This window comes from Phasianus colchicus, chromosome 2 (assembly GCF_987193195.1).
Source record: "Phasianus colchicus chromosome 2, bPhaCol1.hap1.1, whole genome shotgun sequence".
Taxonomy (NCBI): domain Eukaryota; kingdom Metazoa; phylum Chordata; class Aves; order Galliformes; family Phasianidae; genus Phasianus; species Phasianus colchicus.
The window spans coordinates 18103325-18164272 of NC_143437.1; the positions used below are offsets into that span (position 1 = coordinate 18103325).

The 60948-nt window shown below is 42.4% G+C and overlaps 1 long non-coding RNA gene across 1 annotated transcript; it reads left to right on the forward strand.

Moving 5' to 3' along the window:
• The first annotated feature begins 52053 nt into the window (after positions 1-52053).
• Positions 52054-59425, forward strand: LOC149918873 (uncharacterized). The gene is made up of 3 exons (XR_016464624.1): positions 52054-52198; positions 52508-52758; positions 59270-59425. It is a non-coding gene; the product is annotated as an uncharacterized LOC149918873 (long non-coding RNA).
• Positions 59426-60948: the final 1523 nt, after the last annotated feature.

The following is a 60948-nucleotide window of genomic DNA, read 5'->3' on the forward strand; positions in this document are numbered from 1 at the left end:
TGCCCTTCCTTTGTCCACCGATGCTGTCACTCCATTGTAGAAGGCTGTTAGATTGGTCAGACACGACCTGCCTTTGGTGAAGCTGTGCTTCACTTCCTCACTTTCACTTCCTCTTTGTGTTTGTGCCTTAACACAGCGTACAGGAGGGTCTGTTCTACGATCTTTCCAGGCACAGATGTGAACTGGTCTAGGGCTGGTGACAAATAATCTTGCTCCAGGTAAGGGGCTGGACTAGACACCAACCAAAGTCCTCTCCCACAGTATGAATCTGTTATATTTGTTTTGTTGAAAACCAAGCAGACAATTAATCAGAGTAGCAAGTAAATAAATAATAGGAACAGAAAAGCTATGGTGTAATGTAAAAGTAAAACAGAACTATGAAGGAAGAAATGAGACAAGGGAATGTCCAGATGTTTTGCAAAATTTCTAATGATGGATTTAAGCAGGAAAGAAAGCTACCAAGGCCACACCTTTGAGCATGTTCAGGGAAATAAGTTATTTATTGAAGTTAATGTTGATGGTAATGGGACTCTACAGCAAGAAGATTACGGCAACAATTACATAAAGCTGAAATGACAGACACGAGTAATAAAACAACAACCAGAGAGCTGTTGTAGGATAAAATGGCCAAAATGCAATGAGAGGGTTGTAATTTTTATTTTTATTTTATAGCTATTCTCCAAAAGTGATGCCTCACCTTCAAAAACTCGTGTGTTTGAAGACAAGTCATTTTAGCTGAGGAGCCCTTGAAGCATTGCTGTACAATTGATGTAAGAGGTGAATCCTCAAGTTGTACCCCTTGCAGACCAGCTCCAGGGAGGTGGCATCCTGCTCTGCAGCAGCAAGCAGTGGCCCAATCTGCCCTGTGGGTCAGTGTGTTGTGTTGTGTGGTCAGTGCCTGTGGGCACCCATTGTGCCCCAGAGACAGGAAGCTCTTTGGTGAGAGCTGCAGCCAGAAAGAGCAGAGGGAATGCGCAGTGGTTACAAGCAGTGGTGGGAAAGGAGACACATAGCTCTTCCTCTTTCATTTGCAAGCAGAGAGTGGAGTTGTTCAAGATGCATTCTTGATGTTATTTTGAACCCTGAGAAAGCCAGATTTCTTTGCTTTTCCTCTTTTATTTATTTACTTATTTTTGGTTGCCACATAGGAACCCTAGGGATGGCAAGCTTCTTGCAACACAATCCTAGGAGCTGTTGAGTGAAAATTATGTAAACCCTGAGAACGTTGTGTGTGGGGCAGAAGCTGTTCAACAATGATCTTGCTGTGGTATGACAAGGATTCATTACATGTAACTGTTTGGGGTTCAAGAAGGGCAAAACAACAGGTGGGAGCGCTTCAAAAAGCAGCTGGAATGTGGCAGCCCATGTCACCCGAGCCTTGTTTGAGGCAATAATGAGACACACAGGGATACAAAGCCAACGCAGCGTTTACAGTTATGGCATGATAAATGTTCTCCTGCGCTTAACGGCGTATCACATAGTTTTTATTCCTGTACATAGAGATTAAAATAATTTGACACAAGAGCTTTTTTTCACTCATCCCAGGAATGGCCAGGAAGTGTTCAGAATTTGACCAAGTGCCTGAGTGAAGCGACCGCTTGATAAAGCCCCTGAAACTGCTGTTGTTCTCTCAGCTGCCCAGTGGGATGAAAGGACCGTGTGTCACTATGGACACGGCGTGGCAAAGCAAGGATCGATGTGCCCTGCAGGAAGTGTGGTGCTTTTTGTTTTCTTTAAGCTGAGAGACAATCTCTTCCTGGCCAGCTGGCAAGCACAGGGAACTGAATAAGGTTCATGCCCTACAGTGACTGTGGGCAGGTGCATCGCTTCCAGGAGGTGGCCTTGGTTCTTCCATTGCAAGAACAAACAAAATGAAAATTATCCAAAAGTGTGATTGGTGTCTGGGAGGCAGGAAGCATTGCATGGATAGCTAGCTATCTTATGGCATGTTCTCCAGAGCTAATGGTTGGGCCTGATGAAGGGAGTAACATCTGTGTCTGATGAGACCAACTGAGCTTTTCTGGGAACATTTTCCATGAAGAATTTGTCTCTAGTACACTGTTCAGCAAACATACGCTGGTAAAAGGAAGTAGTTTTTGAACTTATCACAAACTTTGGAAGAAAAGTATCTGGCCTTCATGAGGGAGCAAGAAGTGACTCAAAGATGTTGATTGTCCCGTGGTCTCAAATCAGTTTTGTTCACTGGTTTATTCACACCTGTTACATACTGTGGTTTTGGTGAAAGTACATTTTTCTCCTGTAAGTATGAGTAACATTTACTTTTGCTGCTCCTGAGCTTACAATGGAAAGTACCTTTGCAGCATCTTTGCAGCAGGAAAGAACAAAGCAATAGGATTAATAATTAAGAAAAGCTACACAATAGGTATTATCTGTAATGCTGTCTGGCTAATACTGTAGCAGTTCTGTGTAGAAGTAGGGCTTTCAATTTCCAGCAGTTATGAAAACATTTCAAAAATAAAAAATTCCTATGTCTGGATCCAAAAAAGCTGATTTTCAGATGAATCCACAAACTGTTCTGGTGCCAATGGGTCTGTTTGCCCCAATATTTATTGCATCTAAACTTTCAGGACGCAATGATCAGAATTACAAATGGAATGGAAGAGAAATAAGTCAGTGCTGCGGGAAAAAGCAAGCAAGCAAAAAATAGCTGTGGTTTGATACAGCAAAGGACACTCTTTGCTCGGGGATATTCAAGTTGAGCATATTGATTTCTGAAGCAATTAACACATAGTTCTTCATGATCCATTTACCCTTTTTCCCAATATATGTTCAGGAATGACAGTCCAAAAATGAGGACTGCTCTTGTTTTCACTGTGGCAAAGATTTCAGGGAGAATGAAAATTGTCAGAACAATCTCAGATGGAACAGCTAAGGTAATAAACCTCCTGTAAGGAATGAATTTTTCTCTTCTGGAACGAAAACCAGAATTTAAGGAGAATATGTTGAACTGAATTGTGAAGCTGTGCTTTGGTCAGAAAACACAGCTGGTGTGTGATGCTCATTCTTACACAAGTTTGAACAGAGCTGAGCAAGAACATGAATTAGAGAAGTTGTGTCCTTAGAACCTCAGTTTGTTTTCATTATAGCATAGGCGTGTAACCTCTTGGGCAATGAAAGATTTATCCCAAGATATAGGTTTGAGGCCACATGTTGTGGTGACTATGGAGTCAGTAGTGTATAATAATGTAAAAAATATATTTAATGTAAGTTAACAATATTGTGGCCATTGGCTACTCCTTATCCAAAGTCCACTGAAACAAATTAAGTTATTTGTCTCAATGAGCTCTCTTAAATGTTTCAGCTAGAGTTATCTTAATTTTATATGTGAAGAAGAAGAAAGTAACAGAAATTAGGATCTTTTAAGGTCCAAGCTCTGCTAAAGAGTTTTAGGCTGGTACAGGTCTGTAGCACGCTATGGGGCAAACTGAACAGCAGGTGCAATTCAGACAGCAAAGGAAATTTGACATCTATGAAAGGCTCTGTACCCACAAAACAAGTTGTAAGATCAATAGGTATACTTTTTGAAGCTATATTTATAATTGCCTTTTCCTGTGGCATCAGAGGACTGTGAAGGCTCAAGGTCATACTCCTCCAGTTTCGTGCGTACATCAGCAGTCTTCTTCCAGCGAAGAGATTTGAAGATTCAGCTGGATTTTGCCCTTCAACCAAGCACAGATACATCTTTTCAGTTCTTAGCTCCTGAATTAGGCGGTCATTATTGCAGTGGAGGAAGATAAATAGGAGCAAATCCTCTTATTTTTGATGTTTTTTTCCTTTCAGCCAGCCGTAGACTGTGAATAACCTAGTATATGAACCAAGAAAAGCTAGGGAGAGGGGTTAGGGAAGGAGGAGAAATAGCATAGTGAGTCACTCTGTCCACTATCTGACTAAAGTTCTATATTCTGCTTCCTTCTTAAATATAGAAGTGATTTCATTCAATTATTAACTCTTGCCAGCCAAACATTTGGTATGCAGGGGGTCTCAGATGCTGATTCACAGTGATGGTTATCTGAAGGAAAATTGGAGCAATCATGTATAATCTCTACAGCAAATCTTGACTAAAGCAGAAGATATGTATTTAAAAAAAGCTTTTATTCAGTGCCTGTCACTTCTGTGTCTGTTGAACTGTGAGCAATGCTAATGACAATGGATAGGTGTATTTCCACAGAAACTGACTTGTGGGCCTCGTATTGCACTCAAGCCATGATTTTAGAGGACTTTCCTTTTACCTGTGGAAGCTTCTTACCGCCCATGTAATCTCACAGTGATGTAATATTCCACAGCCGGAGGCTCACACTCTATGCCAACTGCTCCTGGTAGGTGTCCATACCCGAAGAGAGTATCCCAGATTTAAAACAGTGTCTCCTCTAGGCAAACAAACAATAACCCAATCTTGAAATGAGATAGAGTCAGGCAATAGAGGCACAACCCAAATGGACCTATCACCAGATTTTCACTGCAGTGCAGAACACTTGCTCATCTCTGTAAGTCTGTAAATGGAAGCACATATGTGCTGGATCCACCTGGCATGGATGCACCACTACCAGCTCTTTTATTATCTGTATGCTGAGGTGTTGGGATGCCACTGTGTCAACAAGATAGTGTTAGGGAGTCAGTGAGACTTTGACTTTATTGATTTGTTCTCTACCATGAGATGTTTTAACAGAAATAGTTTCAGTACTGCATCGGAAGTTTTTGGATGAGAAAAGGTGCTGGTGAAGACAGTGAAATCTCGTGAGTAAATTAATGCAGAGTGTGGTGGATTTGAAACAATAGGGAGATTAGTATGTTGAAGGATTTCAAATAGCTGCACTGCCCTAAATTGTCATGGGAAGTGGTTTTAAAACTCTTGGAAGTTTCCCTACTTATTTTAGCATCTGTAAGCAAGGTGAAAATCAAGAATGCAAAATATTTTATTCTTCCATGGGGAAACAGATGACTTGGTGGCTGTCCATCTGGTGTCTGTGATAGTGGTTGAAGGTAGATTTAATGCTCTTCTTTCAGACTGATTAACTGCTTTTTTGTGGATCAAATAACACATCATGCACTCAAAATCACTGTTGAAAAACATTTCAAAATACTTTGAAAAAAAATGTTACTCCATTTCTTTTCACCTCAGATAGGTCAATTATGAGTGCTTCATCTTGGTTTACAAAAATTTGTTTCTTGAAAAAAAACATTCTAACTGCATGAGAGAAGGGAGCTTATTGGTGTTATAACTTAACTGCAGATCTGTATAGAGAAACAATTGTATACTGATTAGATTGCACACCAGTAAGAAACATGAACATTTCCTCAACTAACCAGTGGCATTAAGTTATCAAGTAAGTTCTTAGCAACTATAATATGCACTGCAACCCTCTATTACAGAATGGTACAGAGAAGAGTGTTCTCAGGCAGAGAGATTGAAGCCAAAAGTAATTTGATCTCTGTAAGCATCTGTTTTGGACAATTATTGCTGATTAAATTTATTAACAACCACTGGGGAGCATACAACTCACACTCAGGATTTACATTCTGTGGGAAGGAGCACTTTGGCAAAGCTGTGTCTGAAAGTGAAACAGGAAAACAAAAAGACAAATCTTGATACCATTTGTTCCTTACGATTCATGAAGAGTTTGCATCATGGAGGCTTTTTTTAGCAAAGGAGACAAAGAAAACAAATACAGCTTGGAAGCTTCTCAGGCAGCACTTGATTTTTATAACATGTTGTGGTTGTAAACACGGAAAAACTGAAGACGGGAAAAGTACTGGCCCTGAAGAGGGTAATCATGAATTGTGAATGATCAGGCAGTTCTGATTCATCTACAGCATTTATGTCTACCTACGGCAAGATCTAAGAACATCAAATGCATCACCCAGTAATGCCAATTATTTGTTAAGGAGTAGATTCGTCATCATCATTTTTATTAATACTACATTATGAAAGTAGTGTCCCACATGAGGTCAGGGTCTCCTTGCCTCCATCTTGGTCCAAATGCACGGTAAGTCCTTGCCTGCTCAGACGAGTTTGATGAACTCTATGAGTGTGCTTACAGAAATCAGCTGTGTGTGTATCCTGTGTTGGGAATCCTCTCCCAGCCCTGGCCAACAAAGAAGTTACAAGCAAAGCTGTCTCATTTTGATGTGCTGTTTGCATGGATGTGCATCCTGCTTCATGTAGAAATTCCTTCTTTGATGGCTGAGTCCAAAGAGGAAAACTTTAGACCACAGAATTGACAGTCTGAGCAGATCAATGGCAAGGTGGAAGTACAAAAAGCCATTGGCCCAAGGTCACATGCTGGCTATGGGGTGCAGGGCCTACCCATGCACACAGTTTGTTGTCCATGTGCAGGCAAGGTATCTTCCTCTGACACTGCAGGATCAGGTGGCTCTTGGGCCACATCCAGGTCCATGGATGGAGAGGGACCCCAGGGCTCACTGCTGCATTTCAGGCATCACAGAGTATGCCTGGCATTCAGCAGACGCTTGGCGTATCCTGGTCACTGTGTGAACACTGAGGGAACGTTCTTTGCTGTGCCATGGTGAAGGAACAGAATAATAGCACTAATACAGCTGACCCCTCTTGCTCTAGCCTGCATGTTTTCCTTTACATTTGGCCTTCACTGCCAGTGGAACCATTCACAAGAATGTTTTGGTTTGTCTTGTTATTTCCCATCTGAAAACACTTTGAAGAGAATGTTAAATGGAACAAGTTTGCCTGTTGCTTGTGGCTTTACCTTCTTTACTTTCCAGGACTTTTTGGTTTTCAGGTCTGGGTGATGCCAGTTTTGGTTGCTCTCCTGAGGTGTTTGGTGGAAGTTTGGAGGTGTTCCTGGCTGTTCAGCTCCTGGCCAGTATCCTCTTAGGCTGTGTAGTTGCCTTTCTCCTTGCTTTCCAAGTTACATGCTGGGTTGTGTAGCATCACTTACATATTTCAAATGTTTGCAAAATAACAAGTTGGATATCTCATACACCAAACTGGCTTATCTGGGCAATATGAACATGGTCACTTTCATGACCTCATTCTCTTAAAAGAAGCTGTCCTGGGCAGAGATCAGAGGGGCATACCATTTGGAGTCCAGCCTCAGGCAGCCCACGTCAGCCATCTGGAGCTGGCACCAGCATCCACTGACTCCTTGCTGCCTGGGAGCCTGTGGGGTACCCAGAGCTGCACCAGGCATACACCTCCGTGTGCCATGGCATCTAGGGCCATAATGTTTTGGTAATGCTGTGAGAGCAGGTAGGACCTGCTACATTTCTATCTGTATTTTGCTACAATTCTTCTACGGAGAATGGCATTGTTGAGTGAACCAGTGCAAAATGCTCTGATATACTGATGAATTAAGGACCCACATCATTCTTTCCTTACACAGCTGCAATTTCTAGTGCACGTAGATGAGGACAGAAGGGATTTGAGGGTTGGTTCTATACAAGGGCTAGGGCATTCCCCAGCTGCCTAGCTAGATCACACACCTGGAGCTCTGTCCTTCTAGATGACTTTTGTTCTGTTTGATACCATTGCAGAGAGGAAAGTAATATATTCACATGGCTTACTGGTGAAATTGGAACTCTCTCCCTGTAGAGAATCTCACACTGTAAAAGCTGGGAGGACTTACCCTCAGTGTTTTTACTACCCTGTAGTAAAAGGTATACAGTAAGTTTCTACAGTGAGATGTGGATAACCTGGCAGAGCCATCAGTGATGTTAGCAAGCGTGAAGTTATTCTCTGTATGCATGTGCTCAGTTAGCATGTCCCCTAATTTATTATCTGCTAGGGTAAGCTAGTCAAATTACAAGGACATCACTAGGAAAGCAGCAACATCATCAGCTAGGTTATGTGTCCTTGGTCCTGCAACCAAGTTCAAGTTAACAAGGAGATCAGGCTGAACTGTGTATTTTGGCTCTATGTGTGTGACTTATTTAACTCCCTCATTACCAGGACATTGCTTTCTGTCTGCACGTCTGTCTGAGGCTATCTCTACCCATACAGACAGACAGCCTTTCCTGGCCTGTGTAAGTACTGACTGCTAGTGTCAGCATGTTCATGGAGTCCTGCTTTTGTGCTCTCCTTTTCTTAATCTCTGAGTCTAAATGCTGTTCTGAATGAAAGAAAGCATTCATTTGTTTGCTTGCTTGCTTTTTCAGTAGACAAATAATTGCCTTTTATTCCCCATATATGTTCCTAAGCTCCTTCCTTTCAAGCCAGAAGAATGATTCAGAAGCAGTTTGAAGTGGGATTTTGGATTGGCCCATTAAAGACACACAAGGATCACAAAGTCAGGATTTGAATGAGGTCCTTGTTTCTCCAGCACAGCTGAAATTTAGGTCTGGAGTTTCATCAGAAGACCTGGTTTGTCCCTCTCAGGTGGCACCAATCTGGTAAATCCAAATGTTCTTTTACAGCTTTTGAAAGAAACAGGAGTACTTGTATAAGAGGGAAGGTGTTCACATCCCACTGAATTACAGGAAAGTTGTACATTTAATGGAGGAGAGCTTGTATCTTGTTACTCTTGCACACATGAGCCCAGGTGGCTGAGATGAAGCCTATGAAGATGTAGATGGCAACAGATTTGTTATAGTATCACATCACAAGTCCGTATTATGTGTCTTGCTGTTCTTCTGGTGAAGGATCAAGAAGATGAACCGAAAGATCAGTTACTGTATGTGTACTACTTCTGCCAGAGCATGAGTGGCAGCAACAGGAGTCACATCCAAATTTTACCCCATCCAGAGACACTGTGCTCGGTGAGCTGATTTTCCTGCTTTCAGCAGCAAAATCTCTCTGCTTCATCAGAAATAAGGAAAAAAGTTGTGGGTGCCTGGGTGAGAAGGGAGAGACCAAGGCAAGGCTGTTGGAGAAGAGCCCATCTGATCTGAGATTAATCAGGAGGGAAGGGAAGGTCAGGTAGTGAGAACAGAGAAACAGGGTCTGCAAGATGTAAAATGCTAGGTAGGACATGTGAAGCTAGCTTTTGGGGGATTCTGGGGTCTTTCAAATCCATTCCAGTAGTGAGCTGTGTGTGCTGGCACTGTGGGATGAAGCAGGCTCAGCATCAGAAAGGGGTGCGTAGGACTCCCAGCTTCCATTTTCTTTGAGGCACCAGTCATTGAGGGCTCTTTTAAGGGCAAGCAGGTATTTAAGTCGTACATTCATTTCTGTCTCTTTTGTTTTTTTTTTGTTTTGTTTTGTTTTGTGATTTACAGAAACGCTGTGTGGAAAATTAGCGTACCTAAAGCCAGCCAGTAATTGCCCTGTACCTGACCGTGCAGTCTGAGGTCCCTGCATCAGTTACTGAGTGATACCTCCTGCCTCTACAAGATAAAGTTTTGGTGGCAGTCTTTTGGCGGGGGCAGGGTTGAGGCATTTAACATCCTGGAAGCTTGATTAACACTGGAGGGAATGCAGAGGTACTTTAGCTCACTGCCATTTTCAGTTCTCATGCATCAAATGCAGGAAAACATGGCATGAGTGCACAGAGGAGAATATTTAATGTCGATGATGTAATATGATGGTGTTGGTTCAGTGGCTTTCCAGCATTATTCAACACATCTTTCTCAGCAGAATGATCTCGGTGAAATGAGATTTTATTAAAAGCAAGCAGCTCAGTGTGTCGTTCAGCATTCAGAGCAACATCTCCATTTCCTTTCTAATGCCATGGTGCTGAAAACATTCTATTTCAAAAGTGAATGTTTAACTACAAATGTAATTTGCAAGAAAAGAATTTTTTTTTTTTTGTCTTTTTGAAATCTACTGAAAGCATGCATATTAGCAAGGCAGTCTTTCTTGCAGAGATTTAATTTTCTTTTTCTTTCAAAGGAACTGCATAAGAAAGTTGTTTGACTGATTTCTCCCCAGCTATTCTGCTGAGTGATTCCTAATTACCCTCAGCATTTGAAAGGTGAATGGAACTCTTATATAATCAACATTAATAATTCAGCTTAGTCCAAGAAAGCTTATTGCAGCTAGTTCTTTGATGCCAGAAAGCCTCTACTAAAGCATTCATTCTCAATTTAATTCATAAGCTTCTAATAAAGTCAGTCCAGCCAAAGTATTTTAACTTCTCTCCTACAGTTAAAAATGTTGCTGAAATTATTTCAGGTGGGCAGTGTTAATGGGTACTGTAAATTTTAGTGGAAATTTACCTTCCCACTCTGTTTTTGATCCTTAAGATTATCTTGTTTGTGTTAATAGAAGATCCCTAGTAATTATGTATGCCCACACTCTTCTTCCTTTCTTTCTGGATGCCTTCTTTCATCCTAACTGAACTCACTGGTGGAAATACTGTTCTATCAAGTGATCAGCATTAATGGAAGTGAACAGTGGTAGTATAAAACAAGAGTAAAAGTTCACGCAAGATTTTCAGAGTGACTTCCTATTACACTGAGTCACCACAATCCAGTGTTACAAAACTGACATGAATACTGGAGGGTAGTGATCTTATGCTCTTTCATCAATGGGAATAATGGGGAGAATGCACTGACAGACTGGTCTGATCAAAACTACAGTGTAAAGAAACTGCAAAGAAACAGATATATTTTTTTGCTAGCTTCCATTATTTTATGGTAGAGAAGTCTTTCCATAAGAACGAGTTTTACCAGGTCTGATATTGACTTGCAGAAATGTAGATGCTCGTCTCAGCACAGTCTGGGTGATCTGATACGAGCAGAGATCAGTCATTTCTTTGACCCCTCTGCGCTAAGAACAGCTGCTAGAGATAGATGGACTTCTGTCAATCATCTGTCAGACTTTACTTCCTTCTTGCTAGGGATGAGGATGGATATTTGTCTGGGGGCAAAGGAGGGAGCTGGTGATGTGACACAAGGGGGGAGGTACAAAATTATGTTGACAGGTTGGAGTTCTCCAAAGTCCAACCCCTCACGTACACCTGGGACTAAATGTCATGCGTACCTATTGTAGAGAATTTGTTGATAGGAGGAAGTAAAATAGTTCTCTTCTTCCATACTATCATATATTAGTTATTACTGAGATTTTCAGAGCATGAAAGAGTCAAGGAAGGCATTTGCTGTTTGAGCACCTGTGAAAATAGTCTGACTCCATCATAAGTAACGAAAAAAGCATCACAGGGAACACTTTTTCAAGGAAAACAAAAAAGATTCCTAAATTTGAAATGCTTAATTCTACAAATGTGTTTTGTGAAAGTCCCATCATTTCTTAAACATAGTGTAAATCTCAGCTGTTGCAGTTTTGCCCTTTCTGTGGAAAATGAGAGTTCTAGTGAATGTTTCTTCACACTCGTCATTTCAAGACTGAAAATAATGGCTCATAATGGTTGAAAGAAGTAATTTCTGCTTGGTAGAAACATAGTCTTTTTATTTCTCTACTTTTCCATCTCTCAGATGGGTGGTTCATTGCAGACCTCATAGCTACACTGGAAAGATCACCTGGTTGTAAGGATCTGTGATGTATCAGAATGTGAGATGCTGCAGAAGAAAAAAAAAATGCTAGGATTATTCTTGTTCACTTGTGTAATACGTCCACAAGCATTCTTGCTTCAGTATTAGCATGACCCTTAGAGTTTGTCACTGCTTAAATAAGATAGTGTTTCTTTTCAGGCTTGATGATATCTGGCTTAAGGTTTTCTACCTTCAAAAATGCACCTCTGGATTGAAGTGCTGGTGTTTCCAGCTGAAGTAAATCTGCATGACTTGGTACAGACCAGGTATGGTTCAAGGATACAAGTCTACGGCACTTCAATCTGCAGATTGATTAATGCTTTGTCCTCAGCACTGCCTGCCTTCTCCATTCCCTGTGTTCTCTGCTGCTGCATTTAACTCTTTGCTGTCTTGCAAAGAGGGAAGGGCCCAGGATTATTTTGAGACAAAAGACAAGGCCCAACTACTTTTTTTTCCTTTTTATTGCAACGGTTGTTATTAAGTTTTTGTGAAGTCATTAATTATGACATAGCAGTCTGACTATTAAATATTACTACAAATTTTTGGCTTCTAAAAGAGTATAGAAAACTACTTTGGGACAAAATATTGCTTGTAGTCTACTTACTGGAGTTTGTTTCATGTTAGTGTATTCAGCAGTGTGCTTTAATAGCTGCGGGCTTGTCATATGATGATGTGTAATCAATCAATCATGAGCCATTTGTGGTTATTCTGCACATTAAGCCAAGATTTTTGTTGTTGTTTAGTATCCAGACTGGTATGTGTTTTTGTTGTGTTTTTCCTGTGCTAAGCCATAGATAAGACCAGTTGTTAGTCTCTAACGCATCTGTCTGCTCAGGAAACTGTATGAAGAATACAAACTGTCTCCTTGCTTAGAAAGCTGTGGCTGCTCCAGATTTGAATGACTAAATATTCCTTTTCTCTCTAATTAATGTGTTATTACTCATATGAGAAGTCTGATTGTTGTCAGCAGGAGTTACTAATTACTGCTGTGTGGGTGAACCCAGCCAAAAACCTGTGGTTATCCCCAGTTATCTCTACTGAAGGAGTAATGTTCATGGAAGCTCAGTGGCCTTGAAGTCTGCCATGCGCAAAAGGCAAAGTGTGGTTTAAAGCCCCGTCAATGGAACTGATGGAGCCTTGGGAACCATAAATCCACTCTGCATGTGAAATCATTGCATTGTAATTCCTTTTTTAAAGAAGTAACATTAATCACTCTTTATAGCTACTTGTCACAAATGATTTATAAATGTAATGGCTGCTGGGAAAAGAACAGCATAAATTTCAGAAAGAGGAGAGGGTGGTAAAGTTACGTGGAGAAAAGATGCAAATTTGGAAAACAACTGTTAGTCAAATCAATTCCTTTGTCCCATGACAGATGTGAGAGTTCTACCTACTCCTTAGTATATTTATTTCCCTAAGCACATGGCATTTTTGAGGGTTGGAAAATATGAGTGTGGATTGGGAAGGAAGCTATAGAGCCTACTGCAGCAGTCAAAACCAAAGGTAATTGTTAGCTTTGTATGAACATGAGCTCATCTGGAGTCCATGCTTCATATCAGTTCTCAGAAGCCAAGAGCAGCTGCAAATAGAAAAGAGTGCAGTGCAGAAGCCAGTGCCCTAGCTACATGAGTAGTTCAATCATCAGCTTAAAGAGAGCTTCTCTTCTTCTTCCATGTAGCTGCGCTGCTCTTTGCAACCTTGTGACTTTCTCTTTGTGCTCAGTAACAGTTAATTATTTTGTTTAATCCAAGTGGAGATGTAGCGAATCCTCACTACTGAAGAGTCATATGATGCTTAGCAAAATGCCAACAGTTTTGCTTCTGAAGAAAGGGGCTGTGAAATACAGCATTATCATTTCAAGCAAATAGCCCCACTGCTTTCCTACTTTTGTCATATACACATGACCTCTGTTGACTTTGAAGCAGAGTAGAAAAGAGAAATTCATTTGCACTTATTTGAATGTCAGTCATGCCTACAGAGAGAAAAGAGTCACTTTGGGATAAATTTGTAAGCAGTACCTAAAAAATAAAATAGAAGTAATGGTGGAGATAGTGGGAAAAGTTTGCTAGATAAGATTGCCCAGAGAAAAGAGATAGGATAAGATTTGCTGAGTTACTTTTGGTGGGACAGCTGCTGGGCCATCACACTTCCTTAATGGGAGAGTCACCTTTTCTGCAGCCAAATCGTAGCTTCTCTTAGACTGTGAAGACAAGTTTCTGCTTCAATCAGATGGCAAGGACTTCAGCAGGGGCCTTGCATGTGTAGGAAGCATCCAGTGCAGCAATCCTGGAGATACATTGGTTCTTGATTCCCTTTGCCAAATTGCAGCTTATTTAGCTATGTTTTTGTAGTGTGGTGTGTTCTTTCCACACCATGACACAGGAATATCTCATATGTATTGGCAGGAGGATTGAGGAGCATGACATGGGATGTTGATTCATGCCTTGATTCAGATCCATCCTTGATGTCTTTCTTCCTAACTCTGACATGGTATTTACACATGTGGGCAAATGGAAATGACAGCCTCTCCAGATAAGCAGCAGCTAACTGCTACCTTTCCTAAGTCATTGCTGTTTACAGCTACAGATAGATTTAGAAGTAATCCTAGCACTGACATTCACTGGTTAACCATCCGGATAACACAAATACTCTATTTTATCCATAGGTATGTTAGTTTACACTGGAACTGTGTTGTTCAAAACTGTTGTTGCTTCGTCAGATCAAAAAACTGTTTGGGCAAATGTTTTCTACAGTAGTAGCACAAGCATGGATGGTCAGGAGACCAGAACATAGGGTGAGGATGAAGGGACATCTGTGTGTGCCCATAAATCATTTTTTTTCTGTTTGTTCAACTCTATTGATACGATTTGACCACAAGTGAATGGGACAAAGTTTTTGGTTCCCCCTGTGTACATTTTGCTCAGCTCCACTAGAAAAGCTTTTAAGAGCTATTTGCTTCTAAACATTCTCAAGCAATGAATGAATGGAAAAGTATCTTACTAGAATGATTTACTGTTCATCACAGATAATAAATGAATAGAGTTATTCACTGGCAGTCACACATCTCTGGCTAATCCTTTGGAAGGTCACTCGTACCAGTCACCAGGCTCTCGTCACATCTCCTGCAGCAGAGAGCAGCTTGTCAAGGATATGGAGTTGTTTAAAAAAGTGGGATCAGGTCTATCTAGTGGTCTAGGTTTGTTCTGCACTCTGATTTCTCTACTTCATGTTGCTGGGGACTAGAAAAGGGAAGATAAGGAACAGATAAAAATGCAAGATGCTACATATTTTTCAAAATCATCCCTGCCCAAAAGAAAAGAGTTCTCCGTGTTAATTGGTCTCTGAAGAAGTCAGGGCAGAACAGTTTGTTCTGGGATGTCTTCTCATGCCCAGATATTACATTAACCAGGTTGCAGGTTGTTTGCAATGGTTTCCTCTTGGTGCAACACATTATTAGTAATTTTATTACATGCTGCTTCAAGTTCTTCAAAAAATCCCCTGATTTGGGTTTTGTGTGGTAATTTCCTTCCTCGGTTCCAGAGTCAGACAACACCAGAGGGGAATAGCAGCATGACCTCGCAGACAAGAAACGTCCAAGGAAATTAGGCTGTTGTCATGACATGGACGATGTGCTTAAGCACTCTTCACTCCAAGGGATTCAGAGACTTTACCAGCTGTGCATTGCCTGCCTGACACAGCTACAACAGAGTCTGCTGGAGATTATTTCCTGTCCAAGGGTGTCCAAGCACCTTGGGAACACTAAATGACTATAGATCATTTTTAATGTACTAAAAATCCATGTTGTGTTTCAACCTAAGGCAATCCAGTCCATATCCTGCCCCCAATGGCATGGTGCATGCCAAAGAGGGGCTGAGGTATTCAGGCTCAAGGGTGAGAGTTGAGGACAGGAGCACAAGCAAATAACACGTTACCCAGCTTGACAAGATTTTTCCCTGCCAAGGGATCTATGAGTCATTTGGTGTGATTTCAGTGCTGCTGGAGAAGACAGTACTTCTTTTTCATTTCCCATAGGTCCAAAATGGTTGTTCCACCTGATAGGAAGAAAGAAGTTAGCAAGAAAAAGCAAATCTTGTCTTCATTTTTTCTGCCTGCCTTCGTTGCTTTATGTAATCATTCACTTCTGCAAAGTTCATTTCTCCTGGCCTGTGTCTGCCTTCTTTGTGACCCCAGTGAGTGTCTTGCTGCTGTGGTTAGGGGTCAGGCCTTCTCCCATGAACTGGACCAGACACTGGTCCTGTCACTCTGAAGGAAGCTGATCTTGGTTACTGAATGTTCCTACTTGACAGCAGGTCATTGCTTAGATATACTAACAAGGAGAACTGTGCACACAGCGCTCCAAACTTCATACAGTATTGTTGGTAGAACTCCTGCTGCTTGCAGGGCCAGATGCTCAGCCTGTTGGTACGGGTGATTTGGAAGCCCTGCTTCTTGAACGTCTGTGGGCTTCTCTGTGGGATTGTAAGCAAACCTAGGTGAACTCAGGCAGCTGTTATGGCCTCGATCCACATTAGGAGACATGATAAACTTCATTCTACCTTTATTTACTACCTTCAGAAAGTAAATACAGAGGTGCTAGCTGATGGATTTTAGAGGGGAGGACTGAATCTATCTTGATAGAAGTAGAAAGTGTGCATGCAAGGAACATGTTTCTTTTACAGACCATGCTTAATCCATAAAATTATTCTCTTCTGTGGATTAGTCAGCCCCCACTGCAACATATTTGTTCCTCTCTTTGAAAAGTTCCCCCAGGTATGTCCTGTGGAGATTTTGGGTGTGGGCTGCAACAAGGTTGTTCCTCACTGGCCCACCCCCTGTCCTGAGGAGAGGGTGCACGTTTGTATTGCCAGTGCTGTACTGGTGCATCATAAAGTCAGGTGGACCTCAAGGGCCATGTTGCTGTTCTGCAGCAAACCTGGTTGAGAGTTTATTTTTGGTAGATTGTTAATAAATAAAAGGATGTTGAAAATACAGGTCACAGAGTACAGCACTATCCTCTTCTGCTCTTCTCTGCTGGGCTCAGTGGAGTGATACTAATCTGGCCTCTTTCCCCTTTCTCTGCAGCCTTCCACTTCAAAACTAGTTTTGCATGCATTCAGGTTTCAGGGAGGTTGTGGGACTCTGCTTTGCTCACCTTGTCAGCTTTAAAACCAGAGTCCCCTTGAAACCCAGAACTGGGACCTCTTTTCTGTTTCCTTTCAAAGCTTCAGCTGGGGGAATAAAAACATGTAAACATTTTAATTTTTTGTTCTTCTCTCTAAAAATCTTCCCTGCCCTGAAAGTCCCAGTGATGCCAAAACCAACCAAGGAGCTCAGTGCCACAAACCCTGATACACACAGAGACCTTGAGTACAATGTCAGCCAAACTAATGATTGCAGCTGTGCTTTAGAGGCTTAGCTTGTTATCAGAGCCCTGCAGGAAAATAGCACCCCAAACTTGGCTGCTCCTCAGCTCCAGCTCTAAAATCCTCCTTTTCACCTACCTCCAAGTTAAATCAATTACAAGCTCCATGCTACTTGGGAGAGCAGATGGATGAAACCCACGTATGGAGCAGAGAAGACATCTGGAAGCAGATTAGACTGTACCTTCTTACAAGGCTTAATTGCCCTCTAAAAGTGTCTTCCTCTCTTACTGCTTTCCCATCTCAACTTCCTACATCAGTTGCACTGTTCTTCCTTCCTCTCCCCTTGGCACACCATGCTCTTGCTACTTCATTTGCCATGATAAATTCATCTAGCCATGCCTCTGGTGGGTTTCCTTGTCAAGTCATACCATGTTTCTTCATATAGCCTCGATTATCCAAATTGCAGTGCTGGGGCTTTCTTTTCAGACCTTTGGCCAGTCAGTATGCTTGTGATGCTCTGACAAATGGGGAAAGATCACCATAGGAAGAAAAATGGGGCTGCCTTGCTCATCTTTCTTTTCTTCCTCACCTCTGCTCAGCTTCCTCCTGCCAGACTGACCCAGACAACATCTACTCTTGATCCCCCTGTCACCTCTCCCTCTTCATCCCACCCCAAAGACAGCTGATGCTCCTCATGTCCTCCCTGAAGCAGCTCTGAGGTCAAGTTAAGGAAGAGGAGCTTAACCCATCACACTGGGGTGAGGGCTCCTAAGACAGTCTAGTCTGAGACCCCAATGGCAATGGAGAAGAGTAGACTGCTTCAGACTGCCTGGTCCACTTAGCAGAGAAGCTTTCAATGAGGTTTCAAGAGGAGGGGCTTTGGGGCTCAAAACTGATTCATCTGGATATCACATGGTGTTTTATCATGTGATGCAGTAGCAGAAGGCAGTGGAAGAAACGATTTTTGTCAGCTCCTCTCAGCTGTTTTATCAGACCTGGGTTGTGGCAAGAGCCCAGGTGGGGGGAAAACTTGGGACAAAAGGATGGAGAGAAGAGGAGAGAAAGTAATTGTAATCTGCCACAGCAGTGACAGATAGCAAATTCAAGTAGTCAGGCTAACAGTGCGGCCAGTTATTCTGCCAGTAAATATATGAGAACAACCAGTATAATCTTTTGCCCCGGGGTTTATTTCTCTGTATTTCTCTGTATTTATAACACCGTTACTGAGAGAGACACATTTCAGAATAACTGCTTGCTTCATATCAGAAGCAAGGAGCAGTCGTTTGTCCCACTGAGAAGGAAGGACCTGAAGTGGGATATGAAAAATCGGGTTTTAGCCTGAGTGAAGGAAAAATGTGACTGTAAGAGTCAGAAGTGGGTGTACTAACTGATTCAAGGCAATAATGTTGAAAGAGGCATGGTTTTTCTTTGTGATTTCCATGATGATGCAAGTGAATCCATTCTCAGCCCTGGAGTCTCTTACTTAAAAAATGTTCCAATTTATGAACTATAGACAATATTTTTGTTTGGTTGTGTTTTTTTTGTTTTTGTTTTGCTTTTGTTTTTCATACTTTAATGAGGTATCTACCACTGAATGGTTTGAGGTTTGTTTTGTTTCCTTCTTCCTGTTCGCTGCAGAGCAGTCTAGATGTTCCATACGTTAAATTTTCAGTGGAAAAATTATTTACTTAAGGCGATTAAAAAAATTCCACTGCAAATTTCAGGGTGGAAACTGAGAGCCGCTGATTTCTGTTTTGAACAGGGAGGAATCAAGAATATTCCAGATATTCCTCAGCCTCCAGGCAGGGTAAAACACCAGATTAACAATGTACTGCTGATGTTAATGGAGAAGCTGGAGAGTGAAGACAAGCTTTGTGCTCATTTCTAACACTGTTTGGGCACTCAGAAAACACTCTGTGCAAATTTGAATTCCCCTAGGATGCCATAGCTAGTGTTGTTCTTACTAAAGAGTGGGTCTGTTGACCACATGAGGCCATGGGGCAACTAGACCACCCATGACTGTGTCATTTTCAATCACTTTATTATTCTCCAGAGAGTAAATTGTATCACATTAGAATGTAGAAAGTTTGTTCTTATCCAGAGAATTTTACAGCTGTCTCTTTAAAATAAATGTTACTAGCTCTGAAGTAATTTGTTCAGATTTGATTAGTGTGCACTGTATAAGAAAATAAAGAACAATATTGAATTGTAAGAAAATAACTTCTACCAGATGTTTCCTATGCCCCCTATCTACCCCAAAATGTCAAATGTGTGCTTAGTTTGGGACTTTTCTTAGGTATTAAGGCTGAAACAAGATTTTTGCAAATGTTGAGCCTAAGGAGCTCCCGTAGACTTGTGATGGACTTGAAGACCCAGCACAGTGTGTTGGGAAATGAGTTACTCTTTTAACAGCACTTTCCAAAGTTATGACATCTGCTTTTAACACTTGTAATTATAAGCAGTTTTCATGAAAGAGTGCAAGAGACCACCCAGAGTAGCCACCAGCCAAGTGGCTGGGAAACTCTTCTCGTGTGACTCTGTTTCTGGTTATGAGAAGAAATTCAGCCTGAAGCTGGAAGAATTTCTTCAAATCCTATTGTGACAAATGGTACTGCATACCAAACATTAACACAAGAAGTGGCATCTCAAGTTGCAGTGACAGCAATGAGATCAATGCGTTGCTTTTTCTGCAGGGATCACAGAAGTCTTACCACCAGTAGTGGAAGCACTGTGACCCTCCTGTGAGAGATGGCATGTAAAGGTTCTTGCAGCCATGTAAAAAGTTAGTAAACTTGCTGCTACATGTGAGTGACCTATTTTTTGGAGACAGTTGATCTGGAAATCAGACCACGTGTGAGATGACCACGTTTGCACAATGAGTCACCAGTGAAGAGCGATGACATTAAGGCCGATGATCTGAGATGTTACAGTCAGATTCAGCTTCCTCTTTACATATGTGCTGCTTCTTGGTGGAGGAATGGGAAGAGAAATTAACGTTAACGTTGTGCTCAAGTGCAGTTTTACAAACTGTAGTTCCCTATAGTAGGAGAAACCAAATGGCATGAACAGCTCCTAAGGATGGAGATGAACTGGGCCAATCCCTGCTCTGCTCTTTCTTTCTCTGACTTCCCTCACTGTAGATAGCACTGCACGCATTTTACACCTACCCTACACATATGGACATAATTAAACTGCTTTGGAGAGGAAGTGTTTCCATGATAAACCAATTCTCTCTCGGTACTTAAACACTGTGGAAAACTGACAACAAATTGATTCTGAGAGGATTAGGGGTGCCCAGCAAAGGAATTTTATGGACTCTTGAAAGATATGTGCTGCCTCTACATCGCTCCCCCCAGTGCTCCTGCCTCTTGTGCTGCAGCAGCTCAGCTGGATTGCCCAACTGCTTGCCTTCTTGGGTGCAGCAACACGAGAGCATCTTTGCAAGACAGAATAAACACCGTACTAGTATGCAGGATTGCTGGTCACACTCCTGCAGGTAAGGTACTGGTGAGTGTTCCTGAAAGGAAATGGTGTTTTTGTAGTCTGATTACAATTGTGCCATGGAGCTGACTTTTTTACACTGATAACACTGACAGAATTTCTTTTTAGTTTTTATTTATATTTTTTCTTTCTATATCAGGCTTTTGGAAACCTGGAAGTAACTAAACATGAAAACATGAGACTGCATTTAGAGAGAAAAGCTAAATTCATAAAATCACAAAATGGTTTGGATTGGAAGGAACCTTGAAGCCCATTCAGCCCCAACCCCCCGCCTTGGGCAGGGCTGTCCCCTCAGTTCAGCTGCCCAGGGCCCCATCCAACCTGGCTTGGAGTGCCTCCAGGGATGGGACATCACAGCTTCTCTGGGCAGCTGTGCCAGGGCCTCACTGCCCTCTTAGTAAAAGAAGTTCGTCCTAACATCTCCCCTGTTTTAGTTTAAACTGTTATCTTTGTCTTGTCACCACACTCCCTCCCATCTTTTCTATTAGTCCCCTTTAGCTACTGGGATACCACAATGAGGTCTCCTCAGAGCTTTCTCCCCTTTAAACTAAACAGCCCCAGCTTTCTCAGGCTGTCTTCACAGGAGAGGTGCTCCAGTACTCTGAACATCATTGTGGCCCTCCTCTGGACCCAATCTAACTGGTCTACATCTTTCTTATGCTGCAGACTTCAGAGCTAAACACATTGAAATTTGCTCAGTACTACTCTTGAAGCCCTGCTTTATATAGTTGTGCCTCAGGCTTCTTTACCCAGCAGTAGTAGACTATATTTTTTAGGCTTTTTTTCCCCACCTCCTTTCCTCAAACACTGAGCTCTTCTAGCAGAAGCCTACTACTTGTGTTGGACCTATAGCCTTTACATGCTTCATAGGACAGCCTGAAACAAAATTCATTAAATCATTACAAAGCAGCTTATTCCTATGGTAGCCTTGAGTTTATAGCCAAGTAAAAGCTGAAAGGCAGTGACAAGTATCTACAGCTTAACAGCAGCCATGTGAATCTGCTAATCACTACCCACATGGGTCTGATGGGAACAAAAGGCTCATCATCAATCCCTGTCATGGTTGTGGTGAGCCAGGTGATGCTTTAGGTCAGCAGTTCCCTAAAACACTGGTGCTCTAGTGCTTTGTAGCATTTTGTGTTGCTGTTTATGATTAAAAGTACTAAGAAGCCTACAATTTATGGTGGTACCAAATATTAGTCTGCTTTTTATGGACTTGTTATCATCCTGAAGTTTGAAAATCTACTGGGTCATCAGGTTGCTTTATATTGGGAGAGAAAGTCAAAATGCCTTGGTGATGTTTATCTCAAACCAAGCTCTCTCCACTCCTACAGCTGACAGGTATGTAAGTTGGGGTCCTGACTACTGCTATGGCTGCTGCGGTGCCTCCCATGGGGTATAGGAGGTGGTGAGTGTTGTGGGGGAGTTATGTTGGCTGGCTCAGGGGGATGTGGGTGGAGGGGAATGTTTTATTCCTGATGTGTGTTGGCCCTGGTGAGCAAAGTGTCCTGGAAACCCAGTCCTACTGGTGTTGGTTCGACTACAAACCATCTGCTACTCATGTTATAATTTTTAAAGGCTTGTTACTGTTATGTGTAACTAACTGCACGTATAATGAATGCCTTACAGGGCTGGTGGAGAATAGTACATCCATAAAGACTTTATCTATTGATCCTATATTTAGCGTGTTAAGTGTAAATGACAGGGGTACTTTTTTCCATGTGTGTCAAACTAGCATCTTTGAGTGTACTATGAAAGAACTGTGATTATTTCTGTCTGCTAAACAGCTTTTATTCTGGTTTGTTTGCTTTGTTATACTTCTGACTTGTTCTGTTAGCAAACCAAAGTTCTATTGGGTGTAGCCAACTCCGTATGTTCAGGATTGGAGTTGACAATTCTGCTAGGTTTTCCAGGGATTGGTTATTGCGTGGTTTTTAAGTTTGTTGGAGAGAGAAGCAAATAAGTAAAAAAGATTTCCTTTCTAAAGAGAGACTCTTGTTCCCACCTGTGAGAGTTAAGGAAGCTGATAAGGAAAAGTCCTGATAGCAGTAGAAGCTACTCTCAGGGTCCCAAGTTTGTGTTTCTTCCATGACACAACCTCTATTTAAAATAATAGTGAAAAATGATGTATTTACACACTGACAGCTTGCAGGGTGTGTGTGTATGTATACACACATGATGTAGATACATGTAGTCTATATATGAATATATCCTGCAAGATACAAGTGGAACATCAAACCTGGTGTTTAGGTCTTGTGTCTTTGTTCACTGGTGTGTAATTGAGTGTGGGTACCAGGTTAGTGTACCTTACTGGAGTTCTGTATCCATCAGTGGGGGCTTTTCTGGGATCTGATAAGGGTTGAGCTTTGGCTTTTGTTTGATGAAAGCTATGTATTTCTTCTCTCTTCCCTTTCCTTAATGTAGCATTTTCCATGGCAACTGCAAGGGCTTAGTATTTCTGAAAACATCTGGCTTGGTTGTATATATTTAATGTGTTTGAGACTAAATGTGGGAAACTTGAAGTGTGTTCCTAAGTCACAAAAATATGCAAGAGTTGAAAATGAAGGAATAACTAAGATTAGGGTGTTAATGAATGTTAGTGGGAGGTGGTATCTGAGGTCCTTTTGTTCCTTTGGGATCTCATCTGCTGCACAAGTCATAGCAGAATTTTGCTGGGTCCTCTACTGAGTATCTGCTGTGTCATCCCATGTAAAGTTGAATAGAGGGAAGGAGGAAAGTCCTGCAGTGAAACTGGCTTTAAGTTAACTGGAATATACCTCAGAGTTCCGCAAAGCTTTTCATAGGACCTGTATCCTCTTGAAGAGGAAATTGTAAAGGCAGGGAAAGTGTTAATGCTCGTGGTGAAGGAGCAGGGAAGTACTTCAGGTAAGATTACATGAGAATGACTTCATGAGAGTGAGAAATTTAGAAGCTCAGCCCTTGCAAGAAGATCAGAGATGGAGGCGAAGTCTGAGGATGGAAATGGGTGAAATCCAGAAAGAAGAAAGCGAGGAAATGATAGAAGAGGTAGCTGTGAGTCTATTCTGCAAGTCATTCTTACACTAAATCATAGAAGGTTGTAAAAGCTCAGGTTGTAAAAGATCATCAGTTCCAACCGCAACCTAACCATACTACCCTAACAGCTCTCTGCTAAATCGTGTCCCTGAGCACCACATCCAAATGGTTTTTAAACACATCCAGGTGGCTCCCACCTCCCTGGGGAGCCTATTCCAGTGCTTAACAATCCTTTCTGAAAATAAGTTTTTCAAACTAAACCTATCCTGGTGCAACTTGAGGCCATTTCCCCTTGTCCTGTCACCAGTGAGAAGAGACCAACCCCACTCTCACTGTAAGCACCTTTCAGACATTGAAAGAGAGCAAAAAAATATAATTCATTATAATGGGTACTGAATGTGGTGTCTTTGACAGGAGAAAATGCTGCTGTGTTTTTAAAACGTGACTGCCCTTTGTTTCTGCAGGATAATACCGTTTGTACTGATGCTAAAACAAGCTTTAGTGAGTTCAGTTGATTTTGCTTATTTTTTGATATTAGGAACTACAGGATTGTAACATCATGCTCAAATTTTCAATTGGAACAACAGATTGTTGAGACTGTTAAATTCTTGCTTGTAGTGGATGGGAGAAGGAAGATGTGGAACAGCACAATCCAGGCATTCATGTCAATTAATCATGTACTTCTTACTACTTTTCCTAAATGAGAAGTAGGAAGATAGAAAGGATTTTAACACTTGCAAAGTACTTCCAGGTTTTTTGTTTGTTTTTTGTTTTTGTTTTTTTTTTTTGCTTTAAAACTGTTTATTGTAACTTAAAAAGATCTTTAGTAAAACCTTCATTTGGGGGTTATGTAAGCCTTTTGTTTAGCTGGAGATTCATTTGTTTTAGTAGCTTTATCTGAGAAACTTGTTAGGCTATTGGTTTGAGTAGGAAGGGAAATATCTGTGTCTCAAGAAGGAGAAATTGAATATTTGAATGGCTTTATTTCCAGATGTCACTTTAATTGCTGGTAAGATCTACAAATGTTTCTTATGGATTTTTCAAAAGTGAATGTATGACTGTGGATAGATCCTGATAAGAAGGAAAATTGTCTTGGCACATACTACTTCTAACTCTGTAGTGCTGGAAAGTAATTTTGCAATATTTTGTCTTTCATAAATCTGGAGTGAAATATAGTCAAAGAGCAGGTATGTTTTGCACTCAGAATGGAATTACTTGAATTCTAAACACCTCCCACTCCCAAGTTTAATCAGTAAAGAGATAATAAAGAACAACTCGTAGTACATCAAAATCTGTCACATTGCACAGTCTTGAAAAAGTATAAACAGGAAGGCAATTAAAGCCATGGCTTTTTAAAAGTAATTTGGCAGGAAAGGTTAATTAGAGAACACAACGTTTGTGGTGATGAATTCAAATGGCCTCAGTGCCACCAGCAGTGGTTCAGTAGGAGAGGTCAGCCTGGGCAATGCCCTTTTGGTTCTGTCCCTCAGAATGGTGGTTGAAGAGTTGGTCAAGGTCAGTGAAGCTCTTTGAGTGAATTTGAACAGAAAGTGTCTTATGACTTTCAAGAAGGCTGACTGCCCTCAAAGGGCTCTGAGGAGAGACAGGGCATGTAGATAAGGAAAGCCCTGGAGAAAGGGTCTGTGTGTATCGGGCTCTGGGCTTTGATGAAATACTGTCCTTGCAAGGAATGGGTCTGTCCTCCCCTGTGAAGTTAATGGTGGGCTCTCCATCCCTGGTGTTGCACCTGGTGCCTTGAGGTGTGCCACGCTACTCCAAATGACAAGAGAATGGTAGCTCTGCTGGGGGGAAAAAACGTGTCATTAGAAAAAAGCTAACAGCAGCCAGTGAAAAACCACAGCAGGCGATGTATTTAGCAACCTGGCTTCCTGCTGTGTGAAAAGGTTAAGAGGAAGGAGCGAGATCATTCACAAAAGAGCAAGAAGGTATCACTTGCTGGTAAGTCATTTCTGTCATGCTGTTTTGCACAGAACATGCTAGGAAGCAAACCCAAACCACAGTGGAAACAACAAAAGAGTGTGTGTGTCTGTGTGACTGTGTAGTAATTACTTTCTTTCTTAGCTTAGCCGTATTTCTGAGAGTCGTGCATCTTTAGTAAAACTTGAATTAATTAATTGAATTAATTAGTAATCTTCTCTACTAAACTCTAATGATATGCATTCAATGAATATTTTCTAATGTTTTACTTATGTAAGTGGAGATCAAAGTGTTGTGGGTTTTTTTTGGTGACTTGGCCACAGTTCATCTGAAATCCCAGCAAAAACCTGGGAGAAAACATCTTGAGCCCCGCTATTGCTCTTGCTTTCTCTTACTGTACAAGGTTCGTCCCTTAAGTCACAGACTTTGTCTTCTACTTGCATGTGAGCTATGTGAAAGCTCTCTGCTCGTAATTTTGCTCATTCATACCATGTACAACTTCTAGCAAAATGAGTGTCTTTGGTATCAAGTGGTTGGGGGCTGACTGAAGCAGTTCAGATGGCAGCAATTGCCTTTGAGGTATAATGCAGCTAGGGAGGTCAGAAAGGTTTATTTCAGGATGCACATTGTGATTTGTCTTGAACCACCTGTTGAATGATGGAAGCTTCAGGGTTGAGTCAGTGTCGTGCACTGTATGAGTTCCCTTGATAAGTCCCTTTGTGGTTTGCTGCAGAACGATGGAGGCATGGGCTGAATAGGACAGGACGTTACAGGTAGAAAAAAAAAAAAAAACCTCCAACACCCACCAGAGGACTTGAAAATACCACAAAGAGCAAGTTAGGATGTGGTGAGTAGTGTAGAAAAATGTGAAAATGAGATAGGATGCTTCTATTTGGGTGAGCAGAAAGTCGTGGTTGTAAAACGAGAGGCCTGTGCTGAGTGTTTGTGGTTCTGTCCTATGTATGCGTGCGTCCTGGTTTTGGCTGGAATAAAGTTACTTTTCTCCGTAGGAGCTGGTGTGGTGCTGTACTTTGGATTTAGGTCAAATAATGTTGATAGCAACGTGATATTTTAGTTGTTGCTGAGCACGCTAGGCGCTTGCGCGGAGCCAAGGACGTTTCAGCTCCTCATGCTGCCCTGCCAGACTGGGGGTGCACCAGGAGCTGGGAGGGGACAGCATGTGGATGGCTGACCATGACTGGCCAAAGAGATGTCTCATAACCATTATTATTTAACCGTTATTATTTTCCCTTCCTTTTCTGTCCTATTAAACTGTCCTCATCTCAACCCATGAGTTTTGCCTTTTTTCCTTATTTATCTCCCCCATTCCTCTGTGGAACAGTGAGGAAATAGCTACGTGGTGCTGAGCAACCCACCAGGTTAAGTCACAACAATGTGCTAGTTGGTTAGAGTAGCTCCTTACCTCTTCTGGAAAGACAGGAGTTAGTCCCAGCACTGGTGTGTCCAGTATCAACTATAGTATAGATGTATTTGCTTGCATCTGTAGTTCAGGATGTTTTTGTGTTACTTTTTGTCTTCATGATGCACTTAAGATCTTTATTTTTGCTTTCAATACCTTTGTGATTTTTTTTTTTTTTTTTCCCTCTGCTTACTCTCCCTTGGGTCCTGGTCAGAGTCCACCTTCCTCTAAGCAGAGATTTGTCCTTGAATACTGCCTGACCTGCTTTGCCAAGGTGTTTATCTTCTGCAATGCAGATAGCAAACTTCTCAGTTTAATGTTTCCTGAGGCAGCACTGGGTGAGGCTCTTCGGAGAAGCACATTTGCATTCACTGACCCATCTAAAAATTTGGAAAGAAGGTTGAAGAGTGCAGAAAATTGGATCAGGAGATAAGTGGAGAGGGGAGAAACGAGTTCTGCACTAGCAACAGGCATCGTGACTGCTTATTGCTTTGTGAGATTGACATGAATTCAAGCAGTTATTTATTACTGATGGAAGGAAAACCAAAATGGACTTGATATTTCTGCTCTGAGGCTGAAAAATCCCACAGTGCCTTGGAAGAAATTGAATCCTTTACATCCAGTGGTGACTTTGAACTGGAAGAGGAGTCTCTTATTCCATGGGGGTTGGCTGTGGAAGCATCTTGTAGCCAACAATCATCTCCTTGCCAAGAGCATTTATTTGCATGTCATAGATGTATTGCCTCTTCTACAATATCATTCTTCCTTATGGAGGAAGGTTACATTGAAATGATGGTTAAATGCTATGGCACTTCGGATTGCTGATTTGAGGGGCAATTGTTTCCATTTCAGTTGCTACTCCCTCACTCAGCACCCAAGCTGCATAACTTCTGTTTCATTGACAGGAGAGCTTGTGACAGGGGAGCTGAGACCAGCAGCTAATGCAGTGCCAAGGACACCTAATCTGCACAACTAAATTTCTGTTCCCCTTCCACAGGTTGGGTGAGCTGTGGAGCTGCAGTGAAACTGGATTTGCCATCCTCTTGCAGGCTGGAAAGTAGTTAAGAGAAATGGAAGAACTCTTAAAGACTGTCTAGTTCAACTCCCCTGCAATGTACAGGGATGCCTACAGCAGATCAGGTTGCTCAGAACCCTATCCAGCCTGACCTTGGATGGGGTTCCATCTTCTCCAGGGATAGGGCATCCAAGCCTTCTTTTGGCAACCTGTTCCACCTCTATTGTAAAACAAACACACACCTTTTTCCTTATATCCAGTCTAAACCTCTTAGTTTGAAACCACTTCCCCTTGTCATATCCCAAATAAGGAATCTGTCTTCTTTCTTACAGCCTTTCTTTAGTTACTGATAGGTGCACCTTATGTGTGACCAGAACAAGGATCTGCTGGGGCCCCATGCCTGGAGGTTCCTATCAATGCAGAAGGGTGCTTTTCACTTTGAGATTAGCAGGGTTTGGGTGATGAATGCAAATTAAATATGGGATTCTAGATTTATCTCAATTTTTTTAAGTATGTGCTTGCATTGCCCTAAAAGCACATTCTGGGCCATGGTGGGGTGGCTCTGTGTGCACCTGCTTAGAAAACCTGAATTATTATCTTTGATATTTCACCTGTTATCAACCCCCATGCCAGGGAACTGAGCTGTGTGTAAATGTGTGGTGCTGTGAAGAATAACGTGTGGCAGGGTGAAGGAGGTGAAAAGCTCTTGGCCATGCTTGTGATGCATACACGACTAACCACAGCTACTTTATATTCAGGGAGCCTCTTAAACTTCTCTTCTGCCCTTCTGCATCCTTCCTGGTCTTGCAGCCCAGCAGACCCTATGGGCCTACCTGGGAATGGTAAATAGCTGCTGTTGGAGCAGCTCAGAAAGGTAACAGTGCTTCCCACAAGGAGAAATAACTCAGATTCGCTTGTGGCTTGTTGAGCTGAGCAAGGCTGTTGGGACTTGGGAGGTGGAACCAAATCCAACATTAACATCCAGGTTCAGACTTTCATCTTCCAAACCAGCCTTCAGGCTTACAGCACTTTGTTATTTTTAGACTTCAGTGAATTCATTTTGACTCCTCTAAAAGAAGCCATGATGCTGGGATCCATGCACACAATTGTATTTGCAGCAGTGTTGGTTACGTCTAGGTCTGGGCAGCTTCTGGGTACCAGGTGCTGCAGAAAAAGGACCATCTCTTCTGCCGCAAGCAAAATGCTACAGAAACAACCTGCTGCCATAGCTTGCAGCTGCAGGTGGACTACATGCAGACACAGTGCACAGGATAAGCAACTCACCTGTTGGCTCAGCTTCTCAGATGTGGGAAGAACTACATACCTCTCACATCCAGAGCCAACCATACCTGGTGCCTGGAGTGAGGCAGAAGAGGTGCAATTGCCAGGCTTGCTGTTCTTAAGAAGTATGGTAATTTCAGATCTGATGCTCAAAAATATTTCTGTGCATAAAACACTTTTGACCTTATGCCTGCAGATACGGCTTTATACTTTAAGATATATTTTATGTTAAAGATATGTACTTCTAGGGGAGCAACTTGGCGTGCGTTTTAAAGCTATGAGCATAAGAGCTCTCAAAGTACACAAGGCTGTATTGTCTGCCTTAATATTCATCTGTTTGTGTTGCCAAATTTATTTTTCACTTTTTGCTGTCGATGGAGATAAACCAGTGCTAATTTAGTCCACAGAATTTTTTTTCAGTCTTTGCTATGGAGCAAAATGCTGTTCTCAGCTAAATCATTGCCCACCTTAGTCACTGAGCAGTGCAGCCATGGGATGCGCTGAATTATGGCTGTCCCGCACCCATGCCATATCAGGCCTGTGAAATTAGGAAACTGGGCATGAAATTAGCAGCTGCTACAAGTGTTGCTCATTCTGCTGACAACAGTATTGTATGGAATTAGTGTAGGTGTTTCCTTCAGCCCAGTGTGAGAACCTGCCGACCAGTTTCCATTCTGGTTTAGCATTTAGGGGTAGGATTACATAGAACTGCAAAAACACTGAAGCAAGATGTGTTTGGTTAATTGCCCAATGCAATAACATTCATTATTAAAATACTTTTTTAACATGAAATTTCTTTACTATGGAAAATTATTTTACTCTAGCCGTTTTGAGTTCAGCTGAACGCATACGGCTGCGAGGCACCCCAAAACCGTGGAGAGTAATTTCAGTCCCTCTACTGAGATAGAGGCTGGAGCACGGGGAGGCACCTAGCTTTCCCAGACATGCAGAAGCTAAGGCTGCAACTGGGAGCTGGACATGGACCTCCTCAGTTCTGTTTTCTTGCTCTTTCAGTGTTTTTTCTCTTTCCCCACGGGTATCACCCAGTCCTGCCATTTCTTTAGAGCTAACGTTTTAAAAGTTGTAACAAAAAGGAGTGGAAATGGTGTTAAAGATGTCAGTTGGGGTTATTAGTGCCCTTCTTTCAAGTGCAGCACACTGGCTGAGCAGGAAAAAAGATTTCTTCTCCTTCCAGTTCTTTACTGAGAGTGGTGAGGTGCTGGAATGGGCTGCCCAGAGAGGTTATGGATGCCCTGTCCTTGGAAGTGTTTAAGTCCAGGCTGGGTGGAGTCCTGGCCAATCTGCTCAGTGCTAGTGCTAGCAGCTGGTGGCCCTGCCTGTGGCAGTGGTGTTGGAACTTGGTGATCCTTGAGGTCCATTCCAACTTGGGGTCATTGCTGTATTCTGTAAGGGAGGCCAGGGCAGTGCTGCACATGGGCAGGCTGTGTATGGATGTCTTCAGCTGGGATAATGGAGGGCTCTGGGCCTGCCATAGTTTTGGTTCAAAGCGTGTCTGGCTTGTTTGTTCTCCTGTTGCAAATGGGCATCAGGTCTGACATATTTTGTATTTGAAAGGTTTTGGCAGCAGGTGCTCAAATTGGGATGAGATTCTCGACATCTGGGTTTTCCCTATATAGAAATGTGTATGTCAGAGCCTTCTGCTCACCCTGCTCCAGCTGCTGCTCGCATCCTGGCCTGTGGGGTACCGAAATACAGTGGGTGGTGTTTTCGATGTGGCCAGCTATTTCCCACCCACCCCAAAAAAAAGGGGGAGGTGGGGGGGTGGAAAGTGGTTTCAGGTCAGCCAGAAGGACTTTGCTAGTCAAATGTGGGCAGCTGTTCCAATGAAATTTCTCTTGGGAAAGTTCAAGCATTTTATTTTGGACTTGTAAGCAAAAATCTTTTGTTTCTCAATGGCTTTTGTTCAGCAGTTGAACTAATTGCAATTACAAGCATGGAAAAGGAGGGAAGATGGGGGAGAATGAAAGCAAATGCTGAACTTGAAGTCGAGTCAATGTGAAAGTGTGAGGAGCGGGAAGGAGTTGGCAATAGCAGTGACATTTTCGATCAGGAGTGATGCAAGCTCGGGTTTTTAGTTCAGTGTGTTTTTATTTTGTTTTACTTTTGGTTTCGGTGTTGTTTTTTTTTTTTTTTAACTTTTTTATCAAACTGAAGAAATGCCTAATTTTGCATTATAACCTGAGTTTTGGGTCAGAGATGATTTGTACAAGGCTCTGACAACCCTGATTTCTGCAAGGGCCTCACCTGACCTCCAGTAAGCAAGAAATGAATGGTGGTGTTGTTGTTTTTTCCCAATAGTTTCTTGGAGATTAATTTTTTACCACCTATATGGCCTTAAGTTGTGCATGGCCTTCAGTTGCACCAGGGTAAGTTTAGGTTGGATATCAGGAAACGCTGCTTTACTGAAAGGATTGTTAAGCACTGAAATAGGCTCCCCAGGGAGGTGGTTGAGTCACCATCCCTGAATATGTTTAAAAACGGTTTGGATGTGCTCAGGGACGTGGCTTACTACCCTAACTCTAACAGCCCTCCTGTATGGTTAGGTCATGATTGGATTTGATGATCTTTAAGGTCTTTTCCAACCTGAGTGATTCTGCGATTCTTTATCTAACACCTGGTGAGGTCTGTGATTGTGACTCAGATTAGGGCTATTCCAGGCTTTTAATTAGTTGGCACTTGGAGGGGACTTTAAAGGTCATCTAACCCAAGCCATTCTATGCTTCTAAGTTCAGGCTGGACATATGACAAATGTTGCATATGATACATATTTTCCCTTCTTCTGGCATAGGAAACAACTGTGTGTGCCTTTGATTCATTTTGGATGTATGGCAGAGGCATCCAGGAGTTACTGCTCAGATCAGTCAACAGATAAATGAATCGTGTCCTTTTTGCTTTCCCAGTTTTGAAATTGGTTTGCAAAACTCCACTTTCTAATCTACCCCTTTAATCCAAGCTCATCACTTCGTTTCAGACTGGCTCCTGATTCTCTGAATGATCAAATAGGCTTCCTCTCTTTGTTCTTCAGCTAAAAATGTAAACCATTCAAGAAAATTGCAATTAATATTTTCCTGTCATCATGTCCTTTTCTTTATCAAGCTTTCAGATCAGATGTGGGTATTCAGATGTGAATAAGGCACTGCTTCACGATTTTACCCTTTTGGCTTAGTGGGGGTTGTGTTGAAGAAGAAAGGACAAGAAAGGTCTCTAAAAAGGAAGAACTTGATAATGACCTGATGTTAGCAAGTCTTTTAATTTGATAACTTGTATTTTGATGAGAAATCTGAACTTCTGAAGGCTTTTATTTCTGAGGAAGATGAAAATTAGCCCTCTGGGAAAAGATTCCTCCACAGTGTAGCTCTTTAATTTGGCTGTCTGAGCCTGTTAATACTGTTACTGCTTTCTAATTGGAAGTCATGTCAAGGCAGACTGGATTTTGATAGTGATTGATTTAATGCGTTCTTATTGTAGCCGGTCTTGAGAAACCGATTGTGCCAAGGAATACAGTTATTATTAAACTCTGCCTTGTATTCTCGGTCCTTGAGTGGTGCGGAGGTATAGACTTTATGCTTCAGTTTGCCCCTGTTGTATATTGTGGTGATATATTTTCCAGATTGGATGCTGTGGTGTAGAAATAACAGTTATTTCTGCCATGGAGAGATTACGCCTCTATCTACCCCTCTGTCTCCCTGCACCTGCCCAGTCTGTTTCCTTCTTCCAAATGTTTCTGCTCTGTTGGATGCCCCAGGTGGTTTCCGTGGGACATCTTCCACCAGCAGCAAGAAAATCCAAGTCTCCATCAGAGTGGAAGGAGTGAGAATTTGCTTTTTCTCCCTAGGGAGAAAGCAGGAGGTCTTCAGCTTCCCATTCTTACCTGCGAGCACAAAGCTTTCCTGCTTATTGGCTCGGTCAACAGTCTGATGCTGAATAACATTAATTTTACTTCATAATTGAAGTTTAAGTATTGGCAAGGGCTGTAACGTGTTTCCCTCTGACAAGCTCACATTTTATGGGTTTAAGACCAAGGAATCTTTTCAGCAATTCCATTACTGATTCAAGAGCGGTGTATATTAAAATGTCAATCAGTTGCTTTTAATTATTCCTGTAACAGTCTAGGAGCGCTGTTGATTTTTTGATATGAGAATGCTGCAACTTTCTGTCACATTAAAAGGAAGTTGGGGCTGGTGGGACACTGAGTCTGCAAAAGCACGGTCCTTCGCTGTGCCGGCAGCACAGCCCCCTTGTTAGGAAAATCTGCCCTCTGTAACACTGGGTACACTGTTTCAGTGGTGCAGAATGCTTTCTCACCTTGCATGGTACTCATCAGCTGGCTGCTTAAGCATCTTGCTGAAAGTCATCATGTTTTATTTTGCAAGCAAGCTTAGGTTTCTCAAATTGTGCAGGGAACCTGGCTGTTGCCTACGAAAGCATTAAGAAATAATGTCCTAGTCCACAGGAGCTTACTATTGACTTCAGCGGCTGTAAGATGCAGCTCTGTGTCTGAGCTGTGACGCACTTTGTGCTGGCAGACGCAGAGATTTCCCTGCGCACATGAGAAATTTGCATGGCGTGGCTGCACATCACTTGTGCTCATTCCTTCTCCAGCTGCTGCAGGCTCACGTGCTGTGCCAGTGGTATGGCTCTTTGGCAGCTTCTCCATCATCTTGCGGGGATCATTTCTGTCTGCATCCCTTTTGCAGAGGCTCTAGCCTCATTTGTAACAGCAGAAAATGAAAAATATGAAGAGCTGAGTCACCGGGTAATGATAACAAAAATGTCATTCCACTGGTGCTTGGACAATTAAATTCTGTTGCCTTTGTCATGACAACTGACTTCCAGTTCAAAGGTCTGTCAAAGATGGCAAATGTTCTGCATGCTGATGTTGTCCTCATCATGTCCCCACAGTAAACTTCCCTAAAGCGTGTCTTACTGCATTGCATTACAGCCTGTACTACCATAGCACAGAAAGGGACCTCCTGGGATCATAAACCCAACCCTCCTGCTATGGCAAGTTCCCTACAGTAGAGTGCATAGGAAAGCATCCAGTCTTGACTACCTGCAAAAAAAAAAAAAAAAAAAAAGCTGCAAAATTACCAGCGCTCAGATGATACAGTTCGTTTTCTGTGCAAGCAGTGGCTGACTTCATGTGCTTGCCATCAGCCTGGTGCAGGGTGTCTCAGAACACAGCTCTCTGTGTCCTGAGTGGGGGATATCTTTAGTCCAGCTCATTCCCTGGTGCTAAGTAATCAGATGACTCATAATGGAGAGGTGATTTGCAGCTGGAGGGCCAGGAGAGTTTGTAAGTGAACCATCATGTGCTTTTATAGCTTCAGCAGTGGGTTAGTGCATAGGGCTGTAGCTGGCAGACCATGCCCAAGTGTGGGAAATCCAGGTTGGGTATGGTTGATGAAATGAGGGGTGAAAGAAATGAATGCCTTAAGAGGTGGGAGATAGCAAAAGATGAAAACCTGCTGAAGCACGAGGGTCTGGCCCCACTGTAGCAGTCTGAAGTGCAAATGCATCCAGCTGTGTGGGCTTGGCTCAGGGCTGCCTGGCAGATGTGCCAACTGTTTTGGACTCCACCTGGATCCTGCTGTGGTGGTTGAATGTATCCCTGGCATTCCTGTATCTTGCCACAGCACTGGGAAAGGATGGCTCTGACCTGGATAGAGCAAAGGGCTGGTGGACCTCCTCTGGGGCAGAGTCCCTGTAGGTATGGGCAGGCTCAGGCTGGACATTGCTTGGATGGTGTGTGGCCTCATTCACAAGCCCTTGCACAGCACCTGATTGCATCCAACTAGGCTTACCCCGGGCATACACTCCATCTCTCTTGCAATGCTCTGCTTGGTTTGGTGTCCCCCCCCTTTGCCATGCCCATGTGCCACTTGGGTCCAAGGACAGCTTTGCCAGAAGCTGGTAGTCTCTGCAGTGCCTCCATAACCCTTACCTTGCTGAAAGGCAAATCCTGAGCCTAGCAGCAGGGGCAAATAAAGAGCTGGGTGGAGACTTGTGGGATGTGGGGACTGGTGGCACTGTTTCACCCTTCCAAGGGGATGAAACAGTGGGGCTGCTGTGGTTGGAAGCAGGTTGTGACTTCGCCATCCTCATCAATGGATTCAGGTACAAGAGAACTACCTATTAGGCTTGCTTTTTCCATTTGTGCTGAAAAACCAGGCTAGCTTTTGCAGCTCATGCAAACAAAACTGGCAATATGGGTATTCATACAGAGGGGGAAAAAAAAAAGCCAAACAACATTAGGAAGGAGATTCTGCAAAAGGCCTGGCTGCCAAAATATTCATGCAAGCTGGCAGAGCTTTGTCAGACTAAAATTAGAAGTTTGTTATTTGTGAGGATATAGTCACAATATTGGTCACAAGATGTAGGAAATTGTAGAAGTCCAGGGAAAAGCAGGTTGCCTACATGAGCTTGCCTGGGCTGCCTCCTAACTTTGGGCTTTGCCTGTGTGGAATGCTGGTGGCAGCTCCCTGCCTCCTACTTGCTGTATGGGGACTGTTTTGCCCCTGAAGCTGCCCTTATCCAGTGGAGTACGAAAGGATTTCTGTGATGTTGGCTTACCTGTACTTTAGGGAGCACTTGGGGGTGGAATGAAACCAAAGGAGGAAGATTACAGCTTTGTTTTCCTCATCCGGACTGACAGAACTTGTTTCTTTTGTGCTTGCCTGGCCCACAAAACCTCTAAATCTAGCAGAAGTGTTTTTATGTTGTATTTTCATCAGCAACAACAACGAAAATCTCCAGTTTCACCTGATCTTACAGGGGGTCGAAACCTCTCTGCTTTTCCATCCTTTAACCTCTAATGCTGGAGACCCCTTCCCATGCCAGGTTACTGCCACATGCAGTGTGAGCACCTGGGCTTTGGGGGCGCCCCGTACTCCCAGAGGCCTTAAAGGATGTAAGATCCCCAAAGTCTTTCTGCCAGACCTCTCTTCTTTTGTGCGGGTTCACTGTGTGTTACAGACTGTGACTTTCAGCGTGGCTGTGCCCTGGATTGCCCAGTGCTGGGGGGAGGTTTTCTACATGAATTGCTCTGTATAAATAAACCCGTGACAACAGTGATGAAAAATGCTGGCTTTTGCTATAAAAGTGCATCATCTCATTCTTATTCTTAAAGAATTCCTCCACCAAATCATCACAAATCATCGCTCCTTCCTCAGTGCTGTGTGAGCTGCCAGCAATGCTTATTTTTTGTAGAGACAAAGAGAAGATGCGTAGAAAAAAAACAGTAACTATATAGGATCCTGAAAACCTACTGAGCAATTGCCCCCTGGAAAGAACAGTTTTACAGCATATGCACATGAGCTTTAACTCTTGGCTGCTCTTTCAACTGACTTAGTCTTTCTCATATCATTTCAGCTTTTTTGTTTGTTTGTTTTTGCCTCTTAACAAGAGGTGCTGCTGCCCTGCCTCAGCTCAGCATTCCTCATCAGACCTGTCTCAGCACCCAGAGGATGCTATCACAGACCATGGCTTCCCCACTGGAGCTGTTGCAAGATTTATTAGCTCTCCAACCACTGTTAATAGCAATGTATTTGTCATATGCTGTTTAATTAGTATGGAGCATGAATCACAATAAAGGGAAGGGAGGGAGCTGAGGTAAATGTCAGTTGAGATACCAACAAAGTGGCAGCAAACAAAATACCTCTGTTTCTGGCTAGGCAGTGCTGAGGTCCCTGTTACAATGTGTGGCTGAATTAGCATGGGGACAGCAAGGCTGTGCTGATCCTGCAGGCATGTAGAGACAGAGCTCACCTGACCTTGGAGGGACAGCTTTTTTCTCTGGACCTGATACCTGCATGGCATTTGATACCTGTTATCACAGAAGAGCAAACAGAGAGTGCATTGCCTGTCTTGCAAAAGCTAAGCCAAGGGCAAAGCCTGCCATCATCTTCATTGATGTGTGCTGGCAGCGTTTGACGCTGGCTGGATTAGCTTGTTTAATTTGCTGCCTGTATGACTTTCTAAGTGAGAACTGTACTGAAATGACCTGGCTTTGGTTAGTACCAATGTGCTCCTTATTATTAAGTAGGGGGCTGGGATATGACTGCTCTGAGGATTGCAGTCCAAACCTGTGTGAGCTGCTGGTCTTGCTGCTGGCCATGCAGATAGTAAAAAGAGTTCCTTGCCTGCTGTTCTTTGGGCAAAGATGGGTAAACACCATATCTCTGCATTTCAGAGAGGGTGGGATGAGCCTGAATGCCGTGTGACAGGTCAGTGCTGGCTGCCTGCTGGGTCTCAAGTAGGCATGTGGATGCCAGGCTTTGTTTTCTTTTTCTTGGCCCTGTGACCAAAGCTGGGGTGAATTTATTTTGCTATAACATTTTTGGGGTAGGTTCTTCCGTCAATAAATCCATGCCTGGGGAGCCCCTTCTCAGGCAGAGTGACAGGGCTGCTGAGAGCAAGGGGAGCAGGGGGGTTGTAAAGGCTGCAGTGAAGGGGAGGGGCTGGTTTGTTGGGGAGGGACTTCACAGAATCATTAAAGTTGGAAAAGTCCCCTAAGATCATCTATTCCAACCACCAACCCATCCCCACCATGCCCATTGACCACATCCCTCAGTGCCACGTCTCTACTGTTCTTGAACCCTTCCAGAGACAGTGACTCCCTGGGTAGTCTATGCCAGTGCCTCACTGGTCTTTCTGAGGAGAAGTTTTTGCTAATGTCTAAACTCAAGCTTCTGTGACCCTTTAAGCTGGGCTGAATTCAAGTGCCACTATTCTTCACTTCACACATAACCTACTCAGGATAGGTCTCTCAGTCACCACACATTGCAAACACCTGCATGTAGGGTGGCTTCATAAAGGGCTTTTAGCTCCAATGAACTCCAAGGCTGTAGGGGATCATCACTGTTTTATTGGTGCAAATGGCTATGGCTCTTGTGGCAGTTGCCTCCTGTGGAGGGTGCTTTGGGGGGCCTGCTGAGTGGTAGAATGACCCAGCTACCCTTTGACAGAGGATCCAAGATTGTATGAGATTAGAAATGAGGAGGAAGTTTTTCATTCAGTGACTGGTAAGGTCCTGAAACAGCTGCCCTGAGAAGCTGTGATGCCCCATCCCTGTAACTGCTCAGGGCCAGGTTGGATGGGGTACTGGGCAGCCTGAGCTGGTGGGGGACAGCCCTGCCCACAGCAGGAAGGTTGGAACAAGAGGATCTTGAAGGTCTTCTCCAACCCAAGCCATTCTGTGATGTCCTTTCTCATCATGCCACACTGTATATCCAAATGGTATGAGATAAGATTGGTGTCAGGGTGCAATGGATTGGGTCAAGATGCCTGGTGCCCTTGGAAAGGGACAGAGGTGGTGCCTGGGCCCTTCAGCATGCTGGCTATGCTTTGCAGGCAGCCTGGGGCTAGTCCAGTGCCAACAAAAACTGGTGATAACCCCCTACAGCTTCAGGGTTCATCTCAGCAAATGGACACTGATGAAACCACCCTTTGAGCAGGTGTCTGCAATGCATAGTGGCTGTGGGACCCATCCTGTGCAACAAGCTGTGTTCTTCTCCCCAGGACAGCATTTTGGGCTGCGGTTATCTTCCGTATGGGCACCTAGATGATGAGTAGTGGGGCTGTCCTGCAGCTCATCTTCTGATTTGTCAGTGTGCACGGAGCACTGCAGTTAAAAGAAAGCTGTGAAACGAACCAACAGTGGGGTCCCATCCAAAATATTAGGTCTGCTATTGGTGGAAAAACCTTCAACTCAGCAGCTGAGTGAAGACTCATTGATCTCTATGTTGGATGTATCAAGTTGATGCTTAAAGATAATATATTAAAAAAAAAATAGACTTACCAAGAAAAAGTTCTGATGAGATGCAGGGGCATCAACCAGTGCATTAAGTGGCTACCTACTGATCTACTTGCATTTTAAAATCTTGGCTTTTGCACAGAGGATAAATTTCAATAGAAAGGAAGAGTAATGATACTGCTGCCTAGCTGCATGTTTTAAAGGACATTAGGAAATGTTGCCTTTTAAAATGATAGGCAAATACCCCACTACGAGTAAGTAAACCAGCAATATTTCAGAAAGGAGACAGTAAATGAGGCCCAGATGCTTTTCAGAGTATCTGACTGTGCTGATCTTCTCTGCTAATTAGTGCCCTGCTGTACTTATAGGGGGCACTGGTAAATTGATGGAGCTTTGGTCTGTCACTGCAAAATGGCAGTGTTTTCAAAAAGCTATGTGGCCATCCTAGCTTTTTGTCAAGTTCCTACTGTGCTGCTGCATCTTGAGCAGAGCTGCCTGTCCTCTGGTGGTGTGCATGAACATGGCAAGTCATTTTCCTCCTTTTTGGACTTGATGTCCTGCCAGCTGCCATCAGGGAGCACAGCAGGTAGTGCTGGGATGGGGCTTCTGGCACGGCGCTCACCCACAGCACAAGGCTTGGTGGCAGAGTGCCATTGGGATGCCCAGTGCTCTGAGGCAGTGTTCTCCTCAGGTTGTGGTGTGGTAAATGCTAAACCCAGTCTGGACAGTTCAAAGACTGTAGCATGCTGCAGAGCACTTGAAAAATGACATCATCTGCAAAAGAGCTGCCAAAATGGGAAAGTTAGACTTTGCTTCTGGCAGGCAGAGAAGGCAATGAGACAAAGCACAGAAATGAGCTTTTGAAGAGTTTTCTAAGCAGGACTGGCTAGGCAGCCTTTTTTTTTGTGAGAGGAGTTAGCTGTAGGATTAGATGCCAGAGAGGATCCTCTCACATGCTTGTACTTGGAATATTAAATCATCTAATTTTAGAATGAATTTGTTTGCTTCTCTGTGTCGTATTCTCTTCTGGTCCTGTCCTTTCTGTCTCTTCCGTCCACAAGGAATGGGAGGAGAAAAGCTCCAAGATCAGTTCCTCACCTAGACTGTATGGTCTCCGCAGGGGTGGGCTGGCACGGTCTGTTCTCTGATGTGTGCTCGTGCAACAATGTCTTGAATCACAGCTACCTCTGGGCTGCTAAGTCCCGTTCCAGAGGTAATCAGTGATGCCAGAATTAGCAGTGGGTAGGGGACTTAGAACCTCCTTTTGCCTCTGTTTTCCTGGCCAATACTCAGCAGCAAGCCAGAAGAGGACACGTGTCCCTCTCCTCAGAGTTTTTTATTATTTATACTGCACGTTTCACACTTCCTCTTGTATGGAAGAAACATAATTGTATTTTTTCTTCCCCAAAAAGCTTTCTTTCTAAGCCTCAGTAATACCAATCAGGCTCAAGGAAGAATCTTACAGAGAAAAGAAATGGACAGTGAGGCTGCAAGATGTCTGGAACAGCTGTGCACATGGGAGTGATACAGATTCCTATTTTAGTCTGTACTCTGACGCTGGATGACTTCATAATTGTGCTTGGTGGTGGCATGTTTCTGGCTTGGCAGTTGGGATCTCAATGTGCTTTCTTTTTTGACATACTTCCAGGTAATTGATTTATATACAGCACATGCACATGCAAACTACATAATACGTTCTGTTGAGTAACACCAGAGATATAGCTGAATATTCACAAACTGTTATTGCCATAACCCATTTCTCTCCAATTCCTTCACCTCGCTATTTTTTTCTTTCCTCCCATGTCAGAGACTTGAAGCAAGGAGTTCGTGTTCCTTCTGATTCAGGAACCACCTACCATTAGTGGGGGCTGAAAAATGGTGAATGCCAAATCATATGTGACAGGGATTGCTGAGCTCTGAGGATGACCCAAGTGCTCGGTCTCAGCCTCTCCTCCTTCTGTGGCAGAAGTTATTTGTGGCATGACTTTCTGTAGCTCCACAAGGGTTTTCTGTGAGGGAGAAGCTCCTTTGGTGGCTCCAGGTGTGAAGCATCAGTTAGGAAGGGTGAATGGTTTCAGGGCAGCAAAGGTTTTATTTCTCAAAACAGATGGTTGGGTTGGGTTGGGATTGGATGGTTTTGTGGTGATGTAGTGAAGGTATCTTGCCCCAGGTGGCCATCAGGAACCAAGTTCTCAGCTCCAAATCTAGCTGAAGAGATGTGTCTTGGAGCCAGTGAGATCCTCACGAGGTGTTTCAAGATCACAGGGCCTCACGTGTCTGCTCCGATTTCTGAGCACGGTTTTGATACCCTTGAGCTGTGGCACAGCAATTCTCTATTAATTTTTCACTGGTCACAAAGGCATTTTTAAATGAATTTTCATATCTGATATAAATAAAACTGTGCTGATGCAAAACACAATAAAACCCAGATGAAAAGAAAAGAGAGGACAGCCACGTGGAGGGAGAATGAGGGCAGCAAAGAGACTCTTCTCTAGTTACAGTCCCTGTAAGTAAATTCCAGTAAAAGTGAAACTGTCAGCCATGTAAGGAACCATTAATAGGCAAGGGCATTAACAGCAGAGTCTGGGCACTGAATCTGTAATAATGCTGACAATCTGCTAGAGCTGACTGCCAGATCTGATCTCCTCAATGGTAGGCCTTGTAAAAATGAAACAACCCCACCAACCTTTAAACTGGAAAACATCAAAACCGAACAATAATACTTTGTCATCAAGAATATACTTCTCCTTTCCTTATTGTCTTTCACGTGGCTGTGCCAAAAGCTGCTCTGTGACTCATACCTGTCCCCTTGAGAAAGGTGTCCCTGAGTGCATGGTGTGTGACAGAGTCACATTCCAGCAGTGCTGCGATAAGCACTTCAGTGACCTCTGCTCTTCTGCATTGGCCCCAACCTGTTGTTCAGCTGAAGGACCTTCATTCTTCGGGCTTCCCTTGATTTCATGGAGTATTTAGTGCCTGTGGGTGGCTTAAAAGAGTTGGGCAGGGATATAAGCTACTGTAAGAGAAGCTACAAGGCAAAATTTGCACTTCAATTAGGCATCCCAGAAGAGCTTCAGAAATTCAAACAATCTCCTTCTGGCTCTGCACTTTCCTTCTAATGTTTGATTGCAGACACGTTAAGTGAGAGGTGCTGTATTGGTAGCAGGTGGTGGCCACTCAGCTGCCTTTGATGCTAGTCTTTAGTGAGAAGCTTTGTCCTACTCATCCAGCATGTGTCGCTTTTCTGCCTTGCTGGGCAGGGATTGTGGAAGCCATTGCTCCCCTTATGAGCATCCTAAGGCAAACCCTGTCTGCCTCATAGAGCTGCCAGTATGGCTCACCCAAGCATGTGGGTGTTGAAGAAGAGGGCATGGTGGTGAGGAACACTTGCAGCCTTCCACCTCCTACAGCTGGTGGTGGCAAGAGAGAGCTCCACTCCTTTCACCTTCTGATGCCTCACCAGTAACACTGCCTTTAAAACAAACAAAAAAACTTGGAACAGTATATAGTTTTCATAAAAAAGAAACAAGGAAAATAATGTGAAGCTAGAGGCTGTAATCTTACACATCTCTATGTGTTTATGAATTCATATATGAAAACACCCATCTTACTGTGAGTCATAGACCATCCTTCCTCAACATTTTCTCAAGGATCATGGATTTCACTGGAGGATGTCTTCCTTGTGTTAGCTGTGCCTGAGGTAAGACATCTTGTAAGGAGCAATTCTCCTCTCTCTCAAAACCAAAGCAAAACCCAGCAAACACTATCCTCTGCTGCCCAACCCCACACAGTTCCTCCTTACAGGGGGCAAGGGAGAAGGATAGATCTCCAACAAATTTGGCAGTGATGGAGCCATGAGAAAGGGCTGTACTCAGGCTTCCTTCGCAACTTATCCCTTCATCAGCATCAGCCTTTCACAAGTGTGACCAGTCTTTAAAAGAGCAAACTGCATTTTTATGGCAATGCCATCATGTTTAAAAATAATAGAGTAAAATTGTGCGTTGAATTTAAGAGCTCAGACTCATTTCATTGTATATAGCTTTTTTCTTTTTATGATTTCATGGATCATATAGCAAATTTAGTTTGACTGCCTAGTAAATATAAGTAGGCCTGTAGGAATTGTACTATTTGGACACGCTGCTTATATTTCAGAGACTTTCAAAAGTAATCTGCCTCAGCTAATTTGGTTCCTGCTTGTTTCTACAGCAGAAGCACATCTTGTTTTCAGCCGCAGATGGGAAGGAACACATAAGTGCTTTTGAAAATCCTGTCCTTAAAGCCTTGATAGAGAGTGAATAGTCACGAATATTCTCCAATTAATGTTTTTTAGGTGTTTGTGCTGCAGCTATGTTGCAGCTCATTTGCAGGAACTTAAGAGCATCGTTCTCCCATTTCTCAGACTCTTATGTGTTGTGGATCTTTTTTTTCCTTTGTCTCTTCCTTTCTTAGGCTTACTCTTCCTTTCTCAAGTCAAGCACAGTTTTCTTATCACCGTGCAGCTGCCCTACTGGACTTTTTCTTTTGTATTTGCTCCTGATGATTTCACTGAGGGGTTGAACAGCTGACGCTTAATACATGGCACTACCTTGCCAGGTATTGCACAATAAATGCAAATACAGCTCACAGGGCAAAGCTGAAATTAGATTTTAGGGGCTCAAATCGATAGATGTTGGGAGATACATGGCATGCATTATAACTCTCCAGGATCCTTTATTTCTACTTTATGAATTTCTGCACAGTAATGGAAGAAATCATGTTAGAGATTTCCTCTCACTTCCCAAGGTATGCTAGTACCATTTCAGACACAGCACTGTAAAATCCTTTGCCAGATCTGCAAGGGAGTGGGTGGAGTTTTGGGGGATATCTCTGAGTTAACTGAAAGATCTTAATACTATTTTTAATCCTGCAGAAACATTTGATCAGCCTTAAAAGGACACCTTTCCATGCTCATAATTTGCACGTAGGAAAGCAGCTTAATTTTTTGTGCATAGTTGGTTTAGACAGCACAATGTGAACAGTGAGGTCCAAATCCACAACACGACCCTTTGCTGCTCTGACCCCTGCTGTGTGCTGTGGAAAGGTGGCCTTAGGTCAGGCTGGTGCAGAACCAGCTGCATTGTACTTGTGGTGTGCTTAAGATAAGGTTACCTATCACTCTAGCCTGTGTTCTCTGAGTGAAATCCAGTGCTGGTCAGCTGAAAGGATACACCCTTAGGTAGCTAGGAATGGGTAGTCTTGTGGCACTGTGTGGTGGTGATGGATGGATGATTGGCATACATGATCTCAGTGATCTTTTCCAACCCTTATGTTTCTGTGTTTTGCACTGGTCTATGGTCTGTGCTGTTATGAACTTCAAGCTTTTGCTTATGCTATGCAAGACAGTGGAGGAGGCCAAATTGGGTGCACCAGTAGAAGGGAGACAGCTCCATTTCTCATCTGACCTGGCTACAAGTGACCATCTAGCCTAGCTTTTGCTTTCTGACAACAGCAAAAGAGGTTCTTTACAGAATCACAAGAGTTTGGCTGCTCTTCACACTCCCACCCCTTGTACCCAATAGTCACAACCACTGGTTAGACCTATTAAGTCTATTGATCTACTTTAGGTCCTGATACTGTTTTCTTGGCTCTATGAACCAAGACACGGGACCTGGGACCCTACAGACATCCTCCTGCATGGCCGTGCCTGGAGCAGCTGGCCTTCAGCTTTCCTGACGCAGAAGCTAGAACCATGTATTTGCATTCAGAGTTTGCATCTTAGTCATGTTAAGTATATGCTCGCAGCTGGTGTTATCAGTGTTAACAACTTACTTCATTCTCCCATCATAAATTGCTGACAAGTTTTTCTGCTGCTCTTTCAAGAGAAACAGAAGAGATTAAAGTCTTTTAAAATAACACAGTATTGGAAAATAGGAAATGTGGCAGCATTATTGCAGAACGTGGATTCAGCTGATGTAAAGGAGCATAGTGTGCTTCTGCTTTCTCTCTTTGGTCTGAGAGGTGGCAAGTTGTGAGGAGAGTGTTATTTGCAAACACTTTTGAGGAGGCAGTTGGCATAGCTCTTAATGCTGCATTTCTCCCAGGTGTTGAATGAAACTGCTTATAAATTCTTGTCTTCATTCTACCACATTCTCACCTGTTGCAAATGTTTCTGTGGCTCCCTCCTCTTGTACCAAGACCCTCCTCAAACAATCTGGAATCTGTGGCAACCCACCACACACCAAGCTTGAGACACCCAAGTTTAAAAAGTTGGCTGAGTTATAGGTAGGAGCAATAGGAGGGATGTGCAGCTAGCTTGTTTGGCACGCAGGGGAGAATTTTACATGAACAAACAACATGTACAAAGAGGCACTTGTTCAGAACTTGAATCCTTGCTGCTCTTCATAGAAAAATTACATTTGGAAGTGACCTCTTAAAATCACCTAGTCCAACCTGCCAACAATATTATCCATTAACCATTTTCCTCAGTGTCATATCTACACATTTCTTGAACATCTCCAGGATGATTCCTCCACCTCCCTGGGCTTGAGCACCAGTTCTGTGCTCCTGGGAGGAGCAAAGTTTAGATGTGTGACTGAGCTTCAAGAAGAGCAGAGACTTGGGCTGAAGTAAGGACTACTTGGGGCTCAAACAATGAGCTGAAATGTATGTGCAGATAGAGCCTTTCTATGCATTTTCTTGTCAAATCAGCAAAGGTTAGAAATGGCAATATGTGCTTTTTATAATTCTTGGGTATTTTTTTACTTTTATCTTTCTTGTTTGAAAGGACTCTCTTAGGTGCTTTTTGGCTTGTTTTGGATCACCTTTATAAAGCTAGATCTACACAGTGGAGACCTGGGAGTATTTGGAATCCATAATATGAATTATATATAGTGGAGTCTCCACTGTGCACATGTGGATGAACACATAGCAAAAGGCCATCAGAAGCTCTGAAAGCTATTAACTGGAATGTTTCTGCCCTTGCCTAGCTGAGAGCAAGCAGCAAGTCCAGCATATACAGGAGGTCTGTGGCAAAGCTGTGGCTCAGCTATCCTAAGCCTTGTCTCAGTTTGGAGAATAAATATTTTGCAAATTGTCAGCCTTCCTTCCTGTGACAGTTATCCCTGTAGGGCATCGGTTTGGGCTCTCACATCCTCAGCAACTGCCATGCAACAGGTCCTGCTTACATTAGTCTGTCAAGTGAAATAAAGGAAGGTTTTGTATTAACTCTCCTTTGCAAATTCTTTTCTGCTTTTCATGGTTTTGACTGGCAGTTAATGCTCATATGATGCTGTATTTGGTTTTTTTTTTATGAAAATAGTGGTGATAACACACTGACGTTTAGTCATTGCAGAGCAGTTCTTACATGAAGTCAGTGGCATTTCATTCCTTGTGCTGCCCTGCCAGTGAGAAGCAGTGGGTGCAGATGGGGCTGGAAGGGGACGGCATCAGGGCAGCTGACCCAGGCTGGGGTATTCCATACTACATGGCATTATCCTCAGCAAGAACAACTGGGACAACGAAGAAGGGAAGATGGTCAGAGCACTAGGGATTGTTTTCCCAAGAAACTGCCGTGCATTGTGAGCACTGCTTTCTTGGAGGTGACTGAACATCTGCCAGCCAATGGGAAGCAGTGAATGAATTCCTTGTTTTGATTTGCTTGTGTGCACAGCTTTTGCTTTACCTTCTAAACTATCTTTATTTCAATCAACAAGTTCTTCCACTTTTACCTTTCTGGTTCTCATCCCCATCCAGCTGTGGGGCAGCAATTATGTGGATATGTGGTGTTGAGATACCTGCTGGGTTAAACCACAGCACTACTCATGGGTGAGCTGCTGTTGCTGATCAAGTGTGAGAAGAGAGGAAATATGCTAAGGAAAGAAGAAATGGAGAAGGAGAGAGGAAAAAGATTTCCAAAACATCTTCTAAAGCATAATTACAAAAACAGTTTTTCTGCATCTCAAAATACACTACTACTGGAAGCAATGATGAGTGATCCTTATTGCTTTTGCTCCGTGGTAGGGTTGTGTGTGTTAAAATGCATGCCTGCTTAGGTTTTGTGCCTCTTTTCAGACCAGGAAAAACTCTGAATAGTCTTTTATTTGATAAAGAAAACATCAGATGCTGGTATTTTCTTCCCTGAGCCTCAAGGTATTGGTAGAAATAGACACAAAGCATTATTGAACAAATATTAATTTATTGTGGTGAAGATGTATTATCTTAATATTACCATGGTATGCATGTTGAAATGCAGTACAAGGTAAACTAACAGACATCACTTTCAGGAATATTAATGAAGAAACACAGTCAGAATTGTAAATAGAAACAAACAGTATAGGATTTCCCAGTCTGGAAACAGGAATCATCACTTGCTAATGGTCCATAGAGTTGGCTGAGCTTCTTGAGTTGGCTTAACTCCTTGTTCCCAGCTGCTAAACTGCGTTCAGAGCAGATTAAAAAGACATTAGAGATGTTCCCTGTGTTACTCTCCATATAAACAATGGCTTTTCCAGTTCAGTAGTGAGAAGCTGCACAAGATTGGTAGAGGGGCAAACTCTGGAGAAAGGTAATCCTCTTTTGCAGAGGACTCAGACCTCCAATTGGGTTTTGCTGTGAGTTGTGGGAGCTGGAAAGCTCCAATTTGGAACAAAATCTCATAGATTTTTACATTTCTCACACAGGATGGTGGAGGTGAAGACCCCTGGAAGCCCTATGGCTTCATTTCTCCAGTATTGTCCCTGGTTTCTATTATGGCTCTGTTGAAACCTAACTGTTTTCCCAAATGTTCTGATTAGGGAAACTCCAGGGGAAATTCCAGTTCAACAATTTTTTTTTTTCCTGAGTAGAACTAATAAATTATATTGAGGATTTCTGTGCTACACTGGGCAATGTGAATTGCCTTCTTAGTGTGCCTCAAACCAAACAGAATGTTATGCAGTGATTTGGAAAGTAATGAACACAGAGGGGGCGGAAAGGAAATGTGGACAAATCTTAGAGAATGAATAATAATGTTGTGGGAAGTAGCAAACCTTAAAAGAAATTATGGCTAATTGAGCACCAGCTCCAATGTGACAAAGTGGCAGAAAGTCTAATGGGCCTCTTAAATGTATAAACAGGGAGGTTAAAATGTGGAGAGAAGTAGTTTATGATACCAGTGGGCACAAAAGCGGAAATTGGTCCAGTTCTGTACTTCTCATTTAAAGAAGACTTGGGAAAATGATGGGCAGAAAAATGCCCATGAAATTATTCTTGTGTTTGGAAAAAATGCTGCCCTTAATCTTGAAGGAGACTTCAGGAACTTGGCACACTTCACTCATCAAAAATCAGATCAAGAGCTATCTTTGTTATAATGTATAGATCCAACACTTGGGAAATAGAGCAAATACTAAGGGGCTTTAGAATTTAGTGGAAAAATTATATAATAGAAGTCGCTGAGGGGGTTAAACTCGAAGTTGAGAAAACATTTCTACTGAGCTGTGTTGATCATTCACTGGGAAAACTGCTAATGGCAGAGAGAGAGATCTCATCTCTGGATGGCTTCATAAAAAGATAGGCTATCTTTTAGGAAATAAATATAGACCAATTTTGCTTTAGTCAGGTTCAGAGGTGTGGGTTTGCTTGAAGAATAAATACCTGACTCTGAAGGAACTATGATGGGTTGTAAGGTAGTGTAAATGAGCAGATGGTTTCTTTAGTCTTAAATTCTAAAAATTGTGAGATGCAATCATGATGGATAAAGGAAGTGTCTGAGACAATATTCCAGTAAGATTACTTGCCATGACAATATCTGATAGACATCACTCTGGAAAATGAAATGGTAGAAAAATAATAAAAGCTTTTGCTGAAGACTAGGGATCAGGGAACATTTTCCAAAGGATTTCCTGCCTTGCGAGTCCTTGTGTGACTGGTAAAAGGTGGAACTCAAGTTCTCACTCTGCCTTGGGAATGAGATGTGGGTGCCAGAGGGATTGGCAGTGTTGTTCCTATGATACAGATCCTAATGTGGCATGGTGCTGAGCAGCCTCATTTCAGTGTCACATCAGGAAGTGGCCACTTTTAAAGCAATGTGAACATATTCTTGTCTAGCCTTTGTACCAGGCAGTTTTTGCTGGTAAACTTCCATGTCCTAATCACTGCTGGTTACACAGTGAGTGGTGAGACAGATTGAGGTTAGACAGTAATGGGTGATGGAGATTTATCCACAGTGACCTTGAAACTCACAAATAAGCCATCACGGAAAGTCAGGAAAAGTGCTCTTGCCTTTTGTTGTGAGGACACAAATGACATTGCTTTATGTCTCTTGATAACTTGCCAATGAGTTTTATTAACATCAGCTTCACAATGAGGTCAATCAATCAATCAATTTCCATATTTGCAGCATATTTACAAGAAATGCCTTAAAGCACTTTCCAAAAATACAGATGTGCCTGTGAAATATTTATTAAAAGGGAAGAAAAAAAAAAGAAAGAAAGAAAGAGGAGGGCTTAGGAGGCAGGAATCAATACAATTTTAGCGTATTTATGTTTCAGATTATATATTATTTGTAAACACAGGCAGTCAATTTTTTTATATTATCTACTACTTAATCTTATATAAAACATACGGTTACGATGCAGTCCTCCACTTACTTTCTTTTTCATCTGCTGAAAGCTCATTATGTAAATGCTGAACTGCACAAATTACACTTTCTCCTGGATTGAGAAAGCAGTGAAACTCTTTCTTGGTAAGCCTCCTGATAATGGAGTAGTAAAACAGCTATTAAATTTAAAAAACGCTATTCAAATAGATGAATGAAGGTGTCAGACTAATATGCAGTAGAAACCTTTAAGTTTTAATTATCTGCAGAGTGGTGCTATGCTTGGTCTTTAACCAAAGCAAAACAGTATTCGGGGAAATCAGCCAACTGCAACTTGCAATAATTCTGACATATATTTAAAAAAAAAAAAAGTTGAACAGTCTTAAAGAAATGAAACAAGAAAGCAAAGGGAGAGAACTGGATTCAGACACAGTATGACTATTTTTTGTGAGGTCTTGATAGTATCTATCATCAAACATATCCAGAGTTCTGAAAAAAGCAGTAAATGATAATTAAGCCATGTGTAATATTAGCAGGGAGCTGAATAATAAATTCTATGCTCACTCAACCATTGCTTAGTTTCTGTTTGAGTTTCATTTCCAGCAATTGCTAGACAGTCAAGATTGAACTCCAGACAAGAAGAGGTAGGACCTGGATTACATCAAGAATTATGTGTTAGTCATGAGAATTACAGTGTGGTCTATTATTAGAGCATCAGAAAATAGCCTTGTGAAGTATGGCAGAGACTGAAAAGCAGAGAAATGAGACCTGAGAGGGATCTCACCATGTTAAAATTAAAGGAAAATAACTATTTTTCCTTCTGGTGAATAAATGCTGCCTCACTAATAGGAAGGCTGCCATATGTTCAGGTTTCTCTACATTGGATGCTGTCTCCTGCGGGAGCGCTGGCCCTGAGCTTCCGCCACTCTAGTGGAGTGGCTGCAGGAGCACAGTTCTCTAAACCTGGAGCAAGCTGCTGGAGAAAACCCTGAGCTAACCCAGATAGTTCTAGCTGGAACCCTCAACTCCCTTCCCTTGGGAACACCTCCTCAACTGGTCGAGGACATAAATCAAAGGCAGTCTTGGATGCGGGGACCATGAGATGGTGGGGTTCAGGGCCCTGAGAGGAGGAAGCAAGATCTAAAGCAGGACCACAGCCCTGAATTTCAGGATAACAGACTTCAACCTTCTAAGAGACTGTTCAGCCTGGAGAAGAGAAGGTTCAGGAGTGATCTTAGCAATGTGTATGAATACCTGATGGGAAGGAATGAAGATGAGTGAGCTAGACACTTCTCAGCAGAGCTCACTGACAGGAGAAGCAGTAATGGGCACAAATTAAAAACCAGAAAATTCCATCTGAATACAGAAAGCCACTGTTTTACTCTGAGAGTAATTCAGTACTGGAACAGATTGCTCAAAGAGATTGTGGAGTCTCCATCCTTGGAAATATTTAAAACTCAACAGGATGTGGGCCTGGGCATCCTGATGTTGCTGCCCCTACCTGAGCTCAGAGCTCGGCCTAGTTGATCTTAAGAGGTATTTTCCAACCCAAACAATTCAATGTGAATGAATTTACCCTATGTAGATTTTGCAGCGGAAGAACTTCTCAATCCATATTACACCAGTCAGCAGCAACGATGAATTAAAAAGGTAGTTTTCTAAAGCCATGATACTAATTGCACTGAAGTCATTAAAAAATCCTATTGATTTCAAAGGGCTTTGGCTTAGTTCCAATAGTCCTTATTTAAACAACTAAATGGCCTGATTTTCACAAATATAGGGAATGCAGCTGCTCCAGGGGACTTTGCTTGGCTTTGATCAGGCTGTAATTAGTTGTACTTGTTTAAAATGTTTCTAAAAAGTTTGAAAAATTGATTTTTTTTTTTTCCTCCTCACAGTCAATAAACAGAGTAATTCCTGTAGGGGTATGATAAACTTTCCCTAGAGCTCAGCCTTTATATAAAATAACTTCAGACAAAATATTATTGCAACTTACAGCTTCCAGTAGGAAAAATCACCAGCATGATAGAGAGATTCTTCTGTAATCACAGAATCATTAAGGTTGGAAAAGAGCTCTAAGATTGTCATGTCCAACTATCCACCTACCACCAATATTGCCCACGATCATGGGAATAGGCCAAGGATTTTAACATCTTGGGCTTACAAGGGTGAAATTCTGGGACGAAGTGGGTTGAAGTGTGCCATCCAGCAGATGGGAGTCCTGAGAAACAAGCACTGGATTCCACTTTCTTACAAGTGACAGCTATGGGAGAGACTACAACTATAATGACTGATAGTTTCGTCTTCTGCTTAGTTAGTAGGTGCAGAGCGTGTGAATGATGATGTTTCTGAAAAAGACTAGCAATATAACATCCTAAGCTGACTAAAGATCTAAGATTCAGCATTCCCATTTTATTTTCTTTTTTTTTAAACAATGAAACTGTTTTCTGAAAGCTGCAATGCCAGAGGGAAAGTGATAGTAATGATTCTCTAATTAAATGTTCATCATCAGCTATTGTCATACTGTATTAAAATCAAGGAATTATGTACCCTGAACAATTACGCCATTGTTTTTAACAGCCTATGAATGTGTAAATGTAATCCTTAAAGGTCACCTGGGCAGTACTTCCTATTCTGCTACCAAAATGTGCATATATTCTGGATTAATTATACTGCTTTTCTACAACTGGAATTATCCATTGGTTAAATGGTTATGAGAAAAAGCTGTCCTTTAGCTCTCAGGGATATATTTAAATAGCACCAGCAGAGGTTTAAGTTGGATGTTAGGAAAATTTTCTTCTCAGAAGGAGTGGTGAAGGATTGGACCAGGCTGCCCATTGAAGTGGTGAAGTCACCATCCCTGGAGGTGTTCCAGAACCGTGGAGATGTGGTACTTAAGGACAGGGGTCAGTGGTAGATGGTAGGTGATGATCATGGAGGTCTTTTTCAGCCCTAATGGTTCTACCACTCTATATTATTTTTAGCCATATTGTAGTTCCTACTAAAAGCTCAACTGTTTGTGGTTTTTTGTTTGTTCTTTTAAACAATTTCAATATGTTATTATTCTATTTTTAACTATTATTTCACTTTATAGGCCCTGTATTCTATTTCAAACGACCATGATATCTTTAGGTGGATGTAGTTATGAAACCTTTTATGGTGTAGCTTTCTTCATCAAGTGTTGATAACCATGACTTCCTATATATTTCTCCTCTCTTTGTCACAAAAGCAAGAAAAAAACTCTGATTGATGTGGATGACTATGGGGAAAGACAAAGGGAAATATCCAGCCTGGTGAAGTGCAAACTAGAAATATCAAACTAGACAGCTAGCTATCAGATAGCTAGGTAAAAAATATAGGGATGACTGCAGAAATATACTGAGAATTATGCTTAACTCAACTGGGAAAAGGCACTGAAGAAGTGATGTCTCTCCTGAAGATACCTGAATATGAAAGGAAAATAAGATAAATGATGGAAAGGTATATGTGCCCATTGTTACTTCTTTTTCTCTACTAGTGAATGTTCAGATGACTTTAAAATAAATGCTCTTAATCTTCTGCTGTAACAATAAGTGAAAGTACTAGAAGTGCCAGACGAGGAGATGGTTGATTCTTTACATGGTCAATACAGACTACAGCTGTGATCAAAAGTCACCTGCTAGAAGGGTTGTGACACTGGGCACTTCTCCTTCTGGGGCAGCCTGCTGTCATGGCAGAGCCATACTGTTTGCCCCGAGCCACTGCTCAGAGCCCACTCTAAACCTGTGTGCAGCAGCACAGTGAGCCAGCGCAGTTTGCTGGCATAGCTTTATAAATAACTTCTAAGCCTCCTCTCGTGACAGCGTGTTACTCTGTGACACAGTTCACTCTTCTCAAATGAAGAAGACAAAACTCCAGTGTTCATCATTTCCACCTCCAGTTTTAGATGTTTCGAATTTGCATGAATGTAAAAGAGGGGAAAATTCAGACCACAAACCTCACATTTTTGGCTTACAAACCTTAAGCTTGTTATGAAGGTGCAGATAAAGCTGAAGCCTACGCTTTCTTGCTTTTCTGTGCAGGAGAGGAAGTGGCTTTTCATGTAAAAGGCAGTACCACAAAGAACTAACTTTTTCCATGTCTGAGTTGTACAATGTTCTTTGTAACTAGATTCTTGGCACCCTTCAAAACATGACTAATAAAAAGACTGCACTTGAAGACGTGTGTAGGATCCAGATACCAAAATGAAGTCACCTTCATCTTAGCATGAGTATTTGTTATCAGAGGGCTTCCTGATTTCTCAATATGAAGTGCCGTTTATTGTCTATGCCTGGCTTTAACTGTTCTTGTGCTGTGGCAATTGAGATACTGCTACGTAGGGTCACTGTCACTACCTTTAACTGAAATGAAAGTCTAATCCTTGGGGTATGAACCTTCTGCTGTACATCTCCATACTTCACTGCACCTGTTCACCGTAGTGGGAGATTTGGTTGCAACTATCAGTCTCTTCTTTCGGGAGCAATTGGGAGGTCTTACAGGGTGAAGCTCTTGGGCTGGGAGTTGGAGTAGGCAACCTTTAGAGGTCCCTTCCAACTGAAACAGTTCTATGATTCTATGGTTTAAGAAGGTAATGATGTTTCTGCTGTGATCGTGACCCGAAAGCAGCAGTGTATGGAGGAAAATTTCCCAGGAAGGATGGACTTGAGAGGTGGACAAAATCTTTCCTTCTGCCCTTTCACTTCAGGAATGGCTTGGGGTTGCATGCAGTTTGTGGAGGAACTGCAGATCAATCCCCTGATGCTTCTCATCCTCAAGTCCTCTTGACATACAGTGTGATGGGCTGAAGGAATTGTGCTCTTTCAGCTTCGGGTTGGACACTGTCCCTTACAAGCACCGTGATTAAACTGTGGGGCAGAAGTGCTCTGAAGGTGCCCTATGGCTGCCTTCTGGCTTAAACGATTTGTGCTCTGCCACACGCAAACCGGAGTGTTGAGAGAGTGAGGGACAGAAAATCCTGCAGTCTGACACAAATGTGGGTCATTTGTCGTCCTGCAGGATCCCGAGCCCCACAGCTTAGATGAGGCCAAAGGGAAGCTAATGTTTAAATCTTTCATCGAATTTTATGTAGCTCCTGAAAACCTATTAAATTTGACTTTAATTGCAGTAAGGCCTCGTAGCACTGTCTGAAAGGGTAAAGGTACCTCTTAATGGGATAAATTAGTTAGTTTCAATTCTAAAGCACTGCTTTAATTCATTCTTCAGTGCTAGAGAGTGAAGAATAATTGTGTTGGCTCCTTGTTATCACTACTTGATGCATTCAGACCATTTATGCGCGTGCCGGTGCATCTTGGCAGTGGCTGGAGTGAATTAGCACATGCAGCAGCACTGTGAAGCAGGCTTCCAGAGGGCACCAGAAATAGGGTTTTGGCTGTCAACGTTGTTTAAATTATCTTTTAATTGATGTTTTAAAAGAGGAAATTTTGAAATGCAAATGGAATCTTTCTAAAAGCAAAAATCCCTTGAAGCCCCCACACTTTTCCAGGAGCCTGGACTCTTTCTTGCTCTAGACCAGCCAGATGAACCAAGGCCTTTTAAGAATGCTCTTTCCTTGTTTCCTTCGACTTCTCCAGCTCTTACAGTGGTGGTGGTGTACGATATTTTAAAGTGATTTAAGATCCCCAGTGAAAGGGATTTATAGATGCACCTTCTTTACATGGAAAAAGTACAGTCTGCCAGGACTGTAATTTTCTGCCTTACTTATGTATTTTATGCCCTTGGCTGCCCTTCAAGGATGTAACAAAAAGTGATTTTCCACCTGTGCCTCTGGGAAGGGCTGGGAGAGCAGGTCCAGCCGTATTGCCACACCTGTTTGTGTGACAGAAAGAGCAAAAAGCCTCTTCCAGGTGCAGAGTTTGTACATATGGGTGACTTTGTATGCTCAAGCAAAGTGAAATGAAGGTAGATGGATTGTACCTGATCTTGTACCTGATCTACTGCCTTATGATGTGTTACTGTCCGCTTCACCTTTGTCTGAGTGCCAACTACCATGTGTTGATGTATCACCAGCTTGTTTGGAAACTGGTCTGCCATATCATCAGAGGGTTCTTCCAGCACTGTGAAAAAAAAAATGGTTGAAATCTTACATATTTGAGACATCCAGTGCTAACTGGAAACATCCCGATGGACAGGCTGAGGCCAAACAAGCTCAGTGTGTGCCTTGCAGACTTCACACTTCATCAGAGAATAACCTTGAGATGATGAGGACAAACAAAACTGAGGAGGATGGACTAATTGTTTGGGCCCTTTTCTTATCCCTGAGTTTCTATAATCAAGAGACCCAACATTTTGTAAATATTTTACTTTGAGGATGTCAGGTTAGCAGGATGCTTAAACAAAGGACTGCATATCTTCCAAATGCTCTGGGTTGAGTATGTTCATACAGCCATGGAAAGTCCACGCTCCAAGGACATAAAGTGTGTAAAATATACCTATTTGCACACAAGAAGTTTTCACATCAGACTTTTCTAGCTGTGTCCCAGATTTCAGATCACTGTAGAGTAGACATGAGCATAGGAAAGAAGCCATCAAGCCTAGGTGAGAAGCAGAGAAAGAATGAATGTGGATTTAGGAGATAGACTACACCCTGCATTACGGTTAGCCATGCCAGTGAGTGAGAAGTCTTTGTGCCCGTATTATCAACAAGATCATGCCTAGCATCCTTCTCAATAAAGCATGTGTCACTGAGCACACTTTCTGTTTCAGTCTGAGTCCCCTGGGAGTGGGACTTTGAGTTCTCCAGAGTCCCTTGGTTTTGGGTGCTCTGATAATTTCACTGTTTGTTAACTTGTGTGCCCTTGATCCAAAAGATTATAAGGACTGTTTAATGTGCTGTGCATAGTATGCAGGCATTGTTTGCTTTTCTGCGCTGAAAGCAGCCTTTTGTTAGGACAGAGGGAATGTTACTTAATAGCCCACTGTAGAAATACATACAGTAGGTGGAAAATAAGTAAATACGTGAAGGAAAGCAAAACTTCAAGAACTGAAGAGGCAGGACTGTTATTTAACAGGGTTGCATTATGTCCTTGAGGATACTCCCAGAGGGTCTTCTGAAACTGGGTTAGCCTCTCTGTTTGCTTTAACAAAGGCTGGATGGACTCCAACGTGGTAAGTCCCTGAGAGAGTTAACAAAGGCCCCACAGGCATGTCAAGGGAGAGATCATAGCATGTTCAGCTGTACTGCCTGATTCCTTTCAAGTAGGGAACACACCTGTACAATGGAGAGAGAATCAGACAGCTATACTTGCACTTCCTTCTGATACATCAATACGTTTTGTTAGGAACAGTCACTTATAATCCTTATATGACAGCTGCAGTTTCTCCTTCAGCCTTGCACACTGTGCCATTATAAATAGATTGTCATACTCCTCACAGTACTAAATTGCTCTCTGCGTTCCCAGTCCCTGGGTGGACTGATTGACTTGGGAAACCTGCCATTTTGGTTGTCCTCCAGAAAAAGTGATTACTTATTTCTGCTTCCATTGCCAAACCTGTATAAGTAGGTTAACATTAAAAAGTCAATATTTAACCACAATTACCATAAAGTGGCATTTGATATGGCAGTTATTTCCTGCTGTGTTCTGTTTCTCTGTATACAAGGAGCAAATGGATGGTTTTAATTAGAGGAGGGGGCCTTCCTTGCAATATCTATGCTGCTTTGAACACAAAGTACTTTCTTGTTTCTTTAACCAGTTCAGCAGTTAAGGATTTAAAAGTGAAGCTCACAAAAAAGTATACTTGTTGTAGGGAGCTCACAAGCAAAGAGAAATATTTGAGGGTTTCAAATGTTCACTGCCTAAGGCTGATGCTGAAAGAGAAATGATTGTGTGGCTGTGGGATACTTTACTGGAAGAATGGCAATATTGATAGCTTTTGCCTTTGCTGTGGTCTAATGTAGAAATATGTGTGTGGCAGTGTGCTGGGCTCTCCAGAATCAGGGATGCATCTTGAATACAACAAAATCTGTTGCCATTATGGCCTGACTCATCTTCACTGAATCAGTGAAAAGCTTCCCATTGAGGTGAATGGACTTTGGATCATACATAACCCTTAAAAAAAGCATTCCAGAACAATGTGCCTTGTGCTTTGCAGGGTGCTTTGGGCTGCATGGTTCTTAATAAGGCAACGTGTGCTGCATTTTAATAGCATCCTCTTAGGCATTAACCCAGATTAGAACTGCTTCAGTGTCTGTTTGTACACTTTACATTGAGTGCTCATTGATTAAAACCCAAACACAGCCTCAGGAAGAGGGGCAAGACCATTCCAACCAGGTTCCAGACTGATGTCCCCTCCCTCTCCCTATCAGGTCTTACACACAGTGAATTTTTTCTGCATGTCACAGCACTCCAAAGGGAGATGTTCTTGCATCTGTTTCCATTCTTTACCAACTCTCTTCCTAATCTGTACAACTGAACAATGAAATGCCCCATGAGAAGATAGGAGATGGGCTGAGAAAGGTGCTAAATCTCCCCTTCCTGCTATAAAAATGAAGTCAATATACAAAGGAATGGGGGAAGAGATGCTACCCCTACAGTTTTGTTTTTTGAGAGATGATTACCATAGGAAAGGATTTGCCCTGCTGGACTTATTCCTCAAGGAGGGTGGAAGATGGAGAACATGTCTAATTTATAGCTGAGGCTTAGGGTGGATCAGGTTCCCCTGGGCAGCTCTCATCATGCAGAGGCTTTCTGATGAACCTGATATACGTGTGGTCTAACAGAGATGTCATAAAGTTAGGTTCCTTCAGGGCTTGGTGGTACGTGTGGCTTATTCTTAATCCATTTGGGGTCATATCTTTAAACATGGATCCTTCACATCTGCTGGAATACTTTATAAATACTTTATTAAAGCGATAGCAAAATCCAGAGTCTTCAAAATGCTTTTTGAATTGGGTAAATGTAATTATTTAATCATTTTGGATGGGGACAGGATTTATAAAGATAGTCATACATCCAGCATCAGAAAAGGAAGCTTCTAGGATTGTTTTTTCTCCCAGTGATTAAATGAGTAGGTGCTTGAAGATTTGAGTGAAGATTAACCTGAATCCCACTGAGTGTTTATCTGTACCTTCAGGTACCTGACTAATCTGAAAATAGAGCTTTGGGGGATCTGCCCAAAGCCCAACAGAAGGCAGGTTTCAGATCTGATAACAGAATATGGATTTCCTGATTCCTCATCTGCTGCTCTCTCCGTGGGCACCGATGGGCTCTGCTCTGCTGCTTCTCTTGTCCCTTCTTTTGCAAGAGGTCCTGTGTGACATGTCTTTCAGTGTTGGATTATAGACAGTGGTCTGATGCCTTGTGACAAAAGGCAGACGAGCAACGGGCTGACATCACTTGTTGTAAATACTTAAAAATAGGTGTAGATATACAAAATTCTATTGATTTGATATAAATAAGAAATTAAAGCTTACTTAATAGGGTGTCTAAGTACCATTTTACATCTGGTCTATGAGACACTTTAGCAGACTCGCTGTATTTAAATTTAGTAGACACGTATCTGAGACTAAGCAAAATATTTTGATTTAGCACTTTTAATGTTTTTCATCCAGTTAATACGAACCTTGTTAGTTGTTTTTTCCCTCCATAGTTTTCCTAATGTGCAGTGCTCTTTTTTAACATGCAAGTCCTCTCTCCTGAATCTGAAGAGCAAGGTTAAATAGGATGTTTGTGATATCCTGTATAGATAAATAGCTCTACACTACTAAGAGCAGCTGGCTAGTAGATACTGTAAAATCAGCAGCTTCACATACTTTGAACCATAGCATAATTGAACTTTCTAACATGGTATACCATCAAATTTAAGTCTCTGATAATGTAAGTGCAGAGCTTGTTCCAAAAGCACAAAAAGTAAAAGATTACAAACCATTATACATCTACTGCATTTTTCCTACACTACCTTACTGCTGAGTTGCAGCACCTTATCAGCACTTCATTCTGTCATTTCTTATTGGCAGGCACCTACAAATGACAGCAAAGCCTTCAGTGCAAAGGAGGAAAGATGATGTCTGTCTCCAAGTTTTGAAGATTGTTTATAGTCCAAATATTTGAAGATGTTGCTAGTTATATGGTAACCAGAACCTCTAACTCAGTGCTTTAATTAAAGGTTTCTGTTCACTGAAGCATGGATGATAACTGATTTGAAAGCTATTGCTGTAGCTAGCTTTTATCTAGTTCTGGAGCCCACACCAGAAAACACGTAATTCAGAGTAAATATAAATTAAAAAAAAAAGGCTAGCTGATGGCTGGTTGCTTTGTGAATGCAATCAACGATTGGCAGCCTGGCATGATTGCAGGAAGAATATCTGCAACTGGAGGGAAAACTGCACCCACCAGGAAAGCCTGCTTCTTGTACTTCCTTCCATTTTTGTGACTCCAAATGGTTTTTATCTCCCCAGGACTGTCTGTTCACAGAAAATGCCATCTGAACAACTTTCTGTGTACTCTTCACAGTTGCTGACCTCTTCTGTGGTTTGGCAAACGTTGTCGTTAGTGGTATTGGATTTGTAGATTTGGTTATTCGTGTTAGTGAGAACCAGCATGGGCAAATGGGTAATGAAGGGCTGGAGTTGGCAGTGCAGGGGAAGGAATTCAGTCCTGACCATCTTCCTTGTTCCTAATAACATGAGTGGAGATGTCCCAAGACGGAGACTTTTAGAAAGGCATCAGCTGCTCTGGAATGGTAACCAAACCTCTGGGCCTTTGAGGTTTGCCCATCACTTCTTACAATCAGCAAAGAAATGCATGACTCTGTGAGGAAGGTATTTCAAGCTTATTTTCTTTAATCTTCTGGGTTTTGTGGTTGTGACTCCCCTGAGGTCATGCAGATATTTTTAAATGAATTCTCAGTGCTTGAATAACAGAGAAATAATGTCTTGTTTGAACTTCTCTATTCTCCACCTTCGTAACTCTGGGCGCTCCTCAAGCGAAGCTGAAGTTGCCAGACTGTTTCAAGAGTACTTTTGTATTTGCATTAACAACAACCCTTCCCTGTGAAGAACATTTGCAACCCTTGAAATGTTTGTTGTTCAGCTGGGCTAGCTAACAGCTGTATTGAGCAAAGCACCATGTGACAACCAGTGCATTCCTGAGCGATTATCATATATTGCCAACGACTGCTCCATGTGTACATTGCTGTAGTATGTGAATGGCCCAGAGCACAGCAAAGGAGAAAAAAAAAGCTTGCAACCTGAGTAGAATCACAGAAACATTAATGTTGGAAAAGACCACTGAGATCATTATGTCCAACCACCAACGCATCCCTACCATGCCCACTAACCCACGTCCCTCAGTACCACACTGCTACAGTTCTTGACTGTTTGAAATTGTTACGGAGGGTACAAAGCAAGGAAGATGTAGTTCTTCTTTCCCCCCTCGTATTGAGTCTGTACCTACTTTCTGCAGCAGAGCCTTCAGTTCATGTAGGTGTGTGCTGTGGTGCAGAGGTATTAGAACTTTTCTCACAGAAATGATTTGGAGAAAATTGAGCCAGTTTTTTCAATGGTTAATGGACTCTGCCAAAGTCCAAATGTTCTGTGCGAACAGTGCAGTATTAGAAGATGGAAGGAGGGACGTGTGCTGCTTCAGCATCCCCTGCTTGCTCTGGTCAGTGCCAGACTGCCTTATTTTGGTGAGT